The sequence below is a fragment of the Orbicella franksi genome, chromosome 9, assembly GCF_964199315.1.
Source record: "Orbicella franksi chromosome 9, jaOrbFran1.1, whole genome shotgun sequence".
NCBI lineage: Eukaryota > Metazoa > Cnidaria > Anthozoa > Scleractinia > Merulinidae > Orbicella > Orbicella franksi.
The window spans coordinates 19,974,717-20,046,805 of NC_138153.1; the positions used below are offsets into that span (position 1 = coordinate 19,974,717).

The 72,089-nt window shown below is 38.8% G+C and overlaps 3 protein-coding genes across 5 annotated transcripts; 2 read left to right on the forward strand and 1 right to left on the reverse strand.

The window, feature by feature from the left end:
* Positions 1–2,726: 2,726 nt before the first annotated feature.
* On the reverse strand, positions 2,727–10,860 carry LOC145498019 (E3 ubiquitin-protein ligase RBX1). Its single transcript, XM_081477894.1, has 6 exons — positions 10,712–10,860; positions 10,586–10,613; positions 10,458–10,508; positions 6,620–6,690; positions 3,405–3,490; positions 2,727–2,871 (listed from the first exon to the last, which is right to left on the reverse strand). Exons 1-6 carry the CDS (start codon positions 10,799–10,801, stop codon positions 2,859–2,861), a joined length of 339 nt encoding a protein of 112 aa, XP_081334020.1. The 5' UTR covers positions 10,802–10,860; the 3' UTR covers positions 2,727–2,858.
* Positions 10,861–10,873: 13 nt separating this feature from the next.
* LOC145497919 (uncharacterized) lies at positions 10,874–39,453 on the forward strand. Of its 3 annotated transcripts, XM_081477795.1 has the most exons (21): positions 10,877–11,194; positions 12,791–12,891; positions 16,271–16,340; positions 16,700–16,919; positions 19,192–19,291; positions 20,028–20,071; positions 26,394–26,471; positions 26,876–26,984; positions 30,881–30,968; positions 31,241–31,305; positions 31,946–32,052; positions 32,863–32,920; positions 33,572–33,628; positions 33,752–33,851; positions 34,289–34,328; positions 34,424–34,475; positions 34,942–35,056; positions 35,152–35,235; positions 35,642–35,768; positions 37,066–37,156; positions 37,913–39,409. In XM_081477795.1, exons 1-21 carry the CDS (start codon positions 10,987–10,989, stop codon positions 37,997–37,999), a joined length of 2,001 nt encoding a protein of 666 aa, XP_081333921.1. In that variant the 5' UTR covers positions 10,877–10,986; the 3' UTR covers positions 38,000–39,409. The 3 variants fall into 3 exon arrangements, with proteins under 3 accessions (XP_081333922.1, XP_081333921.1, XP_081333923.1); XM_081477796.1 differs by lacking the exon at positions 35,152–35,235 and having other exon boundaries at positions 10,874–11,194; positions 37,913–39,411; XM_081477797.1 differs by lacking the exon at positions 10,877–11,194 and having other exon boundaries at positions 12,799–16,114; positions 37,913–39,453.
* A 7,282-nt stretch (positions 39,454–46,735) lies between these two features.
* On the forward strand, positions 46,736–60,308 carry LOC145498027 (ATP-binding cassette sub-family C member 4-like). The gene is made up of 7 exons (XM_081477900.1): positions 46,736–47,289; positions 47,631–48,013; positions 50,886–52,228; positions 53,104–53,674; positions 54,902–55,038; positions 56,554–56,915; positions 57,086–60,308. Exons 1-7 carry the CDS (start codon positions 46,750–46,752, stop codon positions 57,644–57,646), a joined length of 3,897 nt encoding a protein of 1,298 aa, XP_081334026.1. The 5' UTR covers positions 46,736–46,749; the 3' UTR covers positions 57,647–60,308.
* The last annotated feature ends 11,781 nt before the right edge of the window (positions 60,309–72,089 follow it).

A 72,089-nucleotide genomic window follows, 5' to 3' on the forward strand; every position in this document is an offset into this window, starting at 1 on the left:
TTGCCTTTTAGAACTTGATAGAACCGCCTGCAATTCCAATCACAAACACTGATATAAAAAAGCTCGATTTCAACACGGACAGGTTGTTCGTACAATGATTACGTGATAAGCCCGAAAACACAAAACTCTCGATTATAATAATATACATTTTGAACAGTAATAAACAATTATTGCTCAGCTTAGTACATACGAAGTTTTCTTATCTACGGCTGTTCGGCCCGATACTAATATGACTGAATCGATCATCTCGCGGTAGGTGTTAAAATCGTTCAAATTTTCTGTACAAATGACAAAGAAACAATGATCTTAGAACTGATTTTTATAATTGAGAACTTTATCTTCAAACTAGGCTGTTCAAACGGTGAAAAAAGCGTTAAAATAAGAAGTAAACAGCAAGATTATACTCACGTAGTGAAGAGTACGTGAAACCAGTAGTAGAAAGCAAGGCTACGGCGGGAAAGCCGTACTGGTACGCGCGTCATGACGTCACCGGAGGCGATCTTCACTATCTGCCGCCGTTCTACAGCCTAGCCGTACCATATCTTAAAGTCCCTATTGTTTTGTGAGTGTGTGGTGAAGAGGATAGGCGGTGACAACAAGGGACCCGGAGCAGTCGAGAATAAAAATGTCCACGCAAATTAATAGTGAAAAAAGTAATGAATTTTAGATTTTCTCGAGATGTGTTGAAAATATTCCCTTGACCTCAATTTTGCCAGGTTTCTCTGACCAAGGTAAATGCAAGCATGAAACGTAATTTTACCGCGCAGAACGTTTCACTAGTTCTTGATTTAATATCAAAAGAAATGTGAATTTTTCGCGCTCCCGCTTTTCCATTGGCGTTGTTATTGCTGCAAGGAACAACTTATACCGTTTTTTCTCTTTGTTTCATCGGTTTGGTGTAGTGGACACAATATTTAAGGGAGACAACCGAGTAATTATCATTCTTGTTAATGTTCAATTTGAAATGTGACTTACACTGCGTAACACGCCACTCTAGCTGAACTGGCCGTTTTTAAAACAGGACGGAAGCGCTCACGGCTGAATGGAGGCTAAAAGCTTACACGACAGAAGAATGTTAACAAACTTAAAACGACTAACCAGATCAGTAGCGGTTTGAAGAGCGACAACATTCCTGTTCCACGTCGACTGTTAGATTAAGCTGGCTTGCTCACGTTTTAAAACAAAAGGTGGCAAATTGCTACGAAATGAAGTTTTGTCCGTTGTTTCGTTGGTTGAATATCTCTCGTTATCACTGGTCGCCAGACAACGGTGCGAGCTATTAGCTATTTGAAATAATCGTTTTTCGAAAAGTGTCGAAAAATTAACCCGTTTTTGTTTTGAAAACGGGAGATTAACCCGGTAATATTATAACAACATTTAAGGGAACTTTTTGATAAATTAGTTATATCAAATAACCAAATATCGTCAGGGCGAAAAGTATGAACATGACTTATCACACGATGAAAAAGGTCATCTAATTTATGTTAACATTAAATATTCTGCGCCTCATCCGTCGAGTATAGGCTGTATATTTCTCTCACTCTAAACCCAGTGGTCGATATACCGTGTTTTAATAAGAATGACTGAGAACTTGCTACAAATTGACGTTATTATCTTGCATTGGAAAAAAGCCTGCAATGTCTACAGCAAAGAAAATTATCAAATGACTAAAAGGATTTCAATTTCACCAGAATGGCATTTTGATCTCGACATCCGTTTTCAAAAAATCAAATTCTATTTCCATCCCTCTCCCCCAAAACACTTGTTCTGTGGTATCTTTTTATCGAATTTATTTGTGTAGCTGTTGGTATGTGGTAATATAATATGTAGATTAGGAATTAGAACATCTGATTCCCATCCGGGACACTGTCTTTTAATAATCCACGTTGCGGACGCATCATATTAGGTATAAATTTTTAGTAACCTGGAGCGAAAAGAACACATAAAAAGCTTTGGAATCTTAAAGGAACTGGTATAATATTGAGTCAGTGAGTAAGTAAGCCGAAATTCGAGCTAGTTGTAGTTCAAGATTTACCAAAACTGCTAAAGTTCATAGTGAAACAAATCCCAATATTGCAAAAGGATGTCAAGTACAATTCATCGAAGTAAAAGAGGCGAAAAAAGGCTTGGTGGAGTTCTTACTTGTAATCAATTTTGGCCCCTGTGCGTTGCTGTTACAGTATAAACCTTTAGATCTGAGCCCCGCTACGAGTAGGGTATCACAGAAGACGTCAAAATGTGGTAAGAGTATCAGTAACACACTCTGCTATCGCCTTGTGTGCCACTTTTTTTATTCTCACAGTGACGTCATCTGTGATCAATTGCTGCACAGACGCACTGCAACATGGAATCTATTTAATAATTTGTATTCCTCTGAAAACTTCAACCGGCAGAAGGCAAAGCACTAAGCTTTTGACAACCATGGCCAAGGAGTTGAACTGTGCTGTAGTGGTAAGAACGGGAGTTGAACATTTTAAGGGCAGCACCCCCAAAGTTTGTGGTTCTGGTAGTTGGATCAGAAGGTCCTACATTTCTCTCCATTACGCATTTCCTTGCACAGGTCACCGGCCACTGGCACCTACTTTACAAGCTCGCACTTATCTGGCAGTAAATATAAACGTAACCAGGAGCTCCTGACGTAACTCATACATTCAAAATCAATTCAAATTGCAAAATGTAATTGCCACTATCTAACACGAATATAATAACAGAAAACTGAACAAAGATTGAGAAAGAAAAAGAGTTTTAATGTTTCATCAACAGACAAAAAAAGCAATGTTATACAGGATTGTTTTACACAAAGTTATATAATCCAGGCACAAATGAAGAAGCCAGCAGCAAGGGAGAATGGTTCACTTTTAACGACCATACCTAAAAACAATCAATAAAACAACATTATTTGAGTGTCTGACGAAAAACGTATTCATTTATTCAGTCGTACAAATTGATAGCCAGATTTCCTTTCAAAGTCTTCTTTCACAAGTTTTATTTGCTCATGTAGAGTAATAAAAAAGTTTCCTTTCTCCTTGAGAGGTAAAGTGACTTGCCAAGGCAAAACCTTTCATACTTATTTGTCATATACTCAAACATATAAAACTTTGCTGTATGCCAAGAAAATATGCTGGCCTGTGAATAACTTGAGTTTGTCATTCAAAATCTGGTTTAAAATAGCTCACAATAATACATAATTATGTAGCCACATGAATCCTTGATCCTTTCTGGTCATTTATTGAAACTAGCTTGGGTTCTTAGCTATGCTAACAAAACTAAATTTTTCTTCAATCAAAATAAAAAATGACGACAAAATAGTTCAAGATAGGATGACCATGCCCTTCACAAGAGCCAATCAGGCTAAATAGCAGAAAACTCGCAAGGATAGTTTTTGATTCGAGCAAGTTACTTACTTTTGGAATTCCCATTCTCTGTTGTCCAGTGGACAGACTTGACGAGTCTTCAACCAGCGAGAGATGCAGTGAAAGTGGAAAGCATGCTACAAAACAAAGTTAACATATTAGTGCAGATTCTGTCTCAGGTCACAGGGGAGTGCAGCATTTGAACAGCTTACATTATGGAAAAAAAGCAGTAAAGTTAACATGATAAGTTCCCTTATTATCCCCGGTGAAAACTACATTGAGCTCACTATCTCTTTTCCGATTGGCTGAAAGTGTACTGTGAATTTTCGAATTCAGCGCCTGTGACGTCATCTAGCTACAGATTATACAATAATCATGTCAAGGACACTCAAGGTCACATGGGTAATCACGTCTTCTACGACTAGGGTGCATGATTTCTAAGGATAATCATGTCAAGTTCGCACTTTGTGTAGTTTGCAGTCAGTGAAGAAGCAAAAACATGACTTCCATTTTTTTTTTCGTTCAATGTATAATAAAACAATTATTAGATTTGGTTTTTGTGATATCCAGAATAATCAAGGTCTTGGTAAGGGTTATCAGACTCAGCCTTCAGCTTTGACTGATAGCCCTTATCTCAACCTTGATTATTCTGAATATCACAAAAACCTCATCCAATAATAATTATAGTTTATAAACAGATGCTACAGAGTTTTCATATACCTTTTCAACCAAACAAACAAAGGCTGTACTGAGAGATTATGAAAGTATGGATCAAGTGCAGCAAGGTTTGTATAGAAAACATCGAGGGTCGGTATTCTCACAATACAGTCGTGAGAGTTTGCAAGCAGTTGTAGTTTACTGTTACAAAGAATTTGGCAAATCTTTTTAAGTGCTTTGGAGAACCTACAAATTTAATTAATTTCCTGCATATTTGTCTTTTGTAACCAGTGTAACCAATCTGTCAGTGATTGATGAAATCGTACATGCAGGACATGATAAAAGGGCTGTCTGATATCCTAGGCCTGGGCTAGTGAAGTGAATTGTCAAGATAGTGTTTTCTCATAACAGGTTGCCCAATGGGCAAGCAACACTAAATGCCAAAACAAAGCAGAATCCTCAATCCAATGTGTTCGGTGTGTCCTTTACCTAGCACCACCAGAAGGTCTTCTCAGGTCTTATAGTTTGGGTAGAGTACATGAAAAGTCACTGGAGTTTGAAATAGATGCAAATGAGGTGAGAATAATACTTTAAGGAGATCCTTGTTAACTACAGATTTAGAGCAGTTACTATGGGATTGGTGAAGGTGACATTCAGAGGAAAGCTATTTTTGAGCGTTTTGCAGTGCTAAATGGTGGATTCTATAAGTGAACGTTTGCTTTGAAAAAAAAATATGATTTTGTGTGCATAACTAGTGCCAGTCCCAAATTGCGCATTCCGATTTTTCTTATGAATCAGAAATAACTTAGCCTTCTTTATAATTGTACGCATGGAATTACTGTTTACGTGTAAAATAGGAAAGCTACAGTAGAAAGTCTTTTAATAAGAGTGTTTATTACCTGATAACTTTTATAAAAATGCGAATTTCACAAAATCCGTACATAGCATTAAGCATGTGGACACTCTTAATCTATTGACAGTGATTTAAATTTTCAGATTTAGATGCCTTTTAAGTTTTAAGTTTTTTTTTTCTATTCTGGTCACATGACTGGTCAAATATGGCAGTGATTTAAAATTTTGGCAGGACTCTCCAATGGAACAAACCTGCGCAAAAGGCTTATCCTTCAGTGGTCTGGTTTTCAACGTATGACAGTCAGCAACCTTCCATAGCAACCAATTCATGACCAATTGGTAGTTATGAAGGACCCCACTTAAAAGTCCAATAACTGATCTTTTTGAGCTGTTGCTAGAGAAACTTTGTTGTCATATAACTTTGTCACATTTCAACACTTCATAGTTGTTTCATGTGTTATAACCTTTTCATGGTCAGTAGCACCAATGATGAGATCATCAGGATATGCCCATGGTCATGTCAATAAGGCTCCTCAGCTTACAACTTTACTCGAATTTCTTCATTAATTTAGTATTTTAATTTAAATCCTCCTTTCGCTACGCATAGATTTTGTTTTATTTCTAAAAGGGCAGATTATGAGATATTCAAATATTGAAAATTTCATAAAAAGGCATGCATAGCAATTTTTCCAGGCTAACTGTTGAAAATTGGCTGGATTTACTTTAGCATTTAAAGAAATCAGAAGTGTCTCTAATACCTATCTGATGTTATCCTAACCACACTTGCAAGTACAGTTCACATGACTAACAGGATTATGACAAGATCAACCATACCAAGATAGTTTTTCTTTTTCTTTTGAGGCTGTTTTTTTTTTTTTTTTTTTTTTTTCACTTCTTTTGGTTTGGCTTTTACTTTGATACTTTGAATTTTGTGAAACACATACAAAATTAAAAAAATAACCTAAAATGTAACCAATTTGCAAGCTATTGGAATGTTTAAATTTCCCAAGCCTATGTGAGAACGGCCTTTCTGTAGAGGCTGATGTAATCAACAGGAAGTGAAATTTCACTTCCTCAGTACCCCATGCATTAATAACTTAATGGTCCCAAGACTTTTGAGTGTGTTGCATGTGGTGATATAGAACTTGAAACAGAAGAAGGCTACAGTCCTTCACTCATTAGGAACAGGAACTTGAATGTGAACTTTTACTCTAGCTACTTTCAAGATGAACTATAATTCTATGTACAAGAGCTTTCACGAGTAAGTTACAGCTTTCATATTTTGTTTTCACTAGAAAAAATCATGTTTCTGTTTGGAGGACCAAGATTGCCAACACAGTCTTGTTGATTGACGGAGAACAATGTGAAATGGTGGTTTCAGGGTACGCATAACTTGTGGAACTATTGTTGTCAACGGAGGTTGTAAAAAACTGTCTTCCCCGGATAGGAATTTCTTCATCTTTGCCTTTGAGGTAGATTTATACATTGTAAACAGCTTAGCAGTTTTAAATGAATTGAAAATGTGGCTTACAGCCTAAATCTAGTCAATACAAATTTAAATTTCGCACTCTGCATGTTTACAGCCAATAAGTCAGAATGTTGTATATTTAATTAAAGAATTAACACGTTGAAGTTCAATGGCAAGTTCTGCATCTGGCCAACTGTTTTTTGCCTACTCCTTGCATGGATCGTTACTAAACATTGTCTGATCAAACTACATTTGGGTTCCTTGACAGCTTCTAGTTTGTAATACTTACATTACAGACACCCCATGCTACAGTGCACTCTTCACTAGTTGCGGAGGCCTGGTTAGCTTGACATTCTATACCTAAAGAAATGAATAAATAAATTTATAGATTATAGCCAGGAATGTTGCTGAATTGAGTCTTGTGAGAGTGCATCCAGGGCTCTATAGATTACATACAGTCAGCAACCATGCAAATCTACATACATAATACACTCGAATTTTGGCCTCACATGAAGATGATAAATATATCCTTTATACACAAGACGTATAATTACCAGTTAAGGGCCTCATGTACGTTCTAACATAACATTTCATGGCATACTTAACTTAAGCAGTGCTCAAAATTAGCGGTTGTCTGGTTGTCCGAGACGACTAAAAATTGGCCCAGACAACCATTTTCTTTAAAATCAAAGGCCTGGTTGTCTGAAGAAAATAACACCAGAACACCCAGGAGAAATTGAAGTACTTACATGTACTGTTACTGTGGAGTTTAACCGAATAACAAAGTAAAGGTATGTAAAAGATTTAAATCTGGTGTTTTCATTCGTTGATGGACGCCGCAAACCACGTTTTCAAACCCAGGCCTCCCCATGTACTACCCAAAGTATTGTGCATGGCATGCAGGTAATCATTCTTTTCTGAGACATCCTGGAAAAGTACTTCGCAAGTTGTCAAATATATATTTACAGGTAAGACTAGTTTACCTAGATGGTACAAAATGCTGCTGAAGGGAAGAAGTGTCAATGCAGAGCAGGGTTGTAACGATACAGAACTCAGGATTGTCAGCAACAGTAACAAACTGGTTTATTTAACTTCTCAGATTACAGCACTTGGCTGCATGTAGCACTAAACCTGCTAATAAGACTCATTCCATTTTCATTGTTCTCTTATAGACGAAACTTATGCTCTTATACAAGTACACCTGGAGTTTCCTGAAACTTCTCGAAGGAATTAAATAGCATTGTTGCATGGTTTCTAAATTCAAATATTACATGAGAAACATAACATTCCAGAAGGTTTTAGGTCGCAGCTGAACGACTTCTGGTTCAAGATTGTTAATAATGACAACAAGCCGTAATTTTTGTGAAGGATTTGAATGAAATATATTCTTCCTCCATGGGATTTCCAAAATGTTGAGTATAGTTGTGCAGATAAAATATATAACTGGTAACGGTAAAATCTGCGACTTTTAAAATAATATTAACTTCAACAGATTGCAAATAACACTTGATGATTATAGGGAACTCTGCTTCAAACTATAAAACAGATGCCTGGTTATAAATTAGGGAAGCAGGGATGGCGCAGTGGTGAGAGCACTCACCTCCCACCAATGTGGTCCAGGTTCGATTCCGGCCCGGTGCCATATGTGGGTTGAGTTTGTTGTTGGTTCTCGCCTTGCTCCAAGGGTTTTTCTCCGGGTTCTCCGGTTTTCTTCCCTCCACAAAAACCAACATCTCCAAATTCCAATTGGACCAGGATAGAGGACCCACATGAAAACCAGCTAAGGCTGATGTGGAATCCTCTCTAAATATTGTAATTTATTTATTTATTTAATCAAAATTGCGCTTTTACATCAAATGGTTTAAGCCCCAGCCAAACGATCGCAACATGTCAACGCAACATATCACAACATTATTGGGCGCAACATGTTGTGTTTGTTTGGCCACCATGTTGTGATGTGTTGCAACATGTTGGGTGTTGTTGGCCAAACACACACAACATGTTGCACCCAACAATGTTGCAATATGTTGCGTTGACATGTTGTGATCGTTTGGCCAAGGCTTTACGTCTACAAATCTAGTTTTTTGAATTCTAAAGGTCTCTGAAGAGTCTCTTGGCCGAGACGAAATGCCACGTCAGACTAGCCACGAACATTTCACAAGTATTTGACAATTGTTTGCTTTTGTATAAATTTAACTCGTGAACGTACAGTTGGGAATCCTTCTGTGATAGAGGGCCAGACTGTCAACATCAAGAATTTGTGAACGGGACTTTGGGCGTGATGCTCAACGAGTTTGCCTTTGAATTCTAAAGGTCTCTGAAGAGTCTCTTGGCCGAGATGAAACGCTGCGTCAGACTAGCCACGAACATTTCACAAGTATTTGACAATTGTTTGCTTTTGTATAAATCTAGTTTTGAGAGCTTTAATGGCTCCTTAATATTTATGGCAAGCAAACGATAAAAACTGACTGACTGACTTGGTTCTCTATCATGGCGGGCATCTTAGACCTACTAACTTCTTCATTTCTGTAAGACTGATGCTTCTGTTGTCCAGGCTCACTCACTGCGCAGCAATAAAGGACAACAAAAGCGTAAAAAAAAACAGCAACAAGCAAAAAAAAAAAAAAAAAACAGAACAATTTACGCAGCTGGAAAACCTCTTCTCCAAACAGTCTTCAAAGTGAGGGAGCACATGGAAAAGAGCACATGTTAATTTTTCCATTCGTGCATTACCACAATTCCTTGCAACTTTGATCTTAACACTACCGCAATTCCTTACCTTTTGCAAAGATGTGTTCAATATGACTTTTCCCTGATTAGAGAGCTGCCTCGCTAGTTCGATTCAGGCTCACTCACTGTGGCAGCAAAAATTCTGTAAATTGATCCAGGCTGTTGGAGAGTAGATAGCCACCTTTGGCGAAAATCGTCAATGCTTAATTCTAGAGTTGTGAACTAGGCTATTATTTAGAGTACTCAAATAGCATATGTTTCAAAAAACAGTGGAGTTTATTTTGTTTGCCTTTCCCCGCTATGTTTGATGGCCAGGCTTTTCATTGAAACCACAGACTTTTTGCTGTTGCTACTGTATTTCTCTTCCAAGGAAGTACTTTTGCTAAGCATTAAGTTGTCTATGTGAAATTGTGAACATCTCGAACAATGTTTCAAGGACGCCATTTCGCGCGACTTCGCATCATTTACGTCAAATAAAGGAGACAACATTCAACAACAACATTCAGGCAACATTCAGTTATGTGCAACATTCAGGCATTGTGATTTGTAACTTTATTATTTGAGTTAATGCATGACAGTTCAGACTCGACCTGTGAAAATAGTCATTTAACAATTTGTCTCGTCAGAACCTATAACTAGGCAACAAATTATAGAATTAATATTTTAAGGGCGATCAAGCAGTCATCAGGGTAACCAGAGCCGGGGGTTAGATTGTCCTGCATTTGGAATAAGAACAACTTGGAATTTTTTTTTTTAATTTCGAGCACTGCTTAATTAAGCTCATCCATACTGCGCGAAAAATAAAAAATTCTCTCTACCTAAAATACTCCGTGTCTGGCAGTGAGACTTAGAAATTTTTTTTTTTAAAAGTTAAGCAACATAAAATGGACGTTTCGACAGGCGATTCCAAGAGGAATCAAACCCGGGTCACCGGCCTGGTAAGCGATACTGATGACCACTGCGCCATCAAGACCGGCCGGCAACTTTCGGAATTTTTTAAGTATTTATAGAGTTACCCATAGTATTATTGAAAGCTAACCGTAAACAGGCTAACCGGAGAGCTATTTAGGTTAACCGGAGTGCTATTCAGGCTAACCGGAGTGCTTTTGCGGCTAACCGGAGTGCTTTTTAGGCCAACCGGAGTGCTTTTTAGGCTAACCGGAGTGCTATTCAAACGTTTTGACTGCCGGTTATTTTGTAATAGTCTACGTTATAAATCCCGTTATACTGGGTGCCGGGCTCACGAAAATTAGTATTCAACAATATAAACAAAGATTTGACATTATTAACTGAAATTTTTAAAAATAATTTTGACTGCCGGACACGGAGTATTTTGAAAAACCTGTCCGGCTGCCGGACATAGAGACACAGCGATATATTTTCTGTCGAATACTTACACAAATCCATGATGTGGTTCCTACAGATGGCACAGTTATCGACCACAATGTCTGGAAATATATATCGAATTAGTGCAATCGAGGACAAAATTGTTAGGTGCACTGTTTGGCATTAAAATATGACTTACCCCATGCCCACAAAGCAACAGCATTCCACTGCCATGAAAGAGAAAGAAATGATCAGTTTTAAAGAAAAAGAGAAAGTTACATAAGGTAGTCAGATATGAAAAATAACGATTGAGGAACACATTTACCTTTTTAACTTCGAATCTCTTCTTGTTGGAGCCTGAAGAAGTCGATGGAACTGCGGGAGAATCGACATCCATTCCCTCCGGTTCCGCCATCTTTCCTTTGATTTACGCAAGCTCAGAGGCTTGGTATCCTCGCCTCTTTACCATGCAGCCAAGCCTTCACAATCCAAGATGTCTGCCTTGGAGTTCAGAGGGAACAGTATATTTATTGACGCGTGACCATGTCTTTGTGTTTCTGCTCTTTTAGAGCCAATATTCTTTAGAAGATATACGGAAAGATGGCTGCTATAACTTGGTCTTTGCGTGGAAGTGTCAAACTAGCGAATGTTTATTCGTCGTTTTCACTGGAGACATGGAATCCGGTTGTTCTGGCCGCTATTTGTTCTCCAATGCGACAGCAGAAAAGGTTTATGTCCAAGCCTTTGCAAGGAAGAACAGTTCGAATTGGCTGTGCGTCTGGATTTTGGGGAGATTCAGTTTTGGCAGGTGAACTACCAAGGTCTAAGGTCTAATTAATAAATTAAAAATTAATTAATACAATTTTAACCGTACCTATTAGAATATCTCTGCACCCGCCACCGTATCCCCGCCCCCACTCCAGAAGAAAACGTTTGTAGGGAAAAACCAAGTCAGACTCTTCTGTGATCCGCAACAATTAAACCCTACAAAAAAAAGCAGTCACGCCGCGTGACTGCCTTTTTTGTAATGCTTCATTGTGCTACATTATGTCATTCAAACAAAAAAGTGGTGTTTAACTTCCAGTCCCAGTTCTAAGCTCTTTGAGTTAATTTCTTGTTGTGTTGGTGATTGTTGGTTTCCTGTTCATAATGATTCGTTTTTGTGCTCTCCTTCCACTGAGTACGGGTGCCTTTTTAATAAGCATTTCCCCGTAGTGTCATTTTTATGATGAGCACTCCTATTGCAATAAGCAGCTCCTCCAGGTAAGCACCCTATATTGAAAGTGACATTCAAGAAATGAACATACATGTGGGTAACTCGAAAACACTGACCCTGGGTCCGCGAACCCCACTATGGACCGGGTCTGTGGACTACTGTTACGGACCCCCTTTACGGACCACCCCCCAAAATAGAATAAAAATAAGAAATAAATATTTCATTATGGGTTGTCCAATAGATTACTCATATGGTGAAATTTCGAGTGTTACACTGTGCAAATGTAATTAACACACCCCCACCCCACCCCAAAATGCCTAAAAGTTGTTTTTAGTGTAAAGAGATGCTGATGACAAAAAGAAGGAAAGTTCTTAACTTTCATTCATGGCTCCATCTGGCTATGGGAGGTGTGTTTTTAGGTTGTTTAAGCTTGTTTGTATCTGTAATTCCGCTGAGCAGATTATGAAGCCTGGAACGAGTTCACGAATCCACACGAGAATGGGCTGAACAAAATGGCTCAGGTAAAAGAGCACAAATCTCAAGCCGGCTTCCCAGAGGCCTCCCAGAGGATTCCTGGGGGCCTCCCAGTCTTTTATATACTGTATGGCCACAGCAAAGGAAATGGTAATGTGTAATGATATAACTTGCGCCCAAGCCTGAACCCAAGAATGTTACATTTGCACGCTATAACGTTCGAAATCTTGCTGACACGAGTAATCTATTAGATAACCCGTAAGTGACATGTTTGTTTCTAATTTTTATTCTACTTTGGGGGGTGGTCCATAGAGGGGGTCCGTAGGGGTAGTTCGTGGACTGGTCCATAGGTAGTCCGTGGACCCAGTCTGTAGTGGGGGTCCACGGACCGGGGGTCAGTGTTTTCGGGTTACCCACATACATGTACATGTAGAAGAGATGATTAAACAGATGAATTATGAAATCTGCTTTTTCATCTGAACTTTATATTGAACTTCATGATTATCACAGACCTCTTGTTACAGTTCTCAACTTAAAGCATCTATTGTTTTCATTAACTATTGAACCAGAAATAAGCGCCCCATCCCTAATATGCACCCTTCTTTGGGCTACCAAAAGTAAATTAGTACCCTAAGTTCTTAATCAATCATCATAGTTATGTATATACCAGAATTTTTTTGTACTCAGCCATAAATTTGTTTCTTATCTCTGCAGCTCCACAGCTTGTTCGTGATGGAGAAATCAACTATCTTGTATCTGATTACTTGTCAGAAATCACTATGTCACTCTTGACTGCAGCCAAACACAAATCACCAGTATGTATGAACTTCAAACCTTGTTTTGTTTTAATCTCAAGCAAAGATTAAAAGTAGTGTACCTTTTTTAGTGTTCATCTCTGTTGAGTGTTGTGAAACAATTGATTTTCAACCACAAAAAAACACAGACCCAGCCCCACTCAGATATGATTGTCTGGTATATGCCAAGACCTTCAGTTTAAAACTTAAAATGGCACTGTAATTATCAACTTAAACTATGAGGCAAATTAAGTATTTGAATATCCCAATTTGAAAACTGACACTCTGAGAGTTAGCTCTTTGTCAATTAACAGGGCTCAACACTAACGGTAGTCAACTAGACACAGACTAGTAGATATTTAGTTTTGGCTAGTAGGTTTTCAATTTCCACTAGCCACTTTGGCTAGTCAACAAAATGAAATTGGCTGAACTAGTTTCTGTCTCCTTCAAGGAAGACAAACACAAAATTTACACTTTTCTCGGAAACAAGGTCAGAATTTCCTTGTGGACATATCATGGTACTGGGCATGTGCTGTTCAGCACGTATGCAAATTTAAGTTTGTCTACTTTTTGCTGGGTGGTACGTAAACAGGGAACTGAACGTGTTACTTTTGTTGAAAAAAATATTTGACAAACAAGACAGCATTTTCTGACAGCACACACCAATGCTCTTGTTTGTCACAAACTTTTTTTTCATGCGCAAAATAGTGCAGAATTGTAAAGGGGTAACATTTCATTTTAGCGTAAACAATACATGGGTGATTTGTTGTTGTATGCATACTTACAAACTTTACCTACCACTACAGAAATAATTAGATGAGAAAGAGTTATTTCCCTCGACATTTAAACCAGCAGCTTTTAGCAGTCGAATTTCACCAATGACAGTTTACAGTATTGTTCAGATAGCTGTTTTGCTTTTGAAACATTTCTGCGGTGCCTGTCTGTGAAGAAGTCTCGACAGTTTTTACAGTTACTTCTTGGGGGTCTTGATATTATTTTTTCCAAGGAAGTCTCAGAGAAAAACAGAGTCCTGAAAGTCTTTTCGGGAACTGGAACGTTTTTGAAACTAGTTTAAGTACAGTATAATTACCAACGTTCTGTATTAAAGACAGTCACTTGAGTTGTGCTTTCTAGTCTTGCCAGTAATTCTGTTGTTATTGGACCTACCTGAAATTTTCGTGATACATTAATTTGCGAATTTCGTGATTTAAATAAAATCGCGAAAATAAAGTGACGTGAATAAGTAAGTGTAACTGGCGCCCGTTTTATAAAGCTCAATTTGGTGTAGAAACTTTCGTAGAGCTCTACGACTCTACATTTTCATCACCAATCTCCTCCTACATGTTGGAAAGATACATTACCTCCTACTTCATAGCTTTTACTGTAGTTGTGTATTGTTACTATGGTTACCTGCCTATTTCATAACATTTGTTTTCAATTTGTAGCATATTCCTCTCATATATCTCATAAATATTAAAGTATTATTATGGTTTACAGTGTTTTAATCGTTTTCAATTTAAAATTCTGAATTGAGTTTACCCTCTACCATCTACACTCTACGTTCTATGGTTCTATGTATGGGCATACAGGCTTACAGTCATTGTAACAAAATTAAAGGGCTCAGGGAATGTTTAGTGTTATTACGGTTTACAGTATTTTAATAATCTTTTTAATGTACAATTCTGTATTGAGTTTACCCTCTACAGTCTACAGTCTACCCTCTAAGCCCATTTGCTTGGAAGGTTATTGGAATTTTTAATTTTTTTTTTTTAATTTGTTAATTTTTTAATGAAGACTAGTGAGCAGTACAAAGGAAGACTTCTTGTAGTTGTAAGCTTTTCCATTTATTTCCGCCACGCTTCGTCTCTACCTGAGACTTCTTTGGGGAATGATTTAAGTGTGCCTAAGTTTAACTTCCCATGGAAGTGAATAACTGCTGAAACATGCTGTAAACGGACGTAGCCTCTAAGCTAGTTTAGAGAGTAGTAAAAAATTCTTGAACTGATAAACTCGTAAACACGTAGAGCGTAGAGCATAGATAGTGGAACATGGAGTGTAAGGGCCATAAGAGTGTAGCATGTTGACCGTACATAGAAGAACATATAGTGTAGAGCGTAGTCAGGGTAAACTCAATACAGAATTGTAAATTGAAAACAATTATCAAAACACTGCAATTCGTAATAACACTCAACATTCCCTAAGCGATATAATATTTGCTACAATAACTATACACCACTACACCTCTACAGTGTATGCATATCCGAGAGAAACGGAGCCTAAACATTCAAAATACTAACATAAAGTCGTAGAGCTCTACAACAGGCTGGGTATGAGTAAGTGTATGGAACACAACACATTATGTTACTGTTGACATATAGTACCACCATTGAGTTTTTGTTACTTTTGACATTATTGTACCTTTGATAAAGTCAGTTTACTAAATTCAAAGACATTTATGTTAAGTAACATTGCCAAGGAAATAAATTTTGTGTTACTCAAAAACGCGAAGTTAAAGTGATTCAAAATACAAAATTTTTGCAAAATCGCCGAATTTAAGTGTTGCAAAATATGTGGACCCCCAAATCGTGAAATAAATGTGTCACAAAAATTTCATGTAATAAGGTAGCCAACCACAATGCTTGGCTAGTAAAAAAAAAAAGTTTTAGCTAGTAACATCGAAGTTATCACCAACCACTAGGCTAGTAAGTTGAAAAGTTAGTGTCAAGCCCTGATTAAGGCAATGAAAAAAAATTTTGCTACGGTGACTAATATGAGTAAGTTCAATTTTCACGGTGTTTCGTTGAAATGGAACCTCTGTGTCAGTTGCATGTAGTTAATAGAGGTTGGAATCTGTGAGGAAAATTAATCGATGCCAAGGACCAAGGAATGTTTAGTTCACTCTTTCAAAAGCAGCTGCAAATTAAAGCAGGAATTAACTCTCGCAATCAGCCAAGAAAAAAGAGTCAGACCGTGTTGTTCTTGTACCTTTTGGTACATCATTTTTATACAGCACTAATTCTTAAAAAAAAAAAAGACCAAACAAAGAAAACAGAAAAAAAAGAAAAATTTAACTTGACCTGGACTTGACTTGAGACTTGAACTTTACTCATGCTTTGATATATAACTTGGTTAATTTATCTTTGATTTTTAACTTCAAGTCGATACTTACTAGATATAGTAAGTGTTTCGCTTGCCTGCCGAGACAGCCAAACAGTTTCACAAGAGGCCTATCACTTTATTCACGGTATATAGTTCTATTACCTATTAATTATAGAAGCCTGTAACTTGATATGTGCCAAGCCATTACGTTATCTAATTCTCTGATTGATTTGTCTTTTGATCATTAATACAGTACTTAGCAATAAAAAGTCTTAAATATAAATTCTTTGTTTTATTTTAGACTTTAGGGTATGCCCCTGACTTTATACAGGCTGTGATGAAACCACTCATTAAACCTATTAAACGAAAAGGTGGGAAATGTATTGATGTAATGAAACTATCACTGAATCAGAGGCTATTGATCAGGGGCAGATTTTGGGTAGGGTGGGTGCTTTTGTCCCCCTTTTTCCTTTTATTTTTTCTAATTTTTGGAAAAAAAGAAGCATATCTTGGAAAATTGATTTTTCATTCAGTTTGTGGGCACGGTTGTACTCTGCCACAATTCTTTGGCTTCCTCTTTCTGAATTTTCTGGATCCACCCCTGCTGATGGTAGGCTAGACTCACAGAACTACAATTCACAAGGCATCTTTTAGATGAGCTGTGTAATCAGTCAGTAGCTTAGCCATCTGTTCTGAAGCTTCGAGTCAAGCTGGATATTCTAATTTGCAGGTATTCGTGTAGTGAGTAATGCAGGGGGTGTCAATCCACATGAGTGTGCAAATGCTTTGTTGGCCGTGGCAAAGGAGGCCGGTACTGACTTGAAAGTTGCTGTTGTCAGTGGAGATGATCTTATGGCTGATGCTGAGGAAATAAGGCAAGCTGGTATCAAAGATATGGACAGTGGACAAGACTTTCCAGGAAATATTGTGAGCATGAATGCATATTTGGGGTAAGAAATAATTGATCACGTATAATACTATTTTAGTAATACCGTTCTATGGTATATCATTATTTTTTTCAGATTTTCAGACCATGAAGCCCCAATCACTTTGCCACCATGAATAATGCATTGTGGCAGTAGGCTCATAACAATTTCTTAAGTCTGAGAACTGTTGGATATAAATTTTTAGCTGGTTCCAGGAGAACTGCAAACTTTTGTTGGGTTCAACATTTTGTTTTGCTCTTCAGAAAAGTAAAAGTTCACTGGCTACCTTAATTGAATGTGGCATTTGTCTAGTAATTAGAAACAACATAAAACCTGGGAGAGTCGATCTTGCTGTTGTCAGTTGTCTGCATGTAAAATGGTGAATAAGGAACAAATGTGCTAATTACAAAAAAATTAGTGTTGTTTAGGCAATGGTTTAGAGTTATTGTCTTATTCATTAGTGTTGGCAGTGTGCCATGATTAAGTTTTTCAAACTCAGAAATTTCCTTTCTCAATTACACTGACATTGTCAAAATCATTAATCAAGAATGGTTATTAGACTATGCACGGGGAGAAACATTGGAATCTTTTTTGCATGTTTTTATATTCTTCCAGTCTTGCCAATACAGTATCCTTAAGACAGTCTGCATATTGAATTTTATAGATCACATTAATTGGAAGATCAGTTGGTAGCCTGAACTTTGGAAGTGTGGGAGACTAATGTGATCTATAAATTAGATTAATCCTTGTGGAGACAGTCCCTGAAGCTATAATTCTATAGCAAGACTGGAAGGTGTTTTTCTACAAGGAAAACAAGGACTCATCTGGAATGTAAAAACATGCAAAAGAATTCTAATATTTCTGTCCATGCATGGTGTAATAATAGTTATTATTCTACTGATTTTATCAATGCCAGTGTAATTGACAAAGGAAATTTTTGGGTTCAAAGGCTTAAGAATCATGGCACACTGCTAACACTAACAAAGCAGAAAATAGCTTTAAGTCATGGTTAAACAGTACTTTATTAGGACATTTGTTCCTTTTTTTAATTACTGTTTTGCATTTTTTTTTTTCACACTTTTGCTTTGCATTATTTTAATTTTCATCTCATGCTTTTTTGTGTTAGTTCTTTATGACTCTAGACTGGAGACCAAGCTTTCCTTTTTTTCTCCTTTCCTCTTTATTCTTGATATTCTCAGTAAAACTCAGTCTGCAATTTTTTAAAAACTGCACCCATAGTTGACTACCTGCAGGATCAAACTTTTCTCATTTCTTAAGCTGTAAGTTGTAAGTTCTAACTAAGCTGCTTCCCTGAGGGACTAATTAAACTAACTCAGTAATCCATGAAGAATAATTTTATCCACTGCATCTGCTTCAATAAAATAAACAGGTAGGGTTTGACTTGTCTGTTATTGGGCAGTTGAACTGCTTGCTGTTGTTTCAGAACATAATTATTAATATTTCTTTCTGGAATTTGGAAGCTCTCAAAGATGACCAACTTGTACCTTTTCAGTGGGTTTTCAATAATGAGTTTGCCCCCATTCTAGTAAATGACTGGCTTAGGTCACAGTGACTTTTCCCCACAACTTATATGGTCATTTACAGAGCTTTGTCTCTATGTCTAAGATGCTAGGAACTTAACATGTACATGTTCATGACTTATTTAAGGAGTTTTTGTTTGGGTACTCTGTAATGCTTCACTCAGTTAATGACCAGATGCTAGTGGAGAGAAACATTGCAGTATCGCAATCTGAACAATGTCCTTGAGTTAGACTAATTATAACTACAGTCAAACCTCTGTGAAGTGTCCCCCCTCGGGGAAGACGGGAGGTGACCACTTACAGGGATTCATGAAGAATAAGCATGAGTTTATTCAAATACAAACATGCTTTAAGGCAACATGGAATCACTTGAAGTGGTCCTTTTCTATCCATCATCGCCTTTTCCAAAAGAAAGTCAATCTACATGCATTAAACTTGGGTGGCTGCTTAATAGGGGTAAGGACAATAGAAAACCCTTGCCATGATTACCAAAAGGTGGCAGTGGCTGCTTAATACAGGTGGCTGGTTATAGGGATTTATTTTGAGTACACTTATTTTAATGACAAAACTTCTGTGACTTTGATGACTGTGTACTTAACAGGGGGTGGCCACAGAACAGATGGCCTCTCAACAGAGGTTTGACTGTAGCACCACTGTCAGTGCATATTAAGAGAAATTGAATTCTTTTGCTTCAAGAAATTGCCAGGTATGTCTTTTTTTCCATTTAGATCTTTAATTACTTTTTTTTAAAACAGAGCTTTTCCTATTGTGAGAGCATTAGAGCATGGAGCTGATGTTGTTGTTACTGGACGATGTACCGACAGTGCACTGGTGCTTGGACCTCTCATGTACGAGGTAAAATAGCTACTTATATATAAAAGTTTTTTTGTGGGCCTTTGGCAAACTATACATAATTATATGTTAATCTGGAACCAGTAGGCAGGATGGAGTTGGCAATGGTCTTAGGAAGAATTCTGCAAACTGTAGGATCTAAGTCCTTCTTTGGATAATAATATTTTAAAGGCCTTTCCCTAATGTTGGGTCTCGACAGAATGACAGCCTGGAATTTGCTTGTATCATTGACTGCAGCTTCAGACAGAATTCACAGATGTTCAGACTTGTCCATCACTTCTTCTCCCAACCCTTTTTGCGGTTTTAAGATCACAATAATAATCATTGCATTGTTTTTAATATTAACTCTTCGATAGCCATTGTGTGTGTCACCAAGAGATGGGCTGCCAGCTAATTTCACCAGCTGAACTTAAATTGGGCTGCAATTTCACATGAAAACGTAGACTGAGGTAAACTTCAGAGCTGCCAGGGCCAGAAAAGCCAGCTGGGCTTGTTGATTAGCCGGCTTAGTGTTTTCTTAGCTACATCTCCATGTTTTCAGAGGTCTTAGGCCCTTCTATTGAAGGTATAGACAATAGCTACACAGGGAGCTTGTTGAGAACCATGCTTATTTTTTGCTTGTCATTGTATTTGTATTGCTGAATCACCATTACCACCAAGAAGGGAAATATAAAATTATTCAACTCAGTCATACAAGGCTTGAAAATAATGATTGTTTGTATCAATCTTTGTCTTTCAGTTTGGCTGGAAGGCAAATGATTATGATTTGCTTGCTTCTGGAAGGTAATGAGAGTGTTTTGTGTGAATATGTTGCCATGAGATGCAGTATGTACTAATAACTTAAGACCGAGTTTACAAGAGGACCAGGCAGGGGTGATACATGCCATCTCTCCTTTTTGGATGAAACTTTGCCAGATTGAAGGTACTACCCAACAACTCTAAAAGACAAAGTGGCCCGGCTTTGTGATTTTTTCCCTTAGGAGTTAGACCACCCCCCTGGTTTTTTGCCCAAAATCCCAAAAATGTCACTAAAATAAGCATCAAATTTAAACACTGCTCCTGCTTACAGAATACATTGAATTTTATTGGTATTTCACACAAATAAAGATTGGACCTATCTTAGTTCACACCAGGAATTTCAATTCATTTGAAGTGACAGGTGCCAATCAAGGAATGTCATTTCCTACCCATGTCACGCAACATTTAGCTATAAGGCAAATTAGCTCCAATTCTGTCAGACCCAAATATTACTTAAATCCAACTTTCTAAATCAAAACTAATTTCATCAAAGTTTAGAGTCACCCTTGGCCTGATGAAATCAAGAATAAAATTTTTGGCATCAGTTCTGTTATTTTTTGGCAACAAAAGCTGTTCAAGCAACATGATGAGGGGCTAGTTTTAACAAAGAGACAAGGGCAAAATCTAAAAATATTAGATATTATAGAATCAGTTCATCAAAGTTTTTCTATGTTCATGTCATTAACAAAGTCTTTGAATATTATTTAGGCCAGTGGAAGCTCAATGAATGCAAAACTCTTTGCAATACCCCTTAACCCTCGGATGTACAAGGGGCGTAGGGGTTGGATGCCATCCCCCAATAAGGTATTTTCAAAATTATGAAGACGGTTTACTCTATGGGGCTGAAACTTCCATTAGCTGTTCATTCATCCTTCACAGATATTTTGATATGTCAATCGTGTGTCCATCATTTTTATGTTTCCATAGCAACCGCTAGTTTCATGTAGGTTTGGCCAAAAATCAACTTTTTTGACCTAATTCTGTATTTTTTCCAGTTTTCTTCATCAAATTCCAGAAATTCACCAATATGTACATTTCACAACTATTTTGGCTTGATTTTGTATCAATTTCTGTTATTTCTTGACTTTTTAAGAAAAAAGTAAAATCGAAGATGGCGGATCCAAGATGACGGGTCAAATAACGTCATTTGGCATCATATGATGTCACAACCAATAAATATGGTATCATTTTGTAGAACAAGCTCAGGACTATCTAATCAATGTAAATATATTTCAATGTACCTAAACAGAGCGCAAACCCAAGAGGGTTCCATCCATTTCCCCCCCTTATACCACAGTGCAGGCGTTAGTTAGCTTGTACATCCGACGGTTAAAATAACAGTGCAAAACACCTCAATTCTATTTGTACAATTTAAATATGGGAATAAAGGGCCATGATATGTAAATTCTAAAACATTGAGTAGTTAGATGAGAGTTTTCCTGGGCAAATCTCACTTTTTAGATTACCTTTGAAACCCTGCTCGATCATCACAGGCGGGTCACATGCTTGATGTTGCAATTGATTATTGTCAACTCTTACTTTACACTCGGCATACAAGCTCATCAATGCTGAGAAGTATTCTTTGCTGACATTATTGTTTGCCCTCATATATTAACTCTTGCGCTCACCCAATGAATATTCATTTCATGCGAATCCAGTGAAAAAACATCAGGCAGGCAAGTAAACTTAATTGGTATAAAGATAAACATTGTGCATGTAATTTTGAAAGCATGGGAATAAGAACCAAAGACCTTGATCAGCAGCAAATAATATCACTAAGTGATAATTAATAGTTTGTTGTTGTTATTATTATTATTTATCATATTTATTTATATTTATTGTTGTCATTTATTATTTATTACCACTGCGCAAGGGATTTCAATCTCTATTTATAGATGTGCACACTCCAATGATAAGAATGGCTTCAATGTTTTGCTCAATTGTAACTTTTTGGAAAGAAAAGCTCGACAATACCAGATGTTACCTTTGTTCTCATCTCATCCACTCACTTGCCAGCCTTAGAGAGTGCACAGGCATTAAGATCGTCAGATATGATTTCAGTGATCCACAGGCTGGAAAGGACCTCTGTGACAGAAGAATTGCCACAGTGCAGAGCCATGTGCTTTGTAACATAAATGAAGGCTACGACATTAAAAGTGCTAGTGATATTCTATGGCCAGTTGAAGGGTGTCAGGCATCAATAATATTGTTAAGACTCAGGAATCAGGCCAGACCATGAAGCACACAATGTCTGGGATCCTATCTCTAAATTTTTTTAGCTTCAAGTCTGGAGGTTTGAAAGTGTAGAAGGCTTATGATACGGGCCCTGGTAAACGTTTCACACCTGCACATGAGGAATGGATTTGAAATACCTTAAGGGCCTACAGACTTATGCGTACTGCAAGAGAGACTGCTACTTTTAAAGCCAAGAGTTTGACAAGTGTCAGCTCCAACAGCCTCAGTCTAGGCACAGTTAATAGAAGGGGATTATTATGAAACTCAACAAAGTTCTTTGTTGTATGTTTTTGTTCTCTTTTTTGGCCTTGACCATGCACAAAACACAATTGTTCTATATTACTGACCAAGTAACTGACCAATAGAAACGTTTTGGTTATGTAATTCATGCATAGTGTATGGGCGCAAAAAAAGATTTTGCATGGTAGTGGACCTTCCAACACAAATCTTGGCATCTTTGTTTGCTCCTTTGATGTTTGCCGGGCTTCACACCATTCCCCTCTATTAACTATGGTCTAGGACCTCACAATCTATAGAACAAGAGTCCCAAGATGTCAAAGCTACAAGAGTGTATTCCTCCTACCCTGAAGAGGGATTCACAAAAGCATACCAATCTTTTGCAGTCTGCAGAGACACATGGATGCGGGTGAACACCTAATGAAGTTAGAGAGAGAAACGGCATAGACAGCATCAAGATAAAATGGGTTGAAATCCCTAATGTCCTTTAGTGATCATGATCCACATGAGAAATCTCAAAGGGATGGGTCTGAAAACATCATGAAGAGGAACCCGCTTTTCTGAGAAAGTGAACACACATCCAAAAAGAACATTCTTGGAAGGTGAGGGGACAGGACGAAAGTGTAGTAAATGAGTGCAGTAAGATGAGACTGTGCAAGACAGTAGTGGCAGGAAAATGTCCAGCAAAGAAGAGTAGCTTGCTGCAGAGCAAATAGCCCAGTACTTCAGCATGTTGTCTGTAATGTACAGAAGTGGCCGACTAGCCATACACCAGGCTGATCTTAGTCCATCTCAAGATGAAGCAGAAGAGATCTTGACCAGGCTTGTAGTACAAAGACAGTGCTACTTGCCAGCTACTTTACCATCCACCATGTAGAATATGCAATACAGTCTTGTGACCAGAAAAAACAAATCACTTATTTCACAGCGCCCTGGAACTACGGATATACACAGGAGGTTACTGAGCAGAAAAGAAAACGATGGCCAAGAGCCAATCAAGCTTCTTGAGTGCCTAGAAAAATTTAAAAAGTTCAACCGTGCCAAACCTTGCTAAACCTAAGGCACTGGTGCTGTGTATGTTGTCATGTGTGCTTGCTTGTACCCTAGGTTTTAGATAATTTCAGCTTCCAGATCTTCTCAAGGCTCAATTTTTCCTCAGAATTGCAATCGTTTTCACACATCTTCTTACTCGCAGACATGCGATTATTTACAATGTTTTGTGCTAACACCTTTCAGGTATAACCTTTATCTGCGATTAATTCAGTATAGGAACTTTCAGAAAAAAAAAGCATTTTCATAAAAGATAGCTAAAGCTCAGTCTTACAGTTCAAGTATTATATCAACTGTACGTGTTTACCAAGATTTACTTGCATGCCTGATGCAGCAAAATGAAAATTTGAAGGGTATTTTGAACTCGGAATGAGAGCAAACAATATTTTCAGCAAAGAATACTTCTCAGGATTGATGAGTTTGTATGCCGAGTGTAAAGTAAGAGTTGACATTAATCAATTGCAAGATCAAGTATTTGACCTGTGATGATTGAGCAAGGTTTCAAGAGTAATCTAAAAAGCAAGATATGCCAAGAAAAACTCTCATCTAACTAATCAATGTTTTAGAATTCAAACATCACGGCCGTTCATTCCCATATTTAGATTGTACGAATAGAATTTAGGTGTTTTGCACTGTTATTTAACCCTTGGACGTACAAGCTAACTCGTACCCCACTGTGGTATAAGGGGGAAATGGAAGGAATCCCCTCTGCTTTTTGTTCTGTTAACGCACAGCATACTAAACTTCCATTGATTAGATAGCCCTGAGCTTGTTCTACAAAATGATACCATTTTCAATGGCTGTGATGTCATAATGTCAAATGACGTCATTTGACCTGCCATCATGGATCCGCCATCTTGTATTTTACTTTTTTGTTAAAAAGTCAAGAAATAATGGAAATTGATACAAAATCAAGCCAGAATGCTTATGAAATGTACAAATTGGTGAATTTCTGGAATTTGATGAAGAAAACTGGAAAAAATACAGAATTATGTCAAAAAAAGTTGATTTTTGACCAAACCTACATGAAACTAGTGGTTGCTATGAAAACATAAAAAATGGTGGACACACAATTAACATATCAAAATATCCGCGAAGGATGAATGAATAGCTAATGGAGTTTCAGCCCCTTAGAGTAAATCGCCTTCTCAAAATTTTGAAAATACCTTATTGGGGGGATGACATCCATCCCCCACCCCCCCTTGTACATCCGAAGGTTATGGGATATTGCAAAGAGTTTTGCATTCATTGAGCTTCCACTGCCCTAACTAATATTCAAAGACTTTGTTAATGACATTAACATAGAAATAACTTTGATGAACTGATTCTATAATATCTAATATTTTTAGATTTCGCCCTTGTCTCTTTGTTAAAACTAGCCTCTTGTCATGTTGTTTGAACAGCTTTTATTACCAAAAAATAACAGATGCCAAAAAATTTATTCTTGATTTCATCAGGCCAAGGGTGACTCTAAACTGTGATGAAATTAGTTTTGATTTAGAAAGTTGGATTTAAGCAATATTGGAGTCAGAATTTGAGTTAATTTGCCTTATAGCTAAATGTTGCGTGACATGGGTAGGAAATGACATTCCTTGATTGGCACCTGTCACTTCAAATGAATTGAAATTCCTGGTGTGAACTAAGATAGGTCTAATCTTTATTTGCGTGAAATACCTATAAAATTCAATGTATTCTGTAAGCAGGAGCGGTGTTTAAATTTGATGCTTATTTTAGTGATCCTTAGGGAAAAATCACAAAGCCGGCCCACTTTGTCTTTTAGAGTTGTTGGGTAGTACCTTCGATCTGGCAAAGTTTCATCCAAAAAGGAGAGATGGCATGTATCACCCCTGCCTGGTGCTCTGGTAAACTCGGTCTTAATGTCAAACTATTCTCTGGGGAGGAGACATGGTGGCCTCATGGTTAGTGTGCTCATCTCCAGAGTGAGCGGTCCGGGTTCGAGCATTCTGTTGTGCTCTTGGGCAAGGCACTTTACTCTCACAGTGCCTCTCTCCACCTAGGTGTATAAATGGGTACCGGCAAACTTAATGCTGGGTGTAACCCTGCGATGAACTAGCATCCCATCCAGGGGGGAGTAGAAATACTCCTAGTCGCTTCATGCTACAGAAACCGGGATAAGCTCTGGCCTGGTGGGCCACTTGGCTCGTATGCAGACTCTATTCTCTAGGGAGAATATTGACCAACCAAAATTAACTTATTATTGACTAAGAGGAACACCAGAACGGATAATAACTAGTTAGCTTGCGGTCTTGGTACACAGGCTCAGTAAACATGATCTGAATATTTTTCCCACCTGGCTGTCTGCCTTATCTTCTTGATTAAAAATTTGTTTTTAAAATAGACACTGGTGTAATATAACAAACATTAGAGGTCGTGTTTATCTGCATTCCCTAACAATAGGAAGAGAGTTGAAAACACGATATACAACAGAGTATTTCTGACAAACTGCAAGGTGTTTGGGAACAGATGTGGTAAATTACTGCCTTGAGTGTTTGTTAAAGCTTATAAACTGAAACTAACTCTTACAGGAAAATGGAGAAAATTGTAAAAATTTAAGTATGCTTATTAAGATCAGATATCCAGACACTGACACACTGACAATGCGTAAACTTGGTGAATTATTAATGATTTCCAGACAGCTTTTTCTTGACTGACTGAAATCAACCGTTCAACCTGCCTACCCTGACACATGTCAGCTTGTCATGGTCTGTTTTATGGGATTGCAAAGTTACATCTATAAAATGGTATCTTTTTGTTTTGCTTGTAGTTTGGTTGGTCATTTGATTGAATGTGGGGCTCAATGTACTGGCGGCATCTTCACTGACTGGCAGACAGTCCAAGACTGGTAAGTGATAGTTTGGCAATTGTGAACAGTGACTTTCATAGTAACAAGTTGGCCAACTGAACAGCCTACAGTCAGCCGCCAATGGCCAGTAAACAGCCAACAATTAGCTGAAAGATGGCCAACAGTTGGCCCACAGACAGCTGACAATCAGCTAACAGTCGGCCAACTAACAGTCAACAAACCAAACCACTAATATTCAGCTGACAATAGGCCAACAGACAACTGACAATATCTTTTGGGAACTGTGCTCTTCACTTTTTAGAGTTTTATGTTTGACATAAATTATTTTATAAGTGCATGTTGACAATAATTGTCCAGTAGGAAAGTGAAGTTGTTTATTTTATTAATAATATTTATTTGATGTATTTTGAGATCATAGTATTTCTTTGTTGTTGTTTTAACAGGGATAATATTGGTTACCCAATAGCAGAGTGTGCTGCAGATGGAAAATTTATTCTTTCAAAGCCTCCTAATACTGGTGGCCTGGTGTCTCCATCTACTGTAGCTGAACAGGTTAGAGTAAAACAGTTCAAACTTAGCTATTTCTTGATCTTTATTGTTGTCCATGTGTAATAAGTTGACAAGCTCCATAGATTCTAACAAGACTTTATTCACAGGCCAACATGGCCGCTCACATGGCGAGAGACAAATCAGAGGATCATGGGAAAAGTTCTAAAGCATGATGGGACATACCTACACGCTTTCTTCTTCAAACAGGAACTCAAAAGAAACAATGTAAAAGGCTAATACATAACAGATAAAAAAAATAAACTTATAATGTCAGTGTTCTCTTCCAGTCCAGTCTCATTCTCGATCCATCCAGTCCTAAGCTACAACAGTGGGTATTCTGATCCTGTGACAAGAAAGGATCCTGCTTGAAGAGCAATCCATCATGAGCAGTGATTTCATGACATACAGGCCAGTACGGTCGTGCCAACTCTGAAACAGCAGCTTTGTCGTTGGGCCATCCTCTGCTGATAAGAGACTGGAGAATGATCTGCTCAGGATCTGTTCTAGCTGCCGTTCTGATGTCTCGGAGGGTGTTATCTTGGAAGCCAGAGAGATCAGGATTATTGGATTCAAACTCGACTCGGTACACCAGATGATCATGAAGTTGCTTATGAGAGGTGATGGGAAGAGGAGCTTGAGATAGAGTGTCAGCAATGTGAAGAGAAGAACCTTTGTGATATTCAACATGGAACGTGTATCGCTGGAGAGCCAGCATCATGCTCTGTAGACGACGTGGAGCTGAAGCTAGGGGATGTTTGAAAATAGTCTCCAGGGGTTGATGATCACTGTGAACAGTCACATCTGACTTTCCAAAAAGAAGTTGATCAAATTTGTGGAAGGCGTGAACGATAGCAAGGGTTTCTTTCTCAATTTGAGCATAGCGCTGTACAGTTGGTGAAAGAGAACTGGAGCAGTAGGCCACTGGTTGCCACTGTATGTTGGAAGAGTCGATGGCGTTTGTGGCAGGTTGGAGCAGTGCAGTGCCCAGACCATATTCAGAAGCATCCACTTGGAGCATGACAGGAGCCTTAACATCAAAGTAGCGAAGACAAGGTGCTTTGGAAACTAGCTCCTTGGCCTGTATGAGAGCTTTGCTATGTTGTTCAGACCAGAGGAAATCTTGCTTGATGTGGGTGAGGTCATGAAGAGGGTGGACTACTTCACTAAGATTTGGGCAAAATTTGGACAGGTAAGTGATTATCCCCAGAAAGCGACGGGTGGCTGCCTTATCTTGAGGTTGCGGCATGTCCAGAACAGCAGTAACTACCTCTGTGCTAGGTTTGAGTCCCTCTGGAGTAAGGATGTGACCCATGAACGGTGCAGTTGACGTTTTGAACTTGATCTTGTCCGGGTTGAGTTTGAGGTTATGCTGAGAGATACAACTCAGCAAGGTTAAGACAGTGGCATCAGTCAGGGATTCACCGCGACCTATGACAATAATGTCATCGGCAATGTTCACAACACCATCTATTCTGCAGAGGACATCATGAAGGCGGCATTGAAATTCCTCTGGAGCTGCACTGACGCCAAATGGAAGTTGCGTCCAGCGGTGCCGGCCCCATGGAGTGTGCATGGTGGTCAGCATGGACGACTCCTTTGTCAACCCAATTGTTTGGAAGGCATCCTTGATGTAGAATACTGAGAAAATCTTTGCTTGGTTGAAGTGGTGAATGTTTTCCTTGAGGGTAGGTATGGGGTGAACAGGTCTGATGATTGCCTTGTTGATAGTTTGTGAGGGGTCCAAACAAATACGGACTTCAGCAGGTTTAGTAGCAGTTGCTGGACGCTCCCGAACCACCATGTTAGAGATCCAGTGTGTGGGTTCATTTACTCGAACCAGCTGACCAGTTTGGATGAGCTTATCTAGTGCTTCCTTGATGACAGGTAGCTTGGGTGCAGCATAGCAGTGAGGGGCCGCTTGGACAGGCTTCACTTCAGGATTAATGGTGAGTGAGAAAGGTTCACTCAGTTTGCCTAAACCTTCAAACAGTTCTGGATTCGTAAGTTTAATGTAATCTTAAGTTAACTCACCAAGAGGTGGTGGGGATGATGGGGTAGCCTCCAATTGATTGACAGTGTCCACATCATAGTTGATAATGCCCATGCGGGTGCTGTCAGCCAGACCCAAGAGAGGAGCATAGTAGTGTTCCGCAGTGATGATTTGGATTTTCCACGGCGAGTGCACTGCAGTGTAGTTTGCCCAGTGGTTGGGATGACTGCTTTTGAGTAGTCAAGGAGGCGAATGGAAGATGGGTTCACTGGCGCTGGAGGAAGCTTGTTGAGGTCTGTGACATGTATGGTGTTGCAGGAGCAGCCTGAGTCAACCTGAAATCTGAGTCACTTGATGGATGATGATGTAGATGCAGAAGGACTGAGGTCAAGGTCAACAAAGATGCCTTTCGGTGCAGATGAGACCTGACAGACATCATGCATGATGAAATAAGCGGGTTGATGAGGGTCGGTGTGGGTAACCTGTTCCACATCAGATACAACTTTTGCAGAAGAAGCCCTGCACACCTGTTGCCAATGTCCGCATTTTCCACAGGCATGACATGTGTCATTCGAAGCAGGGCAGGCACGACGAGTAGTATGGGGCATACGTCCACACCAAATACAAGTTTTGGAGTTAGTTTGTCCAATGGCAGGAGTGATTGGACGACAAGGAGGACAAGATGGCCCATTTGGTCTGTCTTCAGTGGGTGTGACTTTGTTAGCTGCTTCTTCAAGATGTTGCTGAGTGATAGCAGAGTCGGTTTGAATGCTGGCTTCAAAATCACGAGCTTTGGAGATGACTTGAGCAAAAGTGAGGGATGTTAAGTCTTCATGAAAAATTATGTCACTGCGAAAATGTCGAAATGAATCATTTAAGCCAATGACAAAATGTCCCTTTGTAATCTGTCATCCACTGCAGGTGGAAAATTACACTTCTGGTACTCTAAACGCACGAGAGTGTGCCACGCTTGAATGGACATACCTGGCTCTTGTTTCAGCTTTCGAAGAAAATTGTGTGTGCCCTGAATTATTGGTTCCCCACCAAGATAATGTTGTGAAAGCTTGGTGAGCCACTGAGCAGGATTTTGTTTTTCGTCTTCTGATATTTGAACGTCGATGGTGGTAGCTAAAATGTCCCATTGCACTTGGGGAAACGCACGGCGGAGAGCGGCCATAGCTTTTGGACGTTTGGCTGTTATCCAGTAGTCCTCACTGTCGATGGGTTTAGCCGGATTTATGAATCTTCCATAATGCAGAAGTCTCAGAAGTTCGCCACAGAAAATTTGAAAGCACAGCGGCAATCCGATGAGCTGGCATCGAAGATTGGTCGATCTTTGCCCATGGTGCAACAGAGTCTGATCTGTGAGTGAGAAGAGAGAAACTTGGAGAGAAGACAAATGATCGAGAAGAACACTCGAGCCACGTGAGTTGAGAGCAAGACTGCGACCTTGTAATCTTGTCCAGGAGTGGCGAGTCGGGACAGCAAACAAAAGAGCGGGTTACAATGCTTCTGACACCATGTAATAAGTTGAAAAGCTCCGTAGATTCTAACGAGACTTTATTCACAGGCCAACATGGAAGCTCACATAGAGGATCATGGGAAAAGTCCTAAAGCATGTGGGACATGCTTACACATGTGTATTGTATACTTTTACTTCACAATTGAACCTCTGCTAATGGACACGGGGTGCAGCATCTCCTTGGTGGACATGCCACATGTTCATGGTCCTGGCTATGTAGAAACACTGAATTTTCAACTTCTCAGAGATGGACACCTCTCCTAAGACTAAGTGGTCACTTTGTTTGGTCCTAAGGGTGTCCACTTCTGGGGGTTAAATGCACTGTTCTTCTAGACAACAATTTTACTTACTTCCTATTAAATATTTTATTTTGTGTGTCTTTGGTAGCTTGTTTATGAACTAGGAGATCCAGCTCAGTACATTCTTCCAGATGTTACCTGTGACTTTACACAAGTTAGGCTTCAAGGACTCATTGGTGAGTGATAACAGTCACAGGACAAATAGTATTATTTACTTAACGAATTCTTTATACTGATTGCTGTACTTTTCTAAATTTTAGTGTTATGTGTAGTTATTGTAGTACAGCTCATCAAAAAGAATATTTGTTAGGTGATGACAATGATTGGTCATTGGTCATTGTTATGTACAGTGCTATCAACAGAAAGCAGTCATGTCCCATTAGATATAATGCTAAAATACACTGTTAGTATTTAATGACCAAGAGAGCACTTTGTATTCCTTGGTTAGGATATGATGGTGGAGCAGTTCTTGTGCAAGGAGCAACTGGAGAGCCAGCCACAGATTCGTATAAGGTATCTCTTGTTACTAACTGTTACAGATCAAACTGGGGTAGCTTTTCACTTACAACATGGTGATAATGATGTTAAATGGTGTTAATCGCTTTCTAAAGAGTACAGTTTGTGATGTAGATGACGTTATGACTAAAATGTAGAATTGTATGATTAAGCATTCAATGTGTGGAATCAGTCAGCTGTTGGCCAATTGTCGGCCAACAAATACCTGGCATGCTTTCAACCGGTTACTGATGGCTCACCTCTTAAATCTTTTCAAGAAAGTGCGTATTATGGACGGTCATGGTGTGAACTTCTTCAAGTCATGCTTCTACCTTTTGTGTAAACCTTGTTTACAGTACATGTATGTATAAAAAGTTCTGATGTGTTTCCAACTGAGCACAAATTTGTTGGATACCTGATAAAGTGCAAAATAGTTTAGATTGGACTTATTTTGCATGCTTCATCGGTGAACACAAGAAAAGTCATATATGAGAGTAAGATAGTTTGTCAATGAAAATGACCAACTATATTGCAAGTTTGACAACAAATAGCATGTTCTTTCACAAAGTTGCACTGCTTAGTCCCAAAGGAATCAGAAATACTGGATGTCAGTCACATGTGAACCAATGCTGATAATGTGTTCTTGGGGTACATTCAGGTGTGTGCTACATATGCTGATGGTTTCCGTGCCACTGCAGTGTGTCCTGTTGGGGGGCCATTTGCATCACTGAAAGCAAAGAAAACTGGTGAAGCCCTCTTGAAAAGGTAATGATGTGCCCCTTGGAATTACATGTACATTTAGTATTGTTAGTGAGGAGAGGGGTGCACCAAAATGTAAACTATAGAGTAGAATATTATTTACAAACAGTTAACACATAGCCTTGAATAAGGTATAGAAATTGGAAATATCTGGTCTAGGATAGTGTGTGATCAATTACTGGGAGACTGATCAGAGGTTTAAAGAACTTTGTCTAAATTAGGAATTAATACTTGGAAGTTGGAGTTGAGGTCAGTAGCGCACACGTCTTGTTTAGAAATGACTTCTCAACATCCCAGAATATCTGAATATCTTGAGTTAACATTTAAAACACTTTGAGGTCTCAGTCTGTTTTGTAATTGAAGAAGTCAACATGTCTTGGGCTCACAAAGAAAAACACTAGTCTCGCCTTCTCACAAAGTCTCACATTTATCATTCACCAGTCTTTAATCTATAATAAGTTACCTAAGATGTTTTGGTGTGTAGTCTAGAATAGTGAACATTGCAAAATGTAACTGCACTTAATTAGTCTGGTATGTGGTGCCCAGAGGTTTCAGAGTCCAGAACATAATTCACAGTTTCTTCTCCCCTAGGGTTTTTTAAGCATGTTTCATATGATGGCAGTCACTAAAGTTTTCAGATATGCTGCCAGGCCTTTAGATTAGTTTTCACTTATTGGTATTAAGTGAATGAGAAGTTTGAGCTTGAGCCTGGGTGCATGGCTACAGTCTTGCACAAGGACTTATTATAAGTGGTATTCATCTCTGTATTGAACCCTGACCTTTGCCCACTTAATATTATGTCATACAATTTCAAAGGACAAGAAGAATGTTTGAAGAACTGAAGTTGGATGATTACACAAGAACTCATGTCCAGGTAACAGTGTCACCCCTATTTATAGTTCTATGATTTGGTATTTAGCAACCTTTAAGCTGTTTTAGTAAGAGTTCTTTATTGTTACCATTGTTAAAATTGTCACCCCTATTTATAGTACTATGATTTGGTATTTAGCAACCTTCAAGCTGTTTTAGCAAGAGTTTTTTGTTGTTACCATTGTTAAAATTGTCACCCCTATTTATAGCACTATGATTTGGTATTTAGCAACCTTTAAGCTGTTTTAGCAAGAGTTCTTTATTGTTACCATTGTTAAAATTGTCACCCCTATTTATAGTACTATGATTTGGTATCTAGCAACCTTTAAGCTGTTTTAGCAAGAGTGCTTTATTGTCACCTAGTGTACCTTAAATATTCTAAGGTCATATTGATAATTCATTGATTACCTACAGATTACTCACTGATTTCATTGATTAGTATGTCTGGCTCTGTGCACTGCACACTCTATGACACTGCCACTGAGAGTTTGAAAATTCAAAAGGTCACATGTTTAAATCCAATTGGAGCATGGCTTTTGTTGAGTCTTTGTTTATAAAGCTGCTTCATAATTGGTCAAGATGGTTTCTCTTAAATTCTCTGATTTACACTTCACAAGAACAATGCAATAATAACATATTTATTACAACTTTTTAGGTATTAGGATCTGAGCAGACTTATGGAAAACATGCCTTTCCAGGGGTTTTGACAGCCGTAAGTAATAAAAGTACAAAAGATGTAGAAAATGCATGCAAACTTGCTTTAGTAACTGATGGAATTGTAAATAAAATAATTATTACATAGTTTTTTTGTGACACTTTTTCCCGTCCATTGAAGAATCCAAGAGAAGCAGTGTTATGGCTGGCAGTTCATCACCAACAGAGAAAAGCGCTGGAACTGTTTGCAATGGAGATTGCTTCTGCAGGAACTAGCATGGGTATGTACCAAACAAAAACTTTGGTGTTTAATTTCTATTACACTATGATTATAAACATCCAATTTTTGCACTTTTTTCACAAAAGCATGTTAGAAATCTGGCGTGCTGTTTGGCAAAGAAGGATGGCATGCACCCAGGTTTTTGGTAAAACAGAAAACTAATCTTTCCAGGTTTCAATCTGGCTGGTGTTAATTTTTTAATACATGGACTGAGCAAAACACTGCACACAATACAGACTGAGCCTTAACAGAAGTGATAGAGCAAATTACCTATATTATTATGGGAAAATAAATTTAGAGCCAGGCTGATTACACAACTGAGAAAACCAATCTTGTGTTTCATTTCATTTTTCCCCCTCCCCCTCCTGCTAAGACACACCCTTCTTCTACTTCAGGAGATATTTGATTTATTTAAAGAATATAGTCTTTCCTTTGCAGCTCCTGGATTGACTGCTATTGTAGGAGGCAGACCTAGAGTGTAAGAATAAAAATCTCATGTTACCATTTTCCTTTGAATAATTCACTTTGTTGTTTTGTTTTAAATTAAACGATGTTTTTTTCCATCTTGGCTAGATCACCACTGCTGAGGCTGTATTCTTTCTTGTATCCTAAGGAGAAAGTCAAGGTATAGATATAATTTAACATTTTCCGGTAAAAACCAAGCCTGGTTAAAGAAGAGTACAAAAATAACCAAAAAATGTGAAGAAATTGATTATTAAATTGGTGGTTCAAAACAGTGTATGAACAAATCAATGAAAACTTAGTTAACTTGATCTTGAAACGTTTTTGATTGGCAAGGTTTATTTATTTATTTTTGCCCGAGATAGATTGAGGAAAGTTTTTCCTTCCAAGTTTTCTATGCATAAATTATCTAAGACACAAAAAAATATTACTTAATAGATAAGAGATTATTTATGCATAAATTATCTAGATATCAATCGCCTTAATTATCTAGTTGTTAGTTACAGTTATTTCTCTCTCCCCTGGTGGAAAAATAAGGCAGGGTAATAAATATCTGGTGAACAAATTGTAAACTACAGGTCGGTAAGGAGAGATGGTTTCCTTTTAAGTCTGGTCTTTCTTGCCAACAGGTTGATATTCACATAAATGGTGAATACGTCGAGACGATGTCGCCCTCAGTACCAGATGAGCCACACGCCGAGAGAGACAGAGAGATGAGAACACATGAAGCCACGCCCAGGATAAGTACGAGCTATGAATCTTCCATAAATAAATTATATAGACATGATTATCTGTAATTCTTCACTGGCAATGCTCATGTTTGTGTTGATTTCCTTAAGGAATGCCAAAAGGCCGCTGTACATTTCCGCTAAGTTCATTGGCACTTACAAGGAGTGGTGACAAAGGAAATAATGTGAATATAGGTACTACACTGTTCAATATCTGAATATGCTCTTTTTAAGCCTTTGAAACAGAGCAAGTTAAATTAAACCAGAAGGTAAGAGAAAAGATTGAGCGAGAAAAATCACCGCACTACAATCCTAGGCGGGTCGCCTAACCTCTCTGTGCGACCATTATCCCGGCTGGCTTTTTCTCTTCTCATTGTGACAGATGTAGCTGACAAGAACCAATCACAGCCAGGGCAATTACAAACGAAATCGTTGAACCAGTCATTTTAGATTAGCATCTCATCCGGGAGGACCAGTCATACTGTCAGTCGCTTTATAGATCTTTATAAGCGCCAAAGGTGTTCATCACTTTTTCCTATGTAAAGACAAAACTTTGCCTTACATCACACTGAATGTTTAACTTTATGTACCTTCGCCACAGGTGTCATTGCTCGCCACCCATCTTATGTTCCCTTTATACGCGCTGCACTGACTGAGGAGTCTGTAGAGAAGTATTTCAAGCACTTATTTCCCTCCCCGCCAGAGGAAGGACGCTGTAGAGTTAAAAGGTACACACTTCTTTTCGTCTTATTCCACCAGTATGAAATTATGATGAACTTGCTACGCGAACATGTTTTTATTTTGTGCACGACTTCGAGATGCGTAAACTGAGTACAACTGCACTTCTGAGTTGATTTTTTGACCGACGGTCGACAAATAACAGGAAACCGTTAGGTGAGGATGACCATAACAAGGAGACAAACGGGTTCCAAAACAAGGCCTGGCTTCTATTAAAATATATCAAGTTTTTCTCACTAAGATACAATTCGTTTAGATAGACTGCTATTACATTACACCCGCTTTCAGTGTTACGTGCATAGGCGACATCTTTCGACATGCCATCTTTCGACCTGCTATGTAACCTGGCCTACTCAAAAATGTAAGCACAACGGACCTCTTTACGGTCGAACTCGAATTGTAATGATGAAAGATTGATTTATTTGACATTAAATTAAGGTTAGGAGTATCAAGAAGTCATTCTGGCAGAAATAAGTCGACTGTTTTGAATGTTTACACGTTGCGAATATCAAAAGCGGCAGCGACCCAATTCTACCGGAAGTTACTATTGAGAACGGATCGATTACACTAAATCGCTTGAATCATTCCGTAAATAGGGAAGCATGCAAAGTCCAAAATCTTCTTCAGCCATTTGAGGTAGGTAATTATCATTTACTTGTCATTTCCTCTGCTAATAACCGGAAAAACTACCAGTTTCACAGTTTAACGGTCTTTCATAGCATGTCGAAAGATGGCATGTCGAAAGATGTTGCCTATGCACGTAACACTGAAAGCGGGTGTAATTTCCTTGTATTAGTTGCATCATTGAAGGAGCTACGTCGCGGAATGTGCATGTTGAATACTTCAGCGCACATTGTTAGAAGTTTGTTGTTCGTAACTTGCCCTCTCCACTTTGAGCCATTCTCAGTTCATCTTATACCCCATTCACACCAGCTAAACTAGTTTAACTAAATCAGGTTTAGGTTTTCCCAATTTGTCGATTACCCTTTGCAGTCATTTGAAAAGATAAATTTCAAAAACTCTTGCTACCATATTTTAATTAAAAAGGTTTTTGTAAGTTGTGTGGTGTGCACGGTATGAACAACTAATTGTACCCTTGCTGTTGTTTAGTTAAACCACTTTTAACCATGGTTAAATATTCACCAATGGCGGTAACGGAGTGTTAAGTGTATTGTTGTCCCTTACTGTTTTCCTATCTTTCGTTTGTAAGTTTTTTTAGGTTACATTACATCGTGACACAGTTCCTTTAAGTAAACCCACGTTCTCTTTTTTGTTTGTTTGTTTTAGATACGAGCTTCCTGGAATCAACGCGTTCAACTTTGTTTTAGAGGACGCATTAGGAGGGGGTGGGGTAACTTCACTTCGCAGTGATCCACAGGTAAGGCTTAAGAAACACAGCGGGCGAGGTTCGTAACCTTGCCAAAAAAAGAACGAGACCAAAAATTCTCAAAACGGACCGAACGAGCCAACTCAATAAAGTATTTATTATAATGGCTCTTTTAAAATTCTGCTGATAAATGAATGCGTGCCTGCCATCCTTTCTTGGTAACGTGCGAGCGATATTCACGTGCACTTATTCACGTTTTTTCAGGTCGGTTTCGGGAAAGTTCAACTCAAATTGTCCGCCAGATACAATGTTTTGAAAAAGCAATTCGTCGAAACTTTTTCATGAGCGGTCCATCTTAGCGGTCCGTATTGCGAAATTCGGACCGCTAAGGGAACCAATCAGTATTCTAGTTTTCATTTTGGACCAACATTGTGAAAGAAGTTTGTTCAACTGTTTTGTACATTTCTCGTTAGTCCAAAAGAGATGCCCACTCGTTGTGGCTGATGTGAAATCTTATTTGTCCCGACTACGATCTTGCCTTTTGAAAATCTATGTTTTACACCCGTGATTTCTCGTACAATCTATCGTCTTCGACGAAAAAAAAAACAGCAACAAAAATACTGCTAGAGAAGCCAACGTTCCGTTGATATGAAATTTCAAACTGGTGGCGATTGTAACGAACCGTGTTCCATCTGAAGTTTCCCCGAAGACCCCACCGAATCAAATGTTTTGGAAATTTTGATTAAAGGGAGACCGCTCAAAAACATATAACAGTGATCACACTTGCCGTATATCTTTTTTTCGCAGGGTAAAGCCCTTGGTCAGATGCTTCTAGACTTTAGGATAAAGAATGTTCCTGATATTTTACCTTCTGTTATTGAACCAAACCTTTAAGGACATACGCAAAGTGGTGATGGAATGCAACCAAGAAGTTATGCAGTGGGTTTGCCGTGGTATTCCTTAAAATGTTGCACAAGTGATTGCAATTTTCTGAATGTGACAGCTTTCTAAGCTGGCGTAATCTACTATCAAGACCAAGATGGCGGCTGCTCGATCTCTTGATCTTTGTTCACCGTTACGAGACAGGCCGCACAAGACTGCTTGCTGTGGGCAAGCATAAAGTTTTTGTTGCCGAGTTTCCGCAATCCTTTTGAAATGGAGAATTTGATTTCGTCCTGTTTCGTGCAACGCTTACTGCAGCGAAACTGTACAGCCCTGCAAATGATCACGGAATCGCGATGATCATGGGACCGCAAATGATCACGGGACTGCAAATGATCCTGTTAAAAAATGAATGGCATGGATATTTTTATGAAGCTGTTGAAACTACTAATTCATGACAAATTTAAAACGAAATAATAAACAAGAGAAAATAATTAAAGAAAAATAATAAAGAAAAAAATTGAAACATTTGTACATGCATTGGAGAAGCTTTTTAATGTCAATGACTAAGTAACGCAAGGTTGGCTAAAAAGTTAATTTAACCCTCAGTTGACAGTCGTTCGTCGTTGGTGGGATTTCTGGTTTTAAAATCAAAAGTTAGTAAGGTCATCTCAACCTTGTAAACTTTGCCTTCTATGTGTTTGTGACCTGGTGTAAAGATTTGCTAGTTTTTTTTTTTGTGGGCCATGAAAGCAAAACCCGCAAAGAACGCAACATATATTAGAAACCGCAAAAATTCGGTGTAACACGTTACCACATCATTCCATTATCCACCCCTTTATCCATACTGTTTCAATTATTTTTTTTTTTTCGACGAAATCATTTACGGTCCAATTTGGGGTTCGTTTATTGTCCAATTTGAGATCATTTACGGTCCAATTTGGGGATCATTTGTGGAACTGTACAAAACCGTTGCGAAACGGAATTTATCGGAATCATTTACGGTCCAGTTGGGAGATCATTTATTGTACAATTTGGGATGACTTTCGGTCCCATTTGCGGATAATTTATTGTCCAATGTGAGATCATTTACGGTCCAATTTGCGGATCATTTGTGGAGCTGTACAAAACCGTTGCGAGACGTTCATTTCAAGGTGTGTTACATCAGGCAATTTCTCGCACAATGAATAAAATTTCCGGGGAACAATTGGTAACTGTGACTCGAAGCACATTATGGCAGAAAACGCTATTGCATAGAAGCTAAATCCTAAATCGTCCAAGACGTAGGATAAATGAATGTGATGCTATACCCGTACTTTGGTGTTTGTAATGGTAATTGTGTAGAGTGGATCAATTTGTTAGTGACGAATACTCAACGCCGGGCAACACCCAGGCTTTTCATGCATGTGTAAATGCTGAAAGCGAAAAAAAAAAATATATATATATATATAATAATAATAATAATAATAATATAAAAGCCAAAATATTCTGTGAAGTGTGGGCAGACTGCTGAAAATTGTAAGTTTTTCTCATGTAGTGCGATGTACATCTAGGAATTTTTTTGAGAAATAAAGGGAAAAGATGGTGTTAAAACTTTAAAACTCACTGCATAAAACAGATAAGGACTTGATCCGAGCTCCTGTTGAAAGTCGACTCAACTTTTAGCCAGTAAATTGTGCCTGCTTTTTTAACGATTAAAGTTTCCCATTTCCGGCATCTTAGCGGAATTTGCAATAAACACATTCAAGGGTTATTATCGTTTCACTCTGTGCTATTATAGGGCCTTGTAGGCCTTCACTTGCAAACAGGCCCTGCGTTTGCTCCGTTTGATAATTAGATCAGGTACAAAGCCTTCCCTACAAGGTTTTCTCGAAGGCCTAGGGAAATGGACGCGTATCTGTTTTTTTTTGGTTTATTCTTTTTTTTTTTCCGGGGGGTGGGAATGAAGAGGCAGGTAGCCTGATAGTTTGTGCGATAGACTGGTTCGAGCGCAGGTCGTTGTCACTGTTTCCAGTCTACTGAGACTTGCCTGGCTGGGCTCCTCTTGCACAAGCCCCGTCGACTGAGAGGGTCAGGCCACTCTGGAGCTGCGTTCCTCATAAAGCCACTGTACTCTCACAGAATACCAATCAAGCGTATAACTGAGAACCACTGATAAAATGTTTCTGGGGAGGGGGAGGGGGGAGCCTTAGATGGACTTACATCCTGTCGAAGACATCCCAAGGGGAGTAGAAAGAGTTCTGGTATGTACTTACCGACCCTCTCATTAGCTCTACTAATTTTACAAGATTTATGAATAGCTGCAATATAACAATTCTATTAATTTCGCCTATTCCAACAAATAACAGTGAAACCGGATGTTCTTTTGAGGGAAACTCTGCAATGTTGCCGCGCAATGTTCCAATATCGATTGACAGTTTGCTCAAAGTAACTTACAACTTGCAATTCAAATTTTCTTTCATCTTCATTATTTATATACGGTAAAAACATCAGGTAGAAAAAATTACATAATAACGACTAAAAATCCAAATCCTAACATTATATTAACTTGCATTAATATGCCACTTAAGAAAAATCCTGGTTTTTATGAATGCCGTGTTTAAAAATTATGGTAGAGAAGGCGTTTAAATTTGTTTAATGAACCAGACTCTCTAATGTTACAGGGTAAGCTGTTCCAAAGGGTAGCGCCACTGTAACTAAAACTATTTTTCATGTAGTTAGTTCTTGGAAAGGGGACAACAAGTTTGTTTACCGAGTCCCTCTTTTCCTTTAAATGGTCTGGTACAAAAATATGCAAATTGTACGACAAAAGTAAGATTTCTAAGCTTTTTTTGTGCAATTTTGTGGTGTAGCCAGCTTTGCTGAATAACTTTGTCCTCAATTAAAGACTACGCACCAATATTAATCTTGAGACACTCGAGTCAGTCGAGTGTGAATCTTCGTCCGTTGACCTAGCAGCCCGGCTGCATGCATCTTGCACCCATCATCTGCCCCAGAGGAGACGGGGGATCTGGCTCCTTTTTCACAGGAAACTTAAAAGTTGCATACAAAAACATTGTGAAATATGGAAGCAAGGCCAATTTAGGCACTAAAAGCTGCTCCGATTTCTCAGAATTGATAGAAACCTAGAAATTGGTCAGAAGATGCAAAAATATGAAGACATAATTGATCATTGCAGTTATGCACACAACTTAAGCAGTTGTGAAATTAAAGCCTCAAAGAAATTTAGGCCTGAACGGGATTCTCTGCGATACCGGTGCAGTGCTCTACCAACTGAGTTATCAAGCCAACTTGGAGCTGGTCACGTTGTGAGTTCGTAATATTCCCGTGGATGGTGACGAATGCAAGTGAAGATATGAAAGATCGTATATTTGAAAAAGTTGTTCGGAAAAAAAAGTTGCTCAAAACGAAAAAAACTGTTCGAAATACGAGAAGTTGGCAAAACGTTCCCGAGCAACTTGTGGAAAGTCCTGCCAGAAGTTGCCAAAAAAGCTAAAAATATGCCAAGCAACTTGTGGAAAGCCCTTTATATATTATTTCCATCAACAAAACAATTACAAAAGAATCAAAGCAAACGAAGACCAAGACTTTTGTTTTTGTGGTGGCACTGAAAAGAGCCGTTTTGAATGGGTCCGAATAGCCGTTTTAAATTTTTTCTGGATCTTTTCGTACGAAGAAGAATTAACTGTTTCTTTTATAAGTTTCTGATTTTACTAGGCTGTCGATCAAGGTAAATAGAATATGCGTGTTTTCCAAATAACTATTTTTGAAATAATAACACTTTCACTAGACGTGAGAATTGAGAACGTTTTTGTTTTTACTGCAATTTGAGTGCGTTTGAAACACTCACGCTTTCGGGCACTGTGTAATTTTTTTCGGGCGGTAAGGTCACCGCCCCACCAAGTCTGAAGGTACCCCTTTGCCTATGTTTGTTGCTCGACCGTTTAACGACAGACTGCGAGGTGTTAGGTATAGATGAGTTCACATCACCAAACTGGAAAACACGCTTCAAAAATTGCAACCGTAAGCACCAAGTTTGAGTTTGTTCAAAACGACTTTAAAAAGGTCGTAATACAAGAAATTCCCCTTAGTCTAGGGGTAGATAAAATAGGCCAGAAGTTTGAATTAGACTAGTTCGTAATATAGATCGATAATTGCTGAGCTGGCTTGAGTACCACACCTCAGTAGCTCTCAATGACAATGGCCAATAAAACGCCTCACAGCTGCCAAAATCAACCTGTCGACCTGAATGGCCACTTAATCAACGACTGACGGTGATACAAAACCCTAATTTTTATCGTAAAACATCACCAAATTTAGTCGGTAACGCGCGTCTTTGGTCTCTGTTTCTGTTTGGTTTCTGCTTAGTTATTGATATATTTTGATCGTTTTACGTAACTGTATGCTAAAATGAGCATTTTTTCTATAAAAATAAAAAGTAAAAAATGTAGTATAGTTTACCTTCTTGCTTCTCTTCCAGTTTGGCGTAATGTCAGCTGGGAGGCAGTTGAAACTTCACAGCTCTCCTTTCCTTGTCTGGTGCCAGCTACCTGTTGTAATGTGGCAAACATTTTCCTCTACAGGACCCCACCTTCATTTGGAATTTGGTTTTGTTACCCATGCGATAGCTTTACAGTCAAAAACAGGATGTTATTTTGAGGGAACTCGCTAATGTTTCGGCGTAATCTTTCAATACTGATTGAAAGTTTACTCCAAGCAACTTGCAGCTTTTCAATTCAAATTTGCTCGAGCACCTTGCTTGAGTTTAGAAAAGTCCTGGTTGACATTTTACCATGTAAGAGGAATGATACCACTTTGGTGTTGGAAAGGGAGAAAATAATTGCTCTTAAATCAACCGTTAGTCAATTGATGATGAAATAATGACCGATCTGTTATTACCTGACTTATAACACCGTTGGGTAAATGATCTTAATTCGCTCAAATTTCGTTTTAACACCCCCAGGATGGGAAGAAATGACACCAAACAATGCTTTAAGAGTTTTTATTTAGTGAATTACCCGTACATTGATCGATTTCAATTTCAGCTCCCGTTCCCCATTCAAAGTGTCATATTATGCTTAGGTCGCCTGTTATTAAAACGCACTGTGGCGCTGCGCTCGGTGCCCGATGCAGTCTGGTCCTACCACTCAGTCAATAAGCAGATACTGTAGAATCGGCTAACCTTCGGAAATGGCAAAACAATTTTGGATCGCGAAACTTGCTTCTGTCTTGACACAATGGAGTTATCACGGGGCTAAACAATCATTCAATTTTAACGCTTTGTCTGCAGCTTAAATTTAACCCGGGAGGGGAGGGGACTCCCATATAAAAAGGACGGGGGTGCTCGTCGTACCTTTTAGGGTTAAAAACGTAGTTTTGTTATCTCTTAGTGTGTTCAGCCTCAAAGGGTCCACAGCGGCAGCTTCTGCGGTATCTCTTGGGGTATTGGGCCAAAAAAGTCGGACAGGAAATTAATAGTGGTGTTTAAAAATTAGTACCTCTTAGGGGTGTAAAAAATTCCAAGCCAGACCCAAAAATACAATCTTAGTGCCTCTTAGGGCTTCTTTTCAATATTTCCGACCAGCACCGCCGAATGAGAGTGGGAGTGTCCCCCCCGGGAATTTCATGCGTTTGAAACATCACCGTACACGATGGTCTGCCGTTAAAATGACAATTGTAATATGTACATAGGTCGATCATTCCCCAATATAAACAATAATTACTAGTGGAATTCAAATTCAAATTAAGAGAAAGGAGGCTTGATAAGACACCATCTATTCAACAGACTTTGAAAATGAATGCAGCACTGAATCATTGATTCTCCACTAAAGAGACCATTCCCATAATCCCTCACGGCATGTTCAGTTCCTCCAACATCCGGTCATTAGTTAATAAGCTAACAATGAACAGTTCTTGAAGACGACCAAGCAAGACCATCTTCAGTGGCTCTACAGCTTGTAAGTATATAATGATGACCTCAGATCTTATCTTATTCTGCTTTACATTCACCTTTCAGTGTTTTGACGGTATCATATCAGATCTCGTACAATGGTGGAATCATGTTAGGTGTTACGTCAATTGGAGCATATCGAGATTCCCAAAATGCTAATTCGTAGCAAAGAGCTGATATAATCACTGCCTTGAATTCAATACCTATTTGGATTTATAAAGGTTATAAAGGTTATGAGAAAACTGTGAGCCGGTAATTTAAGTTCTTGGGATAAAGTGCAATGCTTGTTTACAACGGCGTTTTTTGTTTCCTCATTAACATAAATGGTACTTTCGGCAGACATGTTGTGTTTATCAGCAATTGCATACATTTAAGCAATAGAAAACGTTTTTCGAGATGCAGTTTAGAAGGACGAAAAACGCTGTGAAACACAAGCCGCTGGTCAGTGCTTTCACAGTTTTTTTCAGTCCAGTTCTTCCACAGGTGGCCCAAGCTCGCAAATGAGCGTACCTGTAATTACAGTAGTACTCAGGATATGCAACAGTTGAACTGTAAGGATTTGCACGGGAAAAACGGCTCAAAAATACAAAGGAGTATGAATAAAGATAAGCCTACCTCGCTTCTTTTTGTTTCTTTGTTTCCCGTGAGGTTTCTAGGCCGATTTACGACAATTTAGGTGGAAAAGCAGTGAAGCTAAAAATGACCTAAATTGTCATAAATCGGCCTAGAAACTTCACGGGAAACAAAGATACACACACCTGAAGCGAGGTAGGTTTATCTTCATTCATACTTCTTCGTATCTTTTAGGCTTAAGAATATAACCGTTTATCCCATGCAGTCCTTACATTGCGATTGTTACGTAACCGGGTACTACTGTATGTACAGGGACGCTCATTTGCGATCTTAGGCCATGCTGTCATTACGTCACCTTCTCGCTTGGTAAGCGCGCGCTAAAAGCTCTTCAAACAAGCGTGTTTTCCACGAAAGACGCATGATTTGATTTGCTAGATTCTTAGACTAAGATATTCACGAATTCAAGGTTAATTTCTTTCCCGAAAATAAGGGGTTGGTCTTTATCAAACTAAAAGCGAAAGCTAAAATATTCTAGAGTATTCTAACGTGGATTGTGACGCCATAGAATCCTAGAGTATTCAAGGCGAACACACGATGTACAACTAGAGAATTCAAGAGTGTTCAAGCATGTACACGTGACGTATTCAATTGAACTCGGAAAAGCGGGCTGGATTTTATTGGGTGATCCAGCCTTCCAAAATGTATTTCGAGTCAGGTGTTCTTAAATACCTCAGAATATGTCTGTGTATGCAGCTTGCGCCGACCCGAATTCGGGGAAATTTATAGGACCTAATATAATTGTCAAATGCCTAATATTTAAGAAATAGAAAACATGTTCCGTGTTTCTATCGACTTTAGTATAAATCCACTAGCGTTCTTTCATGAATGCCGTTCTCTGATTGGCTACCCTACTCACTATCTATTCTGTTGTAGTCAGTGAGTAGCGTGGCAGCGTGCTCTGAGGGCCGCTTCTTTGTGTTTTCGAAGTGTCTCTAAAGAGAATTTAGATTAAAGTTTTGAACGATCACTGGATTTGTACTAAAACAATTAGATTATTCGCTCTCGATCTCTCTGCGTGATAGTTGACTCAGGCTGCGCCCCACGATAGAAATCTCGAGCTCATCATCTAATTGTTAAATAGAAAGTTGGGAGAACGAGAAATGCTGTGGGAACACGAGCCGTCGACAGATGAGTGTTTCCATAGCTTTTTCGAGTGCTCCCAAACTTTCACGAGTGCTTCTATTAAACAATTAGATTATTCGCTGTCGATTTCTATGCCTGATAGTTGACTCGGGCTGCGTCCTCGTCAACTATCACTTTTCAAAGACACTTCAAAAACGAAAAGAAGAGGCCCCTAGTGTACACTACTACGCTATTGTAAGTTATTGTAATTTTCTTTACAAATGTGTATTAAGTGTCTAGAGTAAATAAAGCATTGTTGCTGTTATTGTTGTTTTTGCTACTCACTATCTAATAAGCAATTAGATAATGAGCTCGAGATTTCTATCGCGTGATAGTTGACGAGGGCGCAGCCCGAGTCAACTATTACGCATAGAAATCGAGAGCGAATAATCTAATTGTTTAGTATAAATCTACTAGTCGTTCAAAACGTTATATAAATCCTCTTCACAGACACTTCAAAAACGCCAAGAAGCTGTCGTCATTTTGTTAACACGGGCACAATGCTACGCTACTCACTATCTATCACAGAATAGATGGGGAGTAGCGTAGCCAATCAGAGAACGACATTCGTGATGGAACGCGAGTGGATTTATACTAAAACAGAATAGATAGTGAGTAGCGAAGCCAATCAGAGAGCGGCATTCGAGATAGAACGCCAGTAGATTTATACTAAAACCCGATTGAAACACGGAGAACAAGGGTATCACTTAAGCTAGGAATAATATTTTTATTGCGCTCAGTGGTTTTTGAGCAGCGTCTCGACAATTTTGGCAAGTTTCCATCCTGGCCATGATGAAAATGAGCCTTTTTGCAGCTTTGATTGATTGATTATTTTGACATATGATCAGATAGTTTACTGAGTAAAGGTTGAGGGACCCGAAATGCAGTGCACCGCTTTTACAGATACCCGCACTTAAATTACCTTTATGCAGTGGCTGAGGTGCAAGATTTACCACAAGGCACTGCAAGTGTTTTGCGTTTGAATTATGTCCTTTTGCCCTTGTTGCCTGAACTAAATTTTGCATGTTTTTTTTAGGAAAGAAAAGCGCTAAAAAACATGGAGCAGAATGAACAAAGTTGTCGGACCTCAGTAATTCCACATCCTAATGACTCAGCCAACTGGCTTTCCTGTCTAACATTACATTGGATGAACACTGTTCTAACACAAGGCACCCAAAGGCCCCTGGAAAAGAAAGATATTTTTACTGTTCGCAAGCAAGACAGCATGGAACATCTCGTGAATAAGTTAGAAAAGTTATGGCAACAAGAAATTACCAGAAGTCGACTAGCAGGTTGTCAACCTCGCCTATGGAGAGCATTTTCCCGGATGTTTTCATGGAAGCAGTACACAGGCATGCTAATCTTGAAATCACTTCGCGCTTTGTCTGTCGTCTTTCTGCCTCTGCTACTTTGGTTTTTCCTCTCAGATCTCGAAAATGAATCGCAACGGAAGTACTCTGTTTCTTCCTTCTTGCTGGTTGCTGGAATGATATTGTTGGCATTCATCAAAGGACTGTCTAAAAATCATTTCAGTGCGTTGGCAGAAATCTGGGGTACACAACTGAAAGTAGCAAGCATTGGCCTGGTGTACAAAAAAGTAAGTGTTGATTGACGGTTATAGCACTGGATTACACTTATTACTGATTGACTTGGTGGGGATCTAGGGGTTTGGTGCTTGCTTTGTAGTATCCATGACTCTATTCAGTGGTTTTCATAAAGTTCCACTGAATAGAAAGATTTGTCTTTAAGTGTTGACAGAATTAATTTTAAAAATCCTTTGCCTTAAATCCGTTATATTGTATTTCCAACTTAGGTTGGAGACAGATTAATCTGAAAATCAATTTGACTATTATATTCCGTCGCCATCGATCTCACATCCGATATGTTCGTTACTTTACATATATACAACTTGCTAATAGGCTGTTACTATCTATGCAGATTCTCAGAGAGCTTAATCGCAGTGATATTCAGAAGATACTCACGGGAAAGACCATCAACCTTGTGTCAAACGACGCACAGAAGTTGGAAAAGGTTCTGTGGGCGATATTCCTATTTCTCTTTGCCCCTTTTGAGGTTTTGGCTTCGTGTATTATTCTTTGGCTTCTTATTGGATGCTTTGCTCTTGCTGGAGTTGCCTTTTATGTAATAGCTATCGTTTACATCACCGTCGCGTCACATCAGACTAAACATCTACGAGTTAAAAGTGCAGCAGCCACAGACAAGAGACTGGAAGTCATGAACGAGATTCTATCTGGTATTCGAGCTGTTAAAATCTACGCATGGGAGATGAACTTTACAGAAGCGATCAAGCAACTACGGAGGTATGATCCAGAGTAACGCATTGATTGACTTTGTACAAAGCTTTCCCTTAAAGTGTACCTAGCCCCAAACGTTTTTTTTCTTTAAAACAAATCTACTTGTTATTCAAAGTACTTCTGCGAAGAAATGTTGATGCTGTTAAACCCTCGTTTCCTGTGCTTGAGGAAAATGTCGCAACTGAATAGCACCAAAAACGCCGCCAATTTGTTCCAAGGCTGGGTTTAACTGAGAATGGCCTGGGTCCATAGGCTATTGCCGCATCTACCCAGAAAGGTGGAATCTCTCCAGTCCTGTTATTTCCTTCTAGTCCAGTCCCTGAATACTCCTTTCTTCCCGCTCTCTATAGGAAATGCACCATGGCGCGCGCCTGAGTTCAACCCCTGTACATTGCGGGAACAAGGTAGATTTCAGGAACTGGACTGATTTTCTTCAGAATGGTGCAATACACATTCGACAAGTGTAGAGAAACGCCTTCCAAAAGCGCTAACAGCTGTTGCAGTAGTAAATTGAAAGAATTGAAAAAAAGATATACTGTACAATCCACTGGCGATGATATGTCAATGGCACAGCAAAGACGATGGGTCGAACTAAAACAAGCGAAGGGAGCCTGTGAGAGCCATTGGAGAACTCACCCTGGGATTTGTTCAGCAGTCTTCCAAATGCTTTCTTCAAAATTTTCTTATTAAAGACAACCCTTAACTTGTAGATTTGCTACCGACAACCCATATCTTCCAATCCCGCAGTATTTATAACATAGCCAGCAAAATTGTGTGATCGATCAGAAGCGTCACGACTGGTATGGGAAATTAAAGTCTTGTCGAATAAATTAAAGATAGGTGCGACAAAGAGTCGACTTCATTCCAACGTGATAACAAACGTCAAGCCTGCGTCGATCCTATTTCACAAGTTACACTTCATTAAAGCACGGGAATAAGCACTTGTCCTCATGCTATACACTCGATGCGCGGCTAGTTACTTCTAGGACTCGCTAGCGAAATGCCGAAATACAGTGCTCGTCGGGCCTTACTTTGGCAATTAATTACGAAAAATAGAAAGAGAAGACTCGCATTACATAAAGCTCTGAGAACAGTGTATCAGAGACGACGGCATGCTTGACCGTGCTTTTGTTTCGCGAACAATAAAGAAGCCGAGGTCTTGAGCAACGGTAAACTTGTGAAAGTAACCAAATTACCATCTAACTGCAGTCCTGAGGTTTTCTTCCCAGCTTTTCGTTTACCTGCATCTCCACATCGTATCTGCTAGCCATTTCTATTCCCAAAATGCTGTCAAAGCCCTTTTTAAACGTAATGAAAGTAGCTAGTTCAAAGTTGTCGAACGTGTCTCATCAAAGTTTATTTCGGAGTCTTCCTAATCGAAGCATAACTCGGACTCCAGTGACGAAAAAAAAATGATTTTGAAACTGAATTTTGACGTTTTAGTCTCAGAATAAATAACAACGATAAGTTTTGTTTGCCATTTTCTCGAGAAAATACAGAGAACGGACTGAGGAGCTATCGTGTGCTGGGTAGATGTCATCAGCATCCCCCGCCCTAGACTCCCTAAACGTGGTCGCGACTTTAAAAGGGTATAGAAAATCGGAGATTAAACTACCAGATGCAAATTTCTTTTTTTTGCAGAAGTGTTTTGAATAACAAGTATTTTCACTTGAGCGAATTAAAATCGTGAGGCTAGGTGCACTTTAATAGTCGATAATCAAAAATGTGGATATGGGAAATGGCGTTTTCAAAAGGTCTAAACTGCACACTGCACCGATGCCAGCCAGGGCTCAAACACGGACCTCTCGGTTAGGCACACACAACCACCTTTTAAAACTCTAGCTCATGCCAATCTTTATTATCAACTTAAAATAAGGGAGAGTTTTCATATTGAACAGTTAAAACCTGATGAACGTAACAAACAAGGTGAGCATGTTAGTTATCGTTACATTTCTAAATTTATCTGCTGTAGTTTACAGTTTATATTTTGCCGTTTGTTCCTTTGATTTACGTTTTCTTCGGATAGTTTGCGTTGCAGACTGTCTTGCTTTCTTTAACTAATATTTGATGCATATATCAGGAGGTAACAATGCTAGAAGTGTACATCTCCGGGATGGGGTCTCTGCTCTCAGTTTTGCGAGGAGGCTATTTATAGATCACTTTTTTCCTCGAACCAGACGCCAATCACATTCATTTTAAGCTCGTCAATTCCGAGCGCAACTCACGAGTTGTAGTGGGTGATCAGATTGTGCAAATCAGCTATCGGTCGATCATCTTTTAACTTTTATTTATGAATTTCAATTCAATTCTAGTAGTAAATTCGCTGTATTGCAGGCGCATATACAGTTTGACATGACAACGTGTTACGTAAGTGCAAGTGATCGGGGGAAGGTCGAGAAAGGGTTCATGGCATCATGTGACTGCAAGTTCAAACAACTCAAATTAATTGTGTGTTAAATGTCCGTTTCATTTGTTGTTATGGAAAAGGCAAATTTCATGAACTTTGAAAATTCATAGAAAATTAATGAAAATAGCTACAACCATGATTTTTTCCAGTGGTAATGAGCAAAAGAAGGCAAGCGAAATACAATTTTGGAGATCCTATACATAACTTCATTCACCTGTTCAATTCACGAGTTTGCTCGTACAGCACTTTGATTAATTTGTCGGTAGCCCTGTCCGTAGGCTACCGGCCGTCTTAGCGTTTTAGGGGGCTTTTCCCTTGTCGGGATTCATTATATGTGATTGTATACATGTGCAGCTAAATTGTCAGTTGTAATGGAATTTGCCTCTTCTGATATATACAATCCTTGGCTGCTCGCGACGGGTTCGCCTTTCTTATACTATGTTATCTCTCTCTCTTTAAAAAAAAACGCAGGAAAGAGATGTGGTTCATCAGATTGCGTGGACTCATTATATGCAGCCTATATTCCCTAGTTTACACTTGTGCACCACTCGCTGGCTTCCTAGCTATTGCTATCTTGATCACAACTGGCGAACACGTCACTGCTTTTAAAACGTTTACAATCTTATCCAGCCTTAACGTCATAAATTTTTGCATTTGTGTCCAGATGGCATGCACTTTGCACTTCGTTGCTGAAGGTTATATTGCTGTCAGGCGCATCGAGCAATTCGTGTCCAGGGAATATGGTATATCATCTGCTCAGCTCGACCAACGCGTTACGTTTGGTAAACAACGTGGTCCTAATGGCTGCTTTAGTGTCAACTTAAAGGCAAGTCGATATGGAACAGGAATTGTCAGACTAGAAAGCTTGAAAGTCGGAGATCCTAATCTGCTTTACGTTTTGAGAAAAAGGACTTTGTCTGATACAGATAATAATGATCTATCTCTAGTGGGTGTTTCGGCTTCTTGGGATAGGCACGAAGACAGGAAAGCTCTAAAAGACATTTCATTTTCTGTGAGCAGAGGACAAATGCTTGCCATAACTGGACCAGTGGGAAGTGGAAAGTCGTCTCTCTTGATGGCTATTCTTGGAGAGCTGCCTACTCTAAATGGAAGAGTATCAGTTAATGGAAGAATTGCGTATCTTTCTCAAATGCCCTGGGTCTTCTCAGGTTCTATACGAGACAACATCTTGTTTGGAAGATCTTTTGAATCGAGACGCTATCAAGAAATTGTAGAGGTTTGCTGCATGCAAACAGACTTACACAACTTCCCACAAGGAGATTTAACAGAGATAGGACACCGCGGCGTTAGTTTGAGTGGAGGTCAGCGGGCTCGTGTAAGTTTAGCACGCGCGCTATACTCGGACGCCGACATCTACTTGTTGGATGATCCTCTGAGTGCCGTGGATGCCAAAGTTGGAAAGCATCTCTTTGATCGCTGCATTTGTGGATTTCTTTCAGGTCGAACCCGTGTTTTCGTTACGCACCAACTGGACTATTTAACTTATTTAGATAGCATCATTGTGCTGAGCGAAGGAGCTCAAGTAAATGAAAGAGTTTGTCTTCATGAATTCGAAAACTCGAGATCTTTTAAATTTTCTGACGTCGAGAGTGTCGGTTCAGGAGTCGAATTCGTAGCACAGCCTCATCATTATCAGGATCAGTTCCATGGTAACGGGATTGAGGACTTGAAGGAAGAGGAAGAAGATAGAAATACTGGCTCTATTACTTGGAAGCTCTATTGGAACTTCTTCCGGACATCTCTGGCAGCTCCTGTAGTCTTTTGTCTTTTCCTCTTTGTTCTTGGCGTGAAAGGTAAGAAGATTTCTAGATACTTTACAAACTCTTTCGCGGGACGTAGCTAGTATAGTTAAATCATTTGGTTACGTGGAAATAGGTTCAAATGCTACTATTATCGAGTCAAGGATCAGTAACTCTCGAGACCGTCAGACGATCGACATGGTTTTGATGGACCATGTTGAATGCTGCTATTCTTTTAGAGTGTTTCTGTCTCCAGGAGTTCCCAAAACAATTGTCTAAAAACAATATTAACGGCATCGAAGAGGAGATGAAAACTTCCTGATTGTTATGATTTTGAGATTCTGTCAATACATACATATGCATACTTACATTTATTTGATAAGAAGGTCTAAAGGCCTGTTTACTAGGAGGAAGGAAGCGGGTTTACCCTAGCTCGGGGGCAAAAGATAACCCCGGTTTACAAGCAAAATTTCACAGGTAGGGTAATCCTACAACCCGGGACAACATAATACACAGTTACTCTCATGGGGTCTGGAAACAATTAGAAAGTTAGCCCGGGTAGGCGGGTTGACCATACCTGGAGTGTTTACAAGGGAAAAAGTTAACCCGCCTGAAAGGGTAACCCTAGCACACAGATAGGGTAACCAGTCTACCCGGGTAACCCTGGCTGCCTTGTAAACACGAGGAAGAAAAAAATAGGAAATGTGTGAGTGCTATGGTAACCCGCTTGTTAGAGTAACCCTCTCTCCTTGTAAACAGGCCCTAAAAAAGTAGTCAACTGTACAGCTGATGATTAATTTCAATTTCTTTACTATGCTTCTAACCAGTCGCATCATTAACGAGAACTAGCCTCGAGAGGTGCAATTCGTGTTATATACACCGAATTGAATTTGAAAGGGAACAAAACATTCTTCTGTCCTATGTTTTAGGGTTACTCGTTGCCTCTTACTGGTGGTTGTCTCAAGTGTCGGAGATGGATCGCGAAGAGCAACAATCATCTAAGACATTAGGCATTTACGGCTGTTTTGTTGGATCAAATTTCCTGGCCAATTTAATCGCCTCGTTTCTTTTTTATTCAACGCTTCTTAAAGCCTCTGAAACACTGCACAACAAAATGGTATGGTCTGTCATTAAGGCACCGGTGCTCTATTTTGACAAAACTCCGGTTGGACGCATTTTAAATCGCTTCTCCAAAGACATTGGCAATATGGACGATGTCCTGCCTCCTCAGTTCTTGCTTGCAGTGGAAGTTTGTTTATTTTCAATAAGCACAGTCATACTTCCTGTCGCAGCAAACGTTTGGCTTATTTTTGTTGCTATTCCTCTCGTTTTAATTGGGATTTATTATGGCCGATATTATCTGAAGTCCTCCAGGGAGATTAAGAGGCTGGAAGCCATTACATGCAGCCCAGTTTACTCGCACATTTCAGAGACAGTTGCGGGACTCGAAATAATTCGTTCATCGCAAATGGAACAAAGTTTTTTGAAGAGGCTCTTCAAGTAAGTGCAGTTTTCAGAATATTCCCAGTTTCATGGCAGTAAATCAGTCTGTTCCCTAGATATTCAAAGGCACAGGGTGGTAAAGAGGGTCTGGAAGCGGGGTCTGGAATCTCAGTTATCGGTTAGGTTTTTAGCGACTTGTGAGGTATCAGTTAATATTTCACTCCATTTTTCCGATCTATCAGTAAATTTTGAAGATGTTACATCTCAGCTATCATTTAAGGTTACTTCAAACCTTCGCGAGTGTAGTCCAGAAAAAAATTCGTACGCGCGCTGTTTTCAAGGAAACCCCCACAAACTATATATCAACAGAAAGGTTATAAAATGCAGAATTCGATAAAATTATGTTTTGTTTTTGATTTTTCTTTCCAAAGGCGGCAGAGGCCGTCAACTCCAAAATGACCGACTGACGTTCCAGCGAATTAATCGGGTATCAAATGCGATCGTTCATGCAAAATAACTGTGCAGTGTTTATCACAAAGCCTCAGTCTCAAAAAACGTGTCGGCATTTTCTTTTATTTCTATTGGTTATCTTTTTATAGATCTGTCAAGTTCGACTATCGAAAAATTTGCGTAACCTGTTGCGTTAAAGGCCGCCACGAGCAAAGTATTTAAAATAAGGGGATTCGCCGCCAAGCTTTAGTTCCATATCTATCAGTAAATGCTGTGACCAAATTTCATGGAAAACCGTCAAATCTGCATACCCTATTAATTCATTTAAAGAGAAGGGATTCTCTCGAAAAACGAGTGCGAGTTTTCGCCTTCTAAAGATTTATAAACATATCACGCCTTCACAGAGGAATGTGTCAACTTGAAGAGCCGCGAGTCAATGAAATAACAGAACCCTTAGCGTTCACAGTATGCTAACTTGAGCTTCGCGGACTTTAATTTTCTTGACCAAAAAAATATCGACCAATGTAGCCCCGCGAAGGTTTGAAGTAACCTTAAAAAACGCGCCATTTCTCAACTGAGGATTAAAATTATAACCAATTCTTAGCAATGAGTCAGGCCTTGAAGCTCCTGGCTATCAGTTACACTTTATCCAAACCCTCTGGTTATTTCTTTAAAGGAGTCATTAATAAAAAACTACGAAGTGATGGAAAAATGAATTAAAATCCTTACAGCACGCGATGTTGACTGGCGAAGAAATGATCTGCCTATCCACAGAAAGCAGGCCTTTTTCTAGAATTCGACCACTTTCAATTTTTTGTATCAATTTACTTTTAGATACCAGGATGAGAACACTTCAGCATTAATCATGGTAATAACCAGCACTCAGTGGCTTAGTCTTCGCATGACTCTTGTCTGCAGTCTTATGACAGCTGCTGCAGCTTTCGGGGCAGTCCTTGCTTCCCAAAGCCCTGGTAAGATTACCTCAAAGTGTCATGGGTAAGAAGTTAGAACGTAAACAAAAACTGTGCTTGTTTCCTCTATTGTTCTCGATATACATTGTATTTCTGAAGTCCAGTTCGCAATCATAGCGAAAGGAAATGAGTTTTCTTTAATGTGAATCTGAGTAGTATCTTTATTTACAACTGGTACAATGGTTCAATATTGGGCGTACATAACTCGATTTATAAAATGACTGAGCTACTACCGGCGAATTATTTTATAAAAGCAATAAAGCACTTTTTCTGTGTTTACATAGCCTCATCTAAACACTCGAGTGGTTGGGAGAATTTTCGAAAGTAATGCAAACCCTCCTCGTTTTTAGATGAGGCTATGTAAACACGGGAAAAGTGCTCTATTGCTTAAATACAGAACTTTCTCCCTTTCATGTTTGCAAGTCACTATTACCTTCTCCTGGTAAGAATATTGTTTTCCGGCCCAGGCTGAATAATGCCCATTTTAGGCTGAAAATATTCTTGTAAATATTCTTAGACTATGGCGTATGACATTTCCGTTTTAGAATGTATCAATTACAAGTGTTGCCTAGTTCTGTATCGTGTTAAAATTGTACATGCACTCCATCGCTTTTCGTTGCAGTCAAGATGTCGCTTCAGGCGACTCTTGGACGACTCTTGGACGTTATGGCTTTAAAATAGTAAAAAATAGTTCTCTAGAGATATCCTGGAGGTATCTTATAAAAAATGGGGTGTAATGCGGCAACCATACACGTCACATAAACGGAGAGAGCGGACAACCAGCAAACAAGCATAATGACAGAGCCAATCTTGGGGACAGACAAAGACAGACAAAGAAAAAAGAAATAGATGGAAACAGACAGGCTAACAAACTGACAAACCAAAATCTTTCAGACTAACTTACCGAAACAGAACTGATAACAGATCACCTGTGAGATGAACAAAGTGACAGACAGACAGACAGACAGACAGACAGAAAGTAAGACCGATGGAGTTAGCCACACAGAAAAAGACAGAAAAGAGACAGAGAGATCTAGACAGACCAAGAAACTTACAAAGTTACAAACTTGCACTGATGGTCCAAAACGACGGACAGACCTTGAAACCTACAGAAAGACTGATAGACTGACAAGCCATCAGACTAACAGATTGAGATGCACGCTGTCAGACTGTCAGATCGACAGACCAACCGAAAGTCCGCAGATCAACATACCAAACAGACCCACAGACCGTTAGTCTAGCAGAACCACAGACCGTTAGTCTGACAAACCCCACAACCATATACGGAGTGCTAGATAGATCAAGAGCAACAGACCAACAGAATAACTGGCAGACCGACGGTCAGTATAACAGACAGAGAGGCATTAATATGAAAGCAGTGTTTATATTATATTAGTAGTACATGAAAAGACACCATAGTATACAAAATTATCAATATTTTGTATAATTGATCACTCGACTTCTACTAATCTTTGTATTACTATTTTCACAATCTCCCCGACAATCTCCCCGCAGCCTTAGCTGGTATGTCCCTTGCTTTCTTGCTGGAATCATTAGATGAAGTTCAGTATGGTATCAGAGCGTGTTCTGAAGTTGAAAATCTCATGACGTCAGTAGAAAGAGTTATTTCGTGCGCTGGTTTGGAAGCAGAGCCCGGATACAGCACACAGAACCATCCGCCTGAGTCATGGCCACAGAGTGGAAGCATAGCCATCAGAAATTTGTCCTTAAAGTACATTGACGGCGGTCCTCGTGTGCTGAGGGATGTCAACGTATCGGTTACCGACAAGGAGAAGATAGGTGTGGCAGGCCGAACAGGAGCTGGCAAGTCATCCATTGTTGCAGCACTTTTGCGTATGCCAGAACCAGAAGGGCAGGTAAAAGTCGTATTCATTTAAATTAAAGTGTTATCCACTTTTATGGTACAATAACGACGCTGCAGCACTCTGGTATTTAATCTGTTGTTGCTGACACGGGAAAACAACACTGAGTGGAATTATTTATTTGAAGTTAATATTGTATTCGATTTGCAAATTTTTTTTCCCAGGTTTTTATTGACGATGTCGACATAAGAAGCCTTAATCTTCAAAGGGCTCGACGTTCCATGGCCGTGATTGCCCAAGACCCGGTACTCTTTGGAGGTAGCTTGAGAAGAAACATGGACCCATTCTCAAGCTACACAGATCTGGAGCTATGGTCTGCCCTTGAAGGAGTGCAGTTAAAGGAAAAGGTGGAGAAACTTCCTGAACAACTAAATTACCAACTTAAAGAGGCAGGATCTAACTTCAGTGTTGGTGAGAGGCAGTTAGTGTGTTTGGCTCGTGCTCTGGTCCAGAAAAGCAAGGTCATCATCATGGATGAAGCCACCGCCAATGTGGATTTCAAGACTGATCGTCTGATCCAGGATGTGATTCGTGACAAGTTTAAGGATTCCACAGTGCTAACCATTGCTCATCGACTAAACACGATCATGGACTATGATAAAGTGCTGGTTCTTAATGGTGGACGAGTGGTGGAGTTTGACAAGCCTGAAGTGTTGATAGGAAACGGTGGATTGTTTGCTGAGCTGGTGAATCATGCCAATCAAACCAGAAGGAAAGCTCACTGATTCAGGGAGTCAGCCTGGGAGCCTTAGAATGTCATTTTTGTTGTTACAAACTTTTAAATTAGACTGGATTTTGAGCTCATGTACGCAGCTGCTAGAAAATGTGTTTTCTACAAACTCGGCAATAATAAAGAGTATACCAAGATGGGCTTAATTGAAGAATGCACCGCAACTCTGCTTGCTACTCGGTGGCATAGCCGTCAAATATTGGTTACACAGTCAGAACGAGTAGCGAACCATTTTTGACGGAGAGAAAAATTTTGCAGTGAGTGGCTGAGCGTTTACGCATCCATTCTAAGATGGATATCCACGTCTTCCGAGATTACATGTAGTAGCAAGTCCAGTTCTTAGTGCTATTAGTATTCTTGGAGTGTTAAGAGTTTTAACTCTTAAAATTAAGATGTTTTAATTGAAACATTGAAATGTTTTACATAAGACGCTTAGCCACTTCTTTTTACTTATTGTAATGCCTCTATATTACGGAGGATGGCTACTGCATCAACCCCTACTCCGTCTCCTTCGTAGCATGTTGTCAGGTTAGTTGCATGGAGAAGAGAAACACTGATGATAAAGTGTATTGCCCAACCCTGGGCACCAGGGCTCGAAATCGGACTCTTCTACCTTCTAGTTTATCACTCAATGTGCTACAAAATTGAAATTTCCGCATTCGAGATTTTTCGTCTTAGTGCGCTCTGTATCGACAACAAAAAATTCCACGTCATAAGAAGACATTTGTCACGAAAGAAACTAATGCACAATGTACACGTACAGGAATGATGTTTTATTGCATGGCTTTTAGTAGGAGCACGTAAACCTATTCTGTGATATATTCAAAAATAGGTTGTACAATTTTTAAAGCTATTAACGATCATGTTCCTACAATCATAAAAAATTATAGATTTTAGAAACACTAAATACGATCTGAGGAGAACTGACATTCTAAAACTGGCTTAGGTCATCAATTCAACCCACGGGATGAAATCGTGGCGTTACCTGGCGCCAAAGCTGTGCAACCTGCTACCAGATTCACACAGAACTATTGAACTTTAAAGGCCTTCAAGAACAATATCAAGAAAATTTACCTTTTGTGTCTTTTATTACTTATTGTTATCTTACTGATTGTACATATCGTTATCGTTTTTACTTTTAAGCATAACGTGTAATTATTTTTCTGCGAACAGGCTCCCGGTGAGCCCGAACGAAGCGAGGGAGCCTGTGGACATTCTATTGATGCCGCTGTTCTATGATACCAGCTCCTGGTATCATGATATGATTGGTTAAATCGCTGATTGTTGACATATTTGAGATGAATATTTGACAGATCTTTGTAAAATTATACTACTCCAGCGGTTCGTTACAGTAATACATTTGCCGTTCTCTTTTAAGTTTCGGTCTCTCGTTACTTCACAAGTGATTCTGAAGGGTACTTTATGCCCTGTTACGAGGAGGAATTTTAAGTAGAAGCTAGTGGAGTGGAGCCGTTTGGCGGTGCTATGGCAATTTTTTTTAGAGGTCAAAGGCTTCGCAGAGTTGACACCTCTATCATGTGCTTATAATTTCTTTAGGCTCACTTCAGTATTGCAAATATGTTTTAAGCTCTCTAAGTATTGGTTCATTGGAGGGACAAAGTTAAGTTTGAAATATTCCGTGAACATGTTGCTTACTTGCACTCTATATTATGACACCCGACCCAGCTATTTGATTAGCTCGATTAGAACTGTTTGCAAGTACCGAAAATTTAGCTTCTTGACAGGTCTAATTACATCATTGACTGATTTGCTACAGGCTTATCACCAAGGGCGGATAGGCACATCAAAAACAGCCTACAGGCTCCCCTGTCCCCGCCCCGATCGCTTTGCTCTCCGAATTCTTCTATTTCGCGCTCGCCGAAATTATTTTTCGTCTTCGCCGGGAACCTGTTCGCAGGCTAAATTATTTTAGATTGTATTTCATGATCCTGACTTACTCAAACATTATGATCTTTACTTTTAATTTCAATTTATGTGGAATACCTGCAAATTAGTCGGTGTGTCATTTTATCTTTCATTTAATTTCACACCTCACATATAGCTGAGTGTAGAACACAATAAACTGCTATTTTATTTTGCTGTATTGTACCGTATTTTTAATCCAAACAAAAACTTTGATTTCACAAATTGAAATGCACCAACTTTATTACTGTAAAAACGGAAAGTGTTAAAACATATTTGAAACCAGTGTAATTTACTTCTGTGGCATATAACGCAAAATTGGGCTGTCGCAAAGTTTACCCTCACTTGCTTTCTGGAGGCCTGTTATTTAAACAAAGTTATTGACATATATCTTTAGGTGACACGGTGCTGAGAGCCATGAGGATCAAGATGGAAACAGGAGGAGCTTTCCGTCCGCTCATTTTCTCTCAGAATCAACGTTAAAGCCCTTCGCTGAAAGCTCTTTTGAATATTGCTCTGGATTCTTAAGAGAACATCATGACTCTCACAGATATGGGCTTTAAATGTATATCTTTAATGATAGCACTTTAATTATCCTTCAGTGGACTTTTACAGGACTTCTTTGAGTTCCTAATCTTATTGTAACCTTTGTCAGGATTATTTTCTGTGATGGTAATTTTCATGTAAACTCGAGAACCAAATAGAGCAGTAAGATATGCATTTTTACTGTAATGCCTGCGTGGGAATCAAAGAGGCTTTTCCCAATGAAATTTCAAACCATTTCAAAACCTCTTGACTTCTTATCTTGAGGTCTGATCGTTGGTCAACCTTTGCGAATAGGTGTGAGTAGTGAACAGTGAATTCTGAATAGGTCTTTTGTCAACGAGTTCGTAACTTGTTTCTTTTTTTACCGTTAAGAATTAAGGCGCAAAGAAAGCCACGCACTAAATCCATAAAGATGTACTTATTGCGACATTTCCTCAGTAATGTTTTTTGGTTACACAATGGGAGTTTTTCAGTTTTTAACACGATGTCAATGTTCCAATTATATTAACTTGTAGCTCATCTAGTTAGTTTGATTATTTAGTAATAGCGAAATGTGAAACGTTCTCAAAATAATGCACACCTGAAGCACAATTCGTTTAAAGTTGTCATGATATCAATATACATGTATGAAGCAGTTCCCTTTGTCGCACCATGATGTTAAAGGTCAAAAAAGGTAGCCTGACCATTTGACTCCTTGACTGTTTTGTTGATTTTTCAGCACATTATGTAACTCGATTTTGATATACATCAATCCGATAATTGTTCATTTCAAGTATCAGCCATTTGCACACGGCTTTGGGCAGTTCCAGTCCTGGTTCGCAACACAGATCTTAATCTGGCACCATCAGGCAGTCTTACTTGTAGCATTTTAAAATGAAGAATGGGATTCAACACATAATTAAAATTTGAGATTACCACCGCAAACAATTTAACTTTTCGGATTATATCTCCATGGAATCCACCAATTCGGACAACGATATTGCAAATGATGACTGGAAACCAGCAGAGTAGAAATACACCACATATTTTGTAAGTTAATTTGGTAATTTCGTGTTCTCGTCGTCGGTTCAAAGAACCTAAACGAGGAAAAAGAGAAGAGCGAAGCTTTTTGACGATTAAACAAAGTGTAAAAGCGATAATCATGACAGTGGTTACGTTAGGTAATGTGCCTAGAAACATTGTGTAAACTGTAAAAGCAGGACTGCCAGATGAAGTGGTAGGAGAGCTATAAGGATCAAGATGGAAACAGGTGGAGCTTTCGTGGTGTAGCATTACTCCATGGACAGAAGATAAAAGTAATGCCACGATCCAAACAAGCAAAATTACTTTCTTGACATTAGATGGTGATAAACGACGATATAAAGGACGAGCAACGCAATCATATCGATCAATGGCCATCAGCGACAAAGTTATAGCATTTAATACAGTAAAACCCATCGCCGAAGAAAATCCCAGTTTGCAGATCACATTCAAGGATATTTTGTGGACGAAAAAATAATTCACAATTATCACTGCCAAGTGTGCTGGCAGTTTTATTTGCGAAGACAGAAATCCAGTCAATGAGAGACTTGCCAGTAGGAAATGAGGAACTTTGCGTAGGTCATGTCGTCTTCGGAGCAGGACACAGACTCGCGCGTTGCCAACAGTTCCCGTTAAGAAAACGATTGTCAGGAGTATGACAATACTAATAGAAACGTCCCGTGAAGGAGCTTCTGAAATATAGCCAGGTCTATCTATAGAGGAGCGATTCATTGAAGATTTTTCTGGTAATAAACAAAATAGAAAGAAAAATCTTAGCAAACCAAAGCTTTTGTCATACACCTATATCAGTTCTGCAAACTGAAGAAAGTCAAATAGGACAAAGCTGAAGAAAGTCTAATAAGACAAAATTTTCGTTGTGTACTTAATACTATTCTCGCCGGAATATTGCTTGAAGTCGTCTGGATTTCTTCCTTTTTTCCCCAAACTTTCCACTTAGCTTCTTTTTTCGTCTCTAGCATTGACACAAATGACCCTCGCAACCATCCTCCAGGTTTTAGTTGAGAAGCCGGCTGCCAATTTTTGAGTAGCTAATATCCAAAAAATGATTGATGAATTCATCGGAAACAGCATGGCAATCTTAACCGTCCTCATAATGGCTAAAGATGGATTAATCATTTGTAATATATATTTTTTATAAGATTTTTTAATTAATGATCTTTTTTGACCAATCTTAACAGAGCGGAAGCTTTGTCAGATTAAATTAATAGCAACGTAATTCTTATGGATATAAGCTATGGATGCCAGTCAATCTTAGTGATTCAGATGAGCGGAAAGGTTAAAAAGCGACTGTGAAAAGCTTCTGAACCATTATTAAGATAATGATTCCCCCAACATAATTATATTCAACACTCTTAGATAAACTTCCAGTAAAAATCCTTCGGCGGTCTGATTGTTTTTAGGTAAAAAGGATACTTGGAAACTTGGAAACGAAATTTGTGTCGATACAAATCTTGATCATGAGCAAAAATCATTTACGGAGCCTCCAATTATTGTTTTCTGAACTTGGCTTGGAAGTACTGCTTACACAGAACGTAATAGCACGGCATTATAAAAAGAAAATAACCAAAAGACCTACATAAATAATAAACAGAAACCTCACTTAAAAACTTATTTCTAAAACCATTTGTTAGAAATAGTTCACACTAGCCACATAAACGACATAAACATAACGAAAAAAGAAGGACGTTATGTCGTTATTGTTGTAGTGTGCATCCTAACATAATGACATAACAGCAACTTAATAACAACATAAGGAAAAAAACGGATCTTCTCCTCAGGTTTTTACATGTCGGTTTTCGCGACCAGCTCGTTATATCGCTTGTGTGAGCCAACCCTTAGTCTGTTGACAGGTTTTGCACTCTCAGAGGTTAGAGGTGTACTCTGTCACACCCAAACCGTTGTAATAATGACCATACAACAGAAGAAATCTTTTACAGTGCTATAGCATTTCAAAATTTACGACGGGTAACACATATCTGTATTTAGTATAAATCTACTCGCGTTCTATCACGAGTACCGTTCTCTGATTGGCTACGCTTGTCATTTGTAGATAGTGAGTAGCACAGCAGCGTGCGCTGGCTGCCGCTTCTTTGCATTTTCGATTTAGATAAGTTCTGAATGACTTGTAGATTTATACTAAAACTATTAGATTATTCGCTCTCGATTCTATGCGTGATAGAAATCTCGAGCTCATAATCTTATTGTTAAGTATATGGAAGTGTACGCCAAGACATGAACCTTTGGTGAATTTATCAATAACTTGAAATACCAATTTCAAATCAAAAAATCCGTTAAAAATAATAAAATAAAAGCACTAATAACAATCGACAATGCTTGAATATCTTGACTAGCCTTTGGGTCGGCAGATCTTCAATATGTCCCAGGGTCAATTTAAGGTTTTGTTGCCAAGCTCGTTACTGATGCTATTCAGTGGAGTTACAGGAAATAATTTGATTTATGTAGTGGAGCACAAAATTGCACTTTTCTTTTTTTTTCTCAGAATGTTAATGTATGTGAATGTTAAGTTGTAATTATTGCCCTAACTGTCCAAAGCTACTTAGATTTCCGCTATTAATTTCTTACTTAGAGCCTCCAGTTAGAAAATTTGTAAAATCAGTATCAACATTAAAAGAGCTTTGCTGAAAGCTTCTCTGAATATTGCCTAGATCCTAAAGACGAAATTGTGCAACTCGTAGATATGAATTTTATCTTTAATGAAAGCACATTAATTTAACCTTCATTTATTCTCTATTGGAATATTTGTCAGGTTTAATGTTATGAAGGTAGTTCTTATGTAAAATCAAGAACGAAATAAAGCACTAACACAGTCTATTAATATTCCATCGCCTTAACACACAGTCAGACTCCATTCGCGCAAAAGTATTTGTTTAGGCTTTGAACAGACACTGAACTCATTACCAGTGTTTGACACCTCATTGGAATGAACATGAACATTGAACAGCTATCTTAATCTTAATTTATTCAATTTCGCACCTCTACCATTGGTATAAATTAGTTTACTTTTCGCACAAATATTTTTTAACTTGAAAATGGTGCCAGGATGACACCGAAACGTCGTTGCTCAGTTTTTTCGCTAATCTTTATTGTTAACTGCATTTCAAAACTTTTTTTAAAATTTTTAATTGACTTCCCATGTTTAGGTCCTATCGATTATAAACTTTTGCAGATCAGTGCAAACGCCTTTTGTCAGCAAGTAGGCAACTTGTTTGTTTGTTTGTTTTTATTGCATTCATCCATAGAGTTGCATTTGTTGCAGTTTTTCCCTTAGCAATTTTTCTTTTATCGGAGTTCAGTTTTCAACCCGATGTCAATGCTGCAGTCTTACTAATTTCATTCGTTTAATTAGGTATATTTAGCAATATCGAAACGCGAAACGTTACCCATACGATGCTCACCTGGCCGGGCGCTATGTCGCATCATACTAAAGTTCAAAAAAGGTAGCCCATGACAGCTGATTTGACCATTTGACTCCTTGAATATTTTTTTCATTTGTGAAGCATATTGTGGTAACTATTTTGATATAAAGCAATCTGATAACCTTCTTTTGCGCGCCTTGTACATCCTTCATTCATTCGCCATTTGCAGATGGCTCTCACTTGTTACAGTTCGGCTTTGCACAACAGATGAGTCACAGATCTTAATCTAGCGCCATGAGGCGTCTTACATGCATTACAAATGTTGACTGGAAAGCAACAAAGTGGAAACACACCTCACGTTTGTAACACGAGTCACACACAAAGTTGATGTCGCGATCATCGGTGCCAAGAACTTAACGAGTTAAAAGCGACAAGCGACAAATATATTTGGTGAGTAAATATTGCTTTCTGAATTGTCTTGAATATGCTTTAAGCAAATCATGCAGCCCATACGTCAAATTAAACCAACACAGAACTAAACTAAAACCTGTTTTAGACTTACAGCCCAGAATTCAGCCTGGTTTACGATGATCTACGATCGCTGCGTGCCAATTGCTATAAAACTCCATTACAAAGCTATCAAATTGCGCTCAGCGTTATTTCCAAACACCGCCAAGCCGAATTTTGTAGTTCTTGTAGTACTGATAGGGACAGCTGCTTCATAGACTGTTGCGGCTGGAAACCATGGAATCATTTTGCTTACGGCTCTCAAGAGCTGCGAAAATGCGTGAAAAGCACTATCCACTGGTTTGGAATTTAAAGTTTTGGACGTTTTTCTACTTGTTAAGGCGTTTCTTGGCTTCAATGAAGTATCTTTAACATTTCTTTCATTTGTCCATCTTTCTTTGTGAATTGTACGCTTCAAAAACGAACAGGATTCGCTACTGATTTGATCATCCCACATAGCGATTTGCATATATTGTGTTTACGAAGATTTCCTATTTTTGCTTGTTCAATTCATTCGGTTCGGTGAAATGCTTATTGGGGAATTTTTTCAATGTTACTGTGTCGAGCAAACGATTAGTATTTTATGGGAGCTCCACTTTTAGACTTGGCTAAATGTAGATGTTATTTTTAATTGTTTTAAAATACATTTCAGGTATTGGGACCATTGTGGGATTAAAAAGAAACTAAGTTATCATTTTAGAATTGCCAAATTATATATATAATCATGCTACAGTATTCTTTATCTAATATTGCTATACGTATGACAATATATCTATTTAACTTCTCTGTCTCTCACTTGACCTTTTGGGCTCGGCGTCGGTTGACTCAGCGAGGAGGGTAAAGGGCCCCCCTGTTTGGTCCTGTTTGGACCGATGTATGTTCATTCTAGCCGGTGTTTATCAAGAAAGGGTTAGTAGTCATAATTCGTGACAGCCATGTATCTTATCATAATATTTAAAGCTTGCCTCACCTCGAAATGCTTGAAGAGCTTTTTTACACCGCATACCCTACCCTGAAGATCTAGCATTTATTGCGAGCCACCGATTAATTAATGAAATAGTTGAGAAAATCTGGTCAAATATGATCAAATAGCACATCACATGAAAATGACCGTTAAGTACAAAAAAATAAAGATTCCGCGCAAGTCACCTATGACATAGACATTTTTTTTTTCAATTAAAATACAACAGAAAATTCATTGTCTTTTCCAAAACCCTTCCCAATATAGGTTGCCAGGAATTTTTGAAGAATAAATTTGGTTGCGATATTTCTCAACAGATTTAAGATTCTGGAAATTTCGTTGGTAGTCAAAAATAGTTTGAAATTACCAAAGATGAAGAAAAACTTATATTTTTCCTCGTGCAAGTTTTGGCAGATGAGATTTTCGTTCCGTGGCAAAGCATCTGCGTAGGCGATGGTTTTGTTTCTTTGTCTCATTATTTTACAGGAAATTAACTTTCATAAAAACTTTTGTCCAGTAAAGATTTAATGTTTGCCAGCGTTAATTACATGATCAGAAGGTCTCGTGGTCGCCCGATTATAAAACGTTTTAACATGGAGTAAAAGAAAAAATTCAAAATGCATCAAGCCAAACCACTTTTCGCCAAGGTTGTGATGGGCGTGTTAACAGTCATTCTGTCTTGCGCTTGTTTCCTGGGTAATGGTTTCGTTCTTGCAGTCATTGCGCGGTTTAAATCGTTACGAACAGTTCCCAACATTCTCGTCGCCAATCTTGCTTTTGTGGATCTGGTCAACGCAGCCATCACCGTACCGCCCTATATGATATACTACGTCTTCGAGGCCAGTTGGTTCAGAGGCAAAGCCTTGGGAATCATGACAGTCGTCTTAAATAGACTCTTTACGGTTCTCAACCTTGCTTCCATGATCGTCATGTTGACAAATATGTACTCGGCCATTTCTTTTGACCTTAAGTACTTTGTCTGGAAGACAAACAGGAAAGCTCTTCTCTCTGTTTTTCTAACTTGGTTCATTAGTATCGTGTCGGTGGCTTTTTCCTCAATCTCGCTATTCGATTTCAATCTTGGTGATGTTCATGTGATGGAGTACAGAGAGAGGATCTTCAAGGAGGGAAGACTCTTTGTCATGTCTTTTTTGGTGATTTTTCTTATTTTTGCCGCACTTGTGTGTTTTTTAACGGCCCGCGCAATCAAGAAGAAGCAAAAGAAGGTATTTAAATCGTTTAATGTTTTCGTAATTTACCTTGATATTGTAGTGGTAATTTTTTTCTTTTTAGACTTTTATAGCTCACCTTCTTTCACAACAAACAAATTTTTATTCGCTTTATTGGGCCAGGGGCTAACCCTTGGCTGATTCTTGCAAATCGGAGTTAGTGCACTATCACTTCGAGTGCAAATTGCATTACTAAGGAGACGTTATTAGATACACGCACACCGAGAGGAACTAACAAATTAACGTAAGATTATTTTCACAAGTATAACAAACCCGTCCGAGTCCATTTACGTTTTCTAGAGAGCCGATTTTTACGGGATATTTTTATACTATATTTTTATTCTTCATTCATACAAATATGTGGTGTTCTTCAGCTAACTTTGATGGTCGAGAACACTCAGTCAACATTGCCTAAAATGAGATTAATATGGTCTAATGTGGACACCCAGACACTACGGACATTTTTCTCGTTCCTCTTTGGATCCATATTAACCGGATTCCACTGTACTGGTTATAATTTCTGTCAATGCTACTGGAAAATTCCACATTTCTAATGGTACATTCATCGACAATTGAACGATCCCATAAATATAGGGGATAAAATTTGATGTCAATCTCTTGTTCAATGTCACTTCGTAGTCCTTCGTCGCTTTTATAAAGCCATGCAAACTGAAAGATGACCATAAGGAAACAAACTCGTTCGAGATAAAATGAACATCCGCCTGTGGGTAGCAAATTTCCTGACTGGTCAATCTATTCATAAGTACTAAATAGGGTACCTCATTCGGTTTCGTGAAATGTCTATTTCTAATTTTTCATCAGCATTTTGACGAATTTGACCCCGCTGACTCCACAAGGAGCTATTTTTCTGCTGTATGAAGGCCCTTGTTGGCAATAAAATTACATTTGTTGCTAGATTCCGACAAAACGGTAATCAGGTAGTGAAGTAAAGAAATTCTCAATCTTTCGAGTGCTTCGATGAAAGACGTTATGTTCATTACGAAGGCAGAAATCATACTGTCTGTGTTAAACAACGGCAGAAAACACCAACCGAGCGGTCTGTATTTATGATGAGGAGCTTTCTTTTTTACAAAAAAATAGGCAAAATAACACTCGTTGGCCGAATAGCGATCTCTCGTCATCTCAGGGAAGTGAACCCCAACAATTACAATGCTCACTGGACGAGCGATTTATTATAAAAGCTTGCCCAGTGGAAGCAGTTTAGTCTTTCCAACCTTGAGGCTAGTGTAAAAAGGAGGTGTTATGCTCTCCGAGCAGAGGTACTCCAAGGTCACAGAACAAGAAGTGAATAGTTTACATTTTTATTATTTGATTTACTTGGTTTTAGTCACGTCTAGATACTCCGGACTTGTTCTGTCCCTTCACGCAGTCAAAAACTTTCTGTCGTGTTCGCTATCACCTGGTTTAGCCTTCTGCTAAATTCCTATTTTTAAAGCGTTCACTTATATATGTTTTTTCGTCAATAATCAGTTTCACAATCATTTCATTTGATTCTCTATGATAACGAATACGTCTGATTATAAAATATGATTACATAAATCAAAGACATTTCATGTCATTTGATGAAAACTCACTTCCTTAAATCATAGACCTTGGAAGGCCATAAATGTGTTCTCCAGAGTAAGTTATAAAATTTATACAAAAGCAAACAATTGTCAAATACTTGTGAAATGTTCGTGGCTAGTCTGACGCGGCGTTTCGTCTCGGCCAAGAGACTCTTCAGAGACCTTTAGAATTCAAAGGCAAACTCGTTGAGCATCACGCCCAAAGTCCCGTTCGCAAATTCTTGATGTTAACAGTCTGGCCCTCTATCGCAGAAGGATTCCCAACCGTACGTTCACGAGTTAAATTTATACAAAAGCAAACAATTGTCAAATACTTGTGAAATGTTCGTGGCTAGTCTGACGCGGCGTTTCGTCTCGGCCAAGAGACTCTTCAGAGACCTTTAGAATTCAAAGGCAAACTCGTTGAGCATCACGCCCAAAGTCCCGTTCGCAAATTCTTGATGTTAACAGTCTGGCCCTCTATCGCAGAAGGATTCCCAACCGTACGGTTGGGAATCCTTCTGCGATAGAGGGCCAGACTGTTAACATCAAGAATTTGCGAACGGGACTTTGGGCGTGATGCTCAACGAGTTTGCCTTTGAATTCTAAAGGTCTCTGAAGAGTCTCTTGGCCGAGACGAAACGCCGCGTCAGACTAGCCACGAACATTTCACAAGTATTTAAGTTATAAAAGTCAATTTTAAGATATAAAAGTGACCCGTTTGGGCCATGAGTGAAACAAACCCAGGACCTTATTCGTAATTGAAAACCAAACCACTAACAGCTTATTTATTACTAAGAAAGTAAAACCATATACCAATTCTACTCAAACTTGTCCCATATAAATAAATAAAATAAATAACTAAATGAATAAATAAATAAATAAATAAATAAATAAATAAATAAATAAATAGCGCCTATCCAAGCGTGCATACGTGATCTAGGCGCTTTACAAGTTATAAAATACGATTAAACTAGAATAATATTAAAAAATAAAATAAAACAAGAATCAATAAAATTATTCCAAAAAGACTTCCTTAAATAAATGAGTTATAAGCCGAGTTTTGAAAATATGAAGATATGAAATCTGGAAATATGAAATATGAAATATGAAATATGAAAATATGAAATCTGAAGGTAGGACATATCTCTATACTGTCATTCTCGGGAGACATCAAGTCTCACTTCACTAAAAAATAAATCAACAGCATCTTTCTTAAACCATTTCTGGCATCTGTGTTAATCACGAAATCCTGATCATTAAAACCCCAAATCACGGCAAACACGTCATTTAGCGATATTTCACAATTTCAAATAAAAGTTAGAAATTCATGCAAGTTGTCCTGTAACACAAGGTCGGGCAATTTTGCTGCTGTAGGTTATTGTAAGTCTTGTAGTATCTGTAGATCTTTATTTTTGTACTAAACTAAGACGATCATTTTCTCTCGAAAGCAACTCGTTACCGAAAGTTTAGCTGAAGTTCAGTTTGTGATCGACAGGTGTTGTCTCGTTGGCGAATCAAATTACTTGAACAATTCTAACAAGGACTGTGATTGACTTATTTTACCATGCCTTATGAGAGTTCAGATATACGCTTACGCCACCGGTAAATAAGCTTTGGTTTGAAAATATTAGCCGAATGCGTGGGGAAATTAACGGATTTTTTTAAAACGAATATAAAAGTACCGAGTTCTGTTCTGTTGTAAAGCACACATACAGGAAACGATAGCGCACTCAAGAAATAAGGAGAAACACTCCCCTACACCTTTTTCTTGCTCTAGTCCCTCCTGCGTGCTTTACTACTTCTCTATTTACTGCTTCTCCAGTTACTTCTTTATTTATTTACACGAGTCAGGCCTTCTTTCGCGGACTCCGCACCGATGTGGCCACGAAAACTAATTCCGTCTCCCTCTTGTTTTGATACAGAGAGCAGATTTGAACCTACCACCTCTCCAGGCTGAAGCTCGACTACAGTGCGAAATCAAAGCGACCAAAACCATCGTTATTACAGTAGTTGCTTATTTCCTCTGCTACGTTCCTGCTATCCTGTATGCAGTGGTGGGTTCTCGGGAACTAAAACAGGTGAATTCCTGGTTTGCATTCATCGCCTCGAGCAGCCTCTACATCTCAAGCGCTCTGAACCCGATCATTTACTATCTGCGAACCAAACGATTTCGTTCAGCTTTCAAGCAGTTTCTTAAGGATCCTTTTGGTTCAAGTGATTTCGAAGGGAAACTGAAAGGTAAGCCAAGAAAGTTGGATGTGGAAGGAGTTGAAGATGTAGACGCGCATCAAACAAAACATAACAACCAAAGAGGGCAAATGTATTCAGGCAAACAAAGAAACGGAATAAGGATTGTTCCCATTGAACGCCTGGGAGCTGATCCCTGTGCGCATCATGACGTTGGTGATGATAAAAAATACGACGACAGGAAAGAACAAAGTCCTTCGAGTCTTCAAGCCCAAAATTCATGCCAGGGACAGGTTGAAGAAAGTGACAAAGAAAATGAAAACAAGTCAAGGAATTGTGGTTTGAATAACAAGTCCAGGAAACGACACTCATTTTCATATAAAGAGAGAGTATTTCCAATGGGAGTAAGTACTGGAGATACAGATGAAGAGAAACCAGATGTTAACGTTCGCCGTTCAGAGAGGGAAACTGAAAGACAAGATTTTTCGGAAAAGAGAACAAACGCCATGGCAACTATTGAGGAGTGGATTAGAGAAGTGGAAAAACTAGAGCAGGAGGTCACCTAGAAGAAAATTGAAACTGAAGTTTGATCTACTTAAAAAAAAACACATAGAGACACCGAGGTAAATGGCCTTATTTTCATGTGTATCACTGAGATCAGTGTTTTAATTAATGTTAGCTGAATCACAGCAATTATTGCTGTAAAAGTTTTTATCAAGTGTGGCTTATCAATCTTAGCATGTAGTCTTAGGTCGAATAATCTTTGCACATACATGATCAGGCTTGAAATTTAATTTTAATGCATGCAGAGGACTTTGGAAAAAAACGGCTGGGTCTTACTCTTGCTGTAGTTGATCTATTTAGGCGAGGTGGAGAGAAAGTAGGCGTGCATAAGAGTACAATTTTCTTTAGAAAAGATGTTAGAAATTCCATTTTTGTCATGACACAACGCAATACACAAATTCTACCTCCTCCGTGTTTCACTTCCAAGAAATCGATGTCCAGGGCAATTTCTTGGACACAAAATTACTTCTTTTCCTGCCTAGACAGACTCTTTTTTTTAAATCAATAATTGACATAGAAATTCCGAAAACAAATG

Coding starts and splice junctions, on each gene's coding strand:
- LOC145498019 (XM_081477894.1), bottom strand. CDS start 10,801: ATGGCGGAACCGGAGGGAATGGATGTCGATTCTCCCGCAGTTCCATCG. Junction 10,509..10,585: donor TGTTGCTTTGTGGGCATGGG/GTAAGTCATATT, acceptor ATATATTTCCAG/ACATTGTGGTCGATAACTGT. Junction 3,491..6,619: donor TAGCATGGGGTGTCTGTAAT/GTAAGTATTACA, acceptor TTTGTTTTGTAG/CATGCTTTCCACTTTCACTG.
- LOC145497919 (XM_081477795.1), top strand. CDS start 10,987: ATGGCTGCTATAACTTGGTCTTTGCGTGGAAGTGTCAAACTAGCGAAT. Junction 12,892..16,270: donor CAGCCAAACACAAATCACCA/GTATGTATGAAC, acceptor GTTTTATTTTAG/ACTTTAGGGTATGCCCCTGA. Junction 19,292..20,027: donor TTGGACCTCTCATGTACGAG/GTAAAATAGCTA, acceptor TTTGTCTTTCAG/TTTGGCTGGAAGGCAAATGA.
- LOC145498027 (XM_081477900.1), top strand. CDS start 46,750: ATGGAGCAGAATGAACAAAGTTGTCGGACCTCAGTAATTCCACATCCT. Junction 48,014..50,885: donor GCGATCAAGCAACTACGGAG/GTATGATCCAGA, acceptor AAAAAAACGCAG/GAAAGAGATGTGGTTCATCA. Junction 56,916..57,085: donor TGCCAGAACCAGAAGGGCAG/GTAAAAGTCGTA, acceptor TTTTTTTCCCAG/GTTTTTATTGACGATGTCGA.